The following is a 68,013-nucleotide window of genomic DNA, read 5'->3' as shown; positions in this document are numbered from 1 at the left end:
GATTCCTGGGAAAGGGGGAATGGCATGTGGGAGGTTAGCTCTCTTCGGACGTGGCAGCTGTGCTGCTGCGGGCTTAGCTGTGGTGGGCTCTTGCTGCCCGGGCAGCAAATGGGACTGTGCGGCACCTCCCGGGCCGTGGTGTGGAGGGAAAGGTGACCATTAGCAGGTCCTTGGGCCTACCATCTGGAAGGGCCAGAATTCTACTACACTGCTGCACAGTGCTGCTGGTACCATCTGCACGCTCCCCATGCTACAAATGGATGAAAACCTCGTAAACCACCAGCCCTTGTACTTGAAGTAACACTTCTCTTTGTAGGCCTTCCCTAGAGAGAAATCCCAGAAACTCGGTTTTTAATGAGTAGCAGTGTTGCTGCCTGAAGAGTTTTCTAGAAGAAAGGTGATCCTCCTGAAGCTCAGGGTCCTCATTCAGGTCTGTGAGCTGCAGTTTTAGAGAGCTGTGGAAACTTGGATTTATCTGCAAATGCAGTTGACCAGTTATCACAGCTACAGTAGGGTACTGCCAAAGAGATGAATGGGGGAAGCCTAACACAAAGGTAGATTGAGGCATGCTTGGTACACTCTAAAGAGCTTCCCCACAAGGCTCTGCTCATGTGCTATGTTGGCTTTACATTAATGCCTTTTAATGTTAACACAGTCAGTTCCTCCACCAGCACTGCATTTAAGTGACATGACCTCATCTTATGCTGTGTCTGTAGAGTTACAATGACAAAAACCGAACAATCTGTCTGATTTTAATGGACGTAAAACAGTTTTGTAAAACACAGTTTCATAAAACTACCAGTTTTACTGATTTATGTAAGTTGGCCTGAGCCACTGTTTTTTATTATTGTTCTGCCTACATTTTTAACCAGCTTCTGCTATCCTTATTCACCTTGATCTGGCCAAAAAATGACCTGCATCTTCAGCAGTGGCCAGTTACATTGCAATTGACCTTACTTTTGGAACAACAGTCTATAGATGTCAGTACCGCATATTTCTATCTTAAATAACTGAAATTGGAGGCAAATAGCTTACCACAATAAGGAATGACTTAGAGAGGAATTACTCTGTACCACATATTAAAAGTGGTTTAGAGGGTTTTTTTCACTCTCATAGCATCCTACCAAGTTGCAGACCCACTAATAGCTGCAATTTCTGCTGTTCCTTTCACAAAAAAGTAGTGGGAGCAACTGCTTTTAATTACGAACACCACACACAGCGAACAGGAAAATAATTTTGGCAGCAAGCCTCTTTATATTATAAAGAGAAAAGTTAAAAAATGTACTATAAACATTCTTTAAAGAAAGTAACAAGGAAGTGTATCAGCTGAAGAAAATACATGGCCCAGAGTGGAACTCCTTGCTTTGTTCCAGTCTAGTATATATTCAACAGCTGATTAGTTGCTGCTTAAGACATTATTCAGAACCACATAATTAAACTACTCAAACAGGCCCCTTTAAATTATGTATATGTTGTTTGCATGTCTAATTTTAAAGCACAGTCATATAAAGGGTTTAAAGATGTTGAGAGGTCATTTATTCTGTCTTTTTCCTTTATGACAATACAGGGTCTATTTAAGTGATTCCTGACATACTTGTCTGACTTGCTGTTTACAGTGGCGGTGATGTGGAATTCACAGCAATCCCAAGAAATCTGTTCAACTACTTTGCTCTCTTTGTAGTCTGAAAATGGTAATCTAAGGTTCAACTTAAATTTAAGTTAAATTAAGTATTTTTTTTTCAGTTCACAACAGACTCCCAACACCCTTCAAGATCTGGACAAAGGTTTGAATCAGCCACTGAAATGAGTCACAGATCACTTCTGCTCTGAAGTCACCTGCACAGGTCCTGAGTTAATTCCTTTAGGAAGAGAATTAAAGATTTAGGAGGGTAGGACAGGTTAGTGTCCTAGTATAAAAACACAGGATAATGTCCACATAAATTCTCTGTTCTGGATAGGATAAGATTTTGAATCTTTTCACTGTCAAACTTCAAGTACCTAGTTTGTAATTACAGTATTTCCTTTGTTCCTGTTAGCATTCAGTCTCACTCTACCCAGAAGACATCTGTACCAGTTTTTGCTTCCATTTCTCTTCTTTGTGATAAGAAAACAGTCCTGATGGTCAAAGTAACTTAATTCATCCAGAGGCACTTGGAAGTTTCCTGTGTAGTTTTTCCTTGCAGCTGTTTAAATTAAGGTAACTGAAAATCAAAACTAGTCAAGCAGGATTAAACAGCTCCTCAGCCATCTGGATTTGTTCTGTCTCCTTTACAGACAGTGAATGTCACTGTGTCACCTAAATCACATTCTTTTGCAAGAATATTTGTTATAGATTTCACTACTTATTCTGACATATAAAGGCAAAATATTTGCTACTAATGACTCCTTCATCAAACATATTTTTAAAAACACAACAAACATCTTCAACCAGAGTGAATAAATGTAATTCATCTTTGTTAACAGATTTCTCAGCTATTCATAATGAAGCTGCATTCTTAAACAGCTTGCTAGTAGGTACCTCTTTCCAGCTGGCAATGAAAAGAGTAACTGCAACTCTGAGTTCTGCCTCTCTTGCCTATTTAAAGTGAATCAGATTAATAACTGGTGTCTGGTTATCCTCTTAATTTCCAGAATAAGCAACAGCAATTGTTGAAGCAGAAATAACAGAAAAATTGGCTGACCCTCTTTAGCTTCTAATGGAAATGCTTCAGTAAATATGGTGCAGAAGAAAGCATTCTCTTGTAGTGAATTTTGATACAAAGAAAATGTTACTGCTTGAGTTGTTGGCAGCATTTCTGTACTCTCAGGTGTTTCAACTCCTGACAAATGAAGTCAAATAAAAAAAAAAAGAAATGAGATTTCTGCAAAAGAATTGAACTGAGAAATACCTGAATTTGAAGCTTAAATATTGAATGTTTCTCCCTCAGAAACAGACATCAGAGCATGCCATGTACATCTCATAGCAAGAGCATGGTAGGTGATAAAGCCTGCTGACAGTTGCTGCTAATCAGAAGAGTGATTCTACAGAGCAAAGGGGCTGCTATCTGTAGGTTTTAGCATAGAGTAGGAGCCCAAACTGAGCTTTGCCACAAATTCTCTGTAATCTTTGATAAGATAACCGCTTCATGTTTCTCTATGCTTCTCCCTCCCCCTTAATTGTAAAACTGGGATAATATTCCTACATAGTGTGTTCAGGCTTAATACCATAAAAGCAGGCCTGAAATGATGCAATGTAAACTCATCTGATAGAAGCTTTGATGTCACTACAATCTGTCTCAATTTTAAACCCCAAAGACTTAGCACATTATGGGGCAGTATCCTAATGTTGCTGTATCTTGCAATATCATGTGAGAAAGCTGCTGACTAGTCATTGCTTCTGATTGTTTGATGCTGTTGTATACAAGCTGTGCCATTATTTTGAGGGCTATGCTAACTGAAGGTAATAGTTAAGAGAGAGAGGCAGAGTAACAGTACCCCTTTCATAGATTGTAAAATATATATATGTATACACCCCCCACCAAAAAAAAACCTCCAAAAAAAAAACAACCTAATGCTGTGATACTTGTCAAAGTATATTATCTATGAAAATAAAAAATTCCATATACATCATATAAGAAGGGAAACCCAAATACTGACTAGAGACTCTAAACCAAACAGTTCTCCTCATGCTGTCCAGGCAGCTGGACATCCTTTACCCACAGCTTCTTTCCTTGCAGACCAAAACTGTATTTTGCCACCTGTCAACCTCATGTTTGCATCAACACTTTGAAATGGGAAAGAAGATGGGAAGAATCTAATAATCAAACCTTTCCTAGTAAATACCTTGACTTTCTCTCCCTGAGTTGTTTTGTAAGCAATCCAGCTTTCATGTGCTGTTTATTCGCTTTTAAAGAAACTGTTGTTACCTCAATTAGAAAGTACCACAAGTTACTGTGGTTTTAGACTCCAGGAGCACAAGTCCAGCAGGACAAGTTGGGTTTCAGATTCATAACATGATGCATTAATTTTTGGCATACAAAAAGTGCGAGTTTTTGTCTGGTCTCTCAAAATTCAATTAGGTATTAACTATTATTTCTACAGTTACTGGAAATCAGAAGAGAAAGAGACCCTGGATTATGACATTCATATGTTATCATAAATCATAGTAAAGACACATGACTGACATTTCTAGGGAAATAGAAGGTCATCTAGTCTTTTTTTTTTTTTATGTATTACTTGCAACGCTGACAGCCTTATTTCAAACAGTTTACAATATTCCCACAAGAGTCTCCAAGATGATCAGTAATACTGCTATTCAGAAATAGATTGTCAATAGGAGACCACTTACCACAGTAACTGAAGTTTAAATTCTGTCTAGTACTGAACATTTGTTATTGCACAATAAAAAATACAATGGCTGCATGTTTCTTTGCAGCTTATCATGAGATTAAAATATTGTGCATATTAACTGTGCTTTTCTAAGCAGCCTCTGAAGGACATTTTTGTCCAGAAACATGTAATTTTTCGCTAGATTAAATGAGACAGTTAAGTGATCAAGATACCCCAGCAAGAGAGGATGCTGGTGGTAACATCTTATGGCTGTGTCTGACCCTTCAGAAGCAATTTTTTCATTATTTTCCTGCTGATGGGTAGCAACATGACGGCGAAAATTTTTCTCAAGGGCCTTTATTAAAGTCTAATGCATCAAAATAAAAGCTAAGTTACAATTGAAATCTTCCCATGATATAAATTTGGGAGAATCTAAGGTTCACAGAATAAACAGCTTGTGTAACAGCAGAAGATACATTGTAATAGAACACATTACTCAAAGAAAAACAGTTTACACAAGCAGCAGCCATAGTCCTGCACTGAGTGGTGAATAAAGGGGTTTATAAAGAGTTCCAGGAAGTTCTTTGGGAATTTTTCAAGCACAGATAGCATGCCCTGAAAGTAAAATTAGCCCACGCCATCTTGTGACAGGCAGGTTGCAACCAACATTGCCAACCCAGAGTAGATGTCATGGGTTCAGCCATAACAATCATTTTTCTCCTTCTTGTAACTGGTGCAGTACTATATTTTAAATTATAGACTAGAAACAATTACTAATAGAAAGCATATTTTAAGGGTATTCAAAATTTTTTTTCTGAACACGTGCTCCAACCAGGTGGAGGAGGGGAGGCAGAAAGGAAGGAGAAAGAGAACACCTGACCCAGCCAATAAGGTATTCCATACCATAGCATGTGATGCCCAGAATACAACTAAAAAAGAAAAAACTAGAAGGGTAGAACTCTGGAAAAAAATAGAAGAGGAAGCACGCAGTGCTCAGCCAGGCAGGGTGGAGTGAGTTACGGGTCGGTGACCGGTGGGATATTATATTCTTTTCATTTATTATTTGCTGTATCATTATTATTTATAGTAGTAATGGCAATAATAATTCTGTATTATGCCTTAACTATTAAACCATTCTTATCTCAATCCGTGGAAACTATATTCTTTAGATTTTCCTTCCTAACTCTCCGGAAGTTGGGGGACTTAATTTAAACCACGACAGTAGAAAGAAGGAAAAAGACATTTATGCCATTAACAGATCTTAGCATCAAAAATCACAGTGTTGTGTATCCCTGTGATTGAATTAACATTGAAAGATCTTATCCTGAGAGATGCTTAAGCTTGAGAACTCAAAAACAGAGTGTATTGTCATTTACTGTTGAAGCAGAAGGAACTCAGCAACTGGGATAGGTCTCCTTCCAAAATCTTCGATTAGTTCATCATCTGATAGACCAGTGAAGGCTCTGAGAAAGAATGAGCTTGTTGAAACACATATAGGGAAAGAGTGAACCCTTTATGCTTTCTGCAAGATAATTAAAGCCTCAGCAAGAGAGAATTTGAAGTTATTCAGTCACACTGAGAACATACAAAAGGAAAATAACCATGTAACCAAAGGTAACACAATCAAACTTCTTTGTGAAGGAAGGTGTAGAAATAACTTTCAGTTAATAGATGTGATAGAAGAGAGTACTTAGGTAGCAAACCTGTTTCAGAAACTTACTGTGCTCTTAAAGAGAAACTGCTTTCACAGCTTTGTAAAATGAGAAACCTTAATTACACAATTCACAAGATATTTCGAAATCTGTTGAGATGAGCCAAATCTGCATATACAGAAATTCTGATGCACTCTATTGCTACTGTTAGATCTCATACTGCTTTGGGGCAATTTGGCTTTGGGAGCCAATTGAAAATAAGAGGGAAGGGAAGGAAAGAATGGTTTAGAAATGCTGAAAAATCAACCAGCGACATTGCTATGTTCTTTGATAAGAACTAAACCCAATAATTTCATTTTTTGTCAAGTCTTTACTGAAAGGTTTCAATGAGAAAAGAACCTACAATCCTCCCTCCAAGCACCCATCCACACTGCAATGACTAAAATAATTCATGGAGCTGCAGAGAGTTCCTCCCAGATAATCAACAGAATTCATAGAACTGAGCAGAAGGCTTATCCTTCTTTCCTTAGCTTTTGAAATAACCTTATGTCTTGTTTTTTATTTTTACAGGCAGTGATACTTATTCACCAAATGTTTGCAAATACATGCTCTAGGGGCGTACTAGATACCACCATAGCAGAGTAGAAATAGAGCCTGCATCCAACCACAGAACCTGCAGCATTATGCAATATCTTTCAGTTAGTCCTCTAAAGTTTCAAGCATAGAATAATGTGGCTTTTCAGACCAAGATGGCCTCTGGAGGGGAGGAAAACCCACACAACCCTCAATAAAATCTATTACAAACCCTTCATCACAGAAGGACATCACAGACACAGAAGAGAACCAGTTAATCCATAGCTAGAAATATGTTACACAGAACATTTAATGCAGGTGCCACAGAAGGTATGCCATTGCTTTTCAACCAAATAATTTGTAACGCTTGGATTAAAAGCTAAAATTCTCTTGGACAGACACCGGCTAGCTGTACTTGAAGCAGACTGGAAATAAACAACAGGGCCTAAAAGCATTACCTGGATAAACTGATTAAGTCTAAGCATCAAATACTAAGGATTGAGACTAAAGTATTATTCGCTAATAAAGTAAATTAAACTAAAGTAAACCTGAGACTAAAGTAGTATTCTCCTTATACGAGCTCTTTTGGGGTCAAGCAACTCATGTTGCTACCCTACAGTATCCTAAAGAGGTTTGTCCTCATTGTCAATGGACAGTTTCTGTTGCTTTTTTTTTTTTTTTTTTTTTTTTTTTGCAGCATCTGAGCTGTGTTTCTGGTTGACAGCAAAAGCATTGGTCTGGAAATAGTCTCTGAGAGGATTTACTTCAAGGTCTCTTCTCCTCTGCCTCTACTCCATGCTTCCCCTCACCTATGTATTCTACCACGATTTCCACTTTCATATCTTTTGTTTCACATCCCTGTACTCACCTGCTACACTCTGAAGAACTCAAGCCCAAATATCTGAGAGCACTTAAGAAAATGCAAGATTTTTAAAAAATACAGTATCTTGTGTCCAGCTCCGTAAATGGGTGAGCCCCAAGGCTGTAGTGTAAGTAATCTTTTGGCACTGATACAAACCATATGAGATTTTATCTGATGGCAAATCCACCACTTACTGACCTTTCTGTTTCAGGTTGCAAGTAACAACAAATTCTGGTACCAGAAAAATTATGCTTTTACAAGTGATTTTTCATTTTTGCAAGATGGACACTTATACTAACTATTTAGAGAAAAATGATTACTTGCAATTATATTACAGGGGTGCAGCAGGCAAGAATTTGAGATGGGATTTACTTTTTGGTTGAGGAGTAAAAGAAGCAGGAATTCCACTCTCCTACCACACTTTCTCTGGCAAATCAAGAGTTTGCACAATTGGAGAATACGCATTTTGCTGAAAGCTTCAAATCCAGTCTAAACTGAATTAGATTTTTCTCCCTACAAAAGCATCTGCATTCAGTGATTGGTAGCAGCATAGTTTTCACTAGATTTGCTCACTGCTCTAGTCCTAGCCTTGAGACATATATGAGACTTCAGATGCTTCGAGATCTGCTGGGCTTGTACTTAGTGATAAATTTTTGCCAGACTGACTGAGATTTTTAGCTCAGAGAGGCACTGCGCTCCCCACATACCTCTATCTATTGCTTTAGACTACTGCCAGTTTACCATCAATCCTGAATTTTGGGTGCAAGAATAAAATGGTCTAAATTAGTGTTGTGCAACACAGAGAAGGACAAGCAGAAGAATATGAAAGAAAATTGATCAGTAAGAAAATTGGGAAGCAGAATGCTGACAGCAAACCATTTTTTCAGCCACTATGTAAGGTTTTTAAAGTCTTTGTGTGAATGATACAAACTTGAATCCTAAGGCTAGAAAGGAGTATGGTGTAGTAAAATAAAGAATTCTAACTGATGAGGCCCTAAGTCTTAAAGTCTCAAAGAACAAAGCAATCTTCAGCTGCTGTATTGGCTCATGGCTGTAGAATAGATTTCCATCCTCCTGAAAATGAGAACTTTTACCCTGCTCAGGGGAAAGTTTAGATGTGGCTGAACTTCAGCTGTCACTCAAGATGTGCATTAGTCCTTTTAAAATACTTTTGATAAATAGCTTTTGCTTACATGGCTGTGTATGCTAAAGAAAAAATCAAACAAACAAAAAAAACCAAAAAAAACCCAGAAAATAAGAGATTATTAGCTGCACAATTATAAGGAAAAAACCCCACAAACCCAAAATACCACCAAACCCCATAGAAATAGACAACACAGGAAAATTTAGGAGAGCACAGCTGTAATGACATTTATTAAAAGGCATGCTACAACAACTAGAGTTAGGAAAAGAGTTAGGTATAGATACCAAGCAATCAGGAAATACACTAAAAGAAACAGCATTAAAAAAAATAATTAAGGTTAATTCTGACACTACCTAGTCAGAAAACAGGTTTCTTAACATTACATCTTCTTTTCAGTTCTAAGTCATATCAACAGCCATGGAATGCTTTTTATGCAATGACACACAAAGATGCTTTACAAATTAAAGCTGTTGCTTATTAAAGTATACATTTTATTTTTTATATAAAACACTTTACTTTTCCATTTGTTCCCCAGAACACTTTTGCCAGGTTAAAAAAACAACAACAACAAAAAACAACAAAAAACCAACAAAACCACAAAATGTGATGTTATAAATATTTACAGCATTTTCTTGGGTTAGATGAATATTTTTATAAACTGAAAGGGAACAGATCATGTAAAATAAGGGAATGTCAGCAATTCTTAGCCATGCTTTATATGTCTTTAATACTGCACTAAAAGTAGTCCATTAATCTTTTTCTTATCTCACACTCATTTTCCACTGGGTTTCATCTACCAATAGTGATCTCAGGTAAAGGCCACTTTGCATTGGCTCTTCCCATCAGAAATGAGCATGAGATAGAATAGAGGTCTTCCAGAAGATGTCTCAGTAAAACCAGAACCATCAGTCTTTGTCCAGAGAATGAGGAGGGGGGTTGGACTAGATGATCTTTTGAGGTGGCTTCCCACTCATAAACAATGTGCAGTTTCCAAGAATTGAAAACCTGCTTACAGCAACAAAATTACCCTCTAAGGTAAAATCTTTGTTCATCTATGTAAGCATTTAATTTCTTTAGGACTGCTCCAGGCACAACATGTTATTACTATCCAAAGTTAGAAATAGGTGGGTCATGCTTGGATTCTTGCATATTGTGGTACAAAAGATAAAACTGCAATGGTAAAAAAAGCTGAAACAGCTGTAATTCACTTCTTGTATAGTCAGTAGACATTCATTTTTAATAGTGTAAATATACAACTTATAGGGGAAAATAATATGTATTAGACTTAAGACAGCAGTAGATGTGAAAAAAACTCTCCATCTAAAACTACTGAAGGCACATAGACTTTGGTCCAATTTTGTGTGTCGTCACTCCCCCTCCTCACAATAAACTCTGAACATAAATACTTCTGAAATTCTCCGTTCTTTCTTGAAATAATTTACAATCCTTAACTGTTCAGATTTGCTTTGAAAAGAACAGGCAAACCATCTTGCATATAGCAAACAAATCTTCAGAAGACAGCTAGAAGACAAAGTTAATACAAAGAAAATGTAGTTCTGCTGTAGATAACATAAAGGGCAAAAGGTAAAGGGAAAACAATTAATTCTGTAAGCAGTTGACCTCTCATTTGAAAAACAGCAGTATGACCTAACAGCATACAATGACAAGAAGTAGGTCCACATCTCTTGTAAGAAAAATCTCATCACTTTCCTAATGATGTGAATCAGAGGATGGCAAGATACTTGATTACACAAACCACAGTGGCAGTATTATCAGAGACGTGAATAGTCTCAGCATGCAGGCAAGTTTGCCTTCTGTAATCGTAAAGTGTCATATGTAGGCAAATAATCTCAGGTATGTGGAACATCTTGGGCATAAAATCAGTGCACAAAAAATAAGTGCAGCTAACAGGACCAGCAGACAAGGCAAGAAAGTCAAATTACAAACCAAAGTTTCAGAAATTCTTCTGATGTTCAAAGATCTTTGAAGAAATTCAAAGAAACAAAAGTTCTAACATTATGCAACAAATCACAGGTCATCTGAAAAGGCACTAAGCTGGTCCTAGGTTGTTAAAAAGGCTATTGTACACTTTGAACTAAGGGTGAATTCGCAAAAAAAAAAACAGAGCTAGAGGTAACCCAAAGACCATTTGTGGATATAATACATACATAACAGAGAACTCTGCCCTCAACCATGCCAGTAACTGTAGTCAGGATATAACCACTAGTGGCTTAGAGTAGAAGTTCCAGGTTACACTATGATTCACAAATAATTTAAACAGAAATTGAAAACTTGTATTAAAGAAATTAGAACCTATCTTCAACAACTTAAGGCCACTGTATAGTGAAAATGGAGCCAGAATGTTCTTGTCACACAGGAAGTTTGCACAGCTACAGGACAAAAGTCAACGGTCATATGACACGGTATGTTTAAAGCCTAATTGCATATCAGACAAAAAATGAGGCAGTCAAATGAGGGCAGTCCAGCACTGGAAAAGTGAGGAGAATAAGGAATTTGTAAAATCTCAATTCTTGGAAATACTGAAAACTTAACTGGACAATTCCCTGAGCAACTCCTCAAAGCTGGCACTAATCCAACTTTGAGTCAGTATTAAGGCCTCCAGAGGATCCTTTCCAACCTACATCACTAAGAATCTGTAGAACAATCCCATTCTTTCCCACGTTTTTTTCATTTTTGTTTTGGGGTTTGTTTTTTTGTTTGTTTTTTTTTTTCAGGTATCACTGCTCATATTTGCTTCAGAGAACCAAGAAATGAGATGCAACTGTGCTTTAACAGCCAGGTAATAAAGAGCCAATCACAAAGTCTAAGAATTACTCCTTTTGTCCTGGTTCTTCACTAACAATTGATTATGATAAACAAGGGGTTATGGGTTTGCTTTAAATTAGTTAAGGCAGACTACTGATTGAGATAAACTAGCCTTACCTAGTGCCTTTGTTCTGCAAACCAAACACTAAGATGCACTGTTAATTCTGAAGCTTGTCCGCACGTCCTGTAAAAGCAAATCTCCCTAAGAAGCAGAATCTTTAAAATATACACAAATCTGAAATTAATTTGACAGAAATAGCTCAACTACAGAAGTACAACAAAGGAGAATGAAAACAAGACACACAATAAATATGTAACAAATTCCAAAATCCTTTATTGTTTTTTAATTTTTAACACACTCAGAGTTATCTTACACTAAAAAACCATAAATGTCTTCTAATTTAAACTACAGGTGTCTACATTTCAAACAGCAGAGTCCAGAGCTTATATTAGCTATATTCTAACACTAAGTTAAAAGAGAAATTAATCCTTTCTCTTTTTGAAAGTCAGAGGCCCTCATCCCTTTATGCTTGATTAAGCTTTCCCATCTTCTGCTGTTAGTCAACTAATTAAAATGCATGATTCACATGTTTGTATACACATATTACCAGTATCCCTGTACCACTCCTGATATTGCACATGTTAGTATTAGATCTCAAACTTAAGGTTCCATTTTTCCTGCTTTAGAGTTACTTTCATATCTAACACGATTCCTCTCCGCTGTAGCTGTAATTCTTGAGAAAAGTGACAAACCATATTTTATGGATAATGGTACAGTATTGTCAAAGCAATTTATGTGCAATAAACAAGGAATGTTCCCAGTCCAGCAAGATTCTCTAACTGATATCAGTGTGACTGCTAACAAGGTAAAACATAGACATAAATTAGAATTCAGTATCCTCATGAAAAAGAATCTATGCAAACGAGCAAGCCTTCTCATAACTGCACTTGGCTAAAATCATAAATGTGTAATTTTGTACCATGCTCTGGCACCTCAGAATTTCTTTTTTCTTTTTTTAAAAAGTTGGTTTCAAACTTCACAAAACTGAATTCACTATTTCTGAAAGAGGAAAATAGAAAGACTACCTTAAATTCCAATGGTGACATTCTGTGTTATTCCTAAGCCAATCTGACTTTTCAGTAAATGGTATATTCTGAATACTTCTTAGCACTTATTATCACTGCATACATAGTCAGCATTTTATCTACTGTCAAATAGCACAATTTGTTGCAGTCTGGCACCATCTTCACTATGATTGGCTGCTGCAATTGATTTACATCAAAAGAAGGCCAGCTAGTTTTTTCTCAAAATCAGCATAGAGAAAATTTTAAAAAGCTTATTACAGAATAGTTAAAGTCATGTGAGAAACATGCTTTTTCTTTGAGAAAGATAGAAAGTCATACAGTTCGTACAGATTTATGAAAAAAACCCAAAGTGGCTAAACATTTCAGCAGTAGTTAGAAGTAAGTAAGTGTTATGCTTGACAGGAATACTTCTCTAAAAGGTAGTTAACACAAGAAAGAAATTTTTTAATAATGAAATTTATATATTTGAAATAAAAGTCACAAAAGATTATATGTACTTTAAATATCAAAGCTAACTCTATCTCAGCACATTCTCCAAAGAGAAATATGCACTCACTATCAAATATTTCTTCCTACTTACAAGGGAAAGAATGACAGCTTTTTATTACTTAAAGATTAAAACTGAGAGAAAAATGCAGCAACTAAGATGTCTCTTAAAATGTCAGATGAAGTCCAGAAACTGGGGTGAAATTTGCTGTGTAGTCTTTCTATAAAGGCCTTTTTTAGTGCATTTTTTTCAGCCAAGTACTGGCATCAAGTAACTGTAACCAGGTAAAATTGAAGAATCCCAGCACAATTACACCAGAAGTTACACTCATTCTCACTTAAACTCATTAAAGTAATTCCCATTTCTATCCAATCTCTAGACCAAAGCACAAAAGACTGGAATTCATATTACTTTATGGGAACAAAAGTGTCAAGGAAAACATTTCTAAGAAGCCCACGAAGAGAAAGCCCACAATATATTTTTCAAGATATTTCAGAGAAAATTCTAAGCTATTGTATTATAAGCATATAGTAAGGCACATAATAAGAAACTATGTATATATATAGAAATTTAAGTATTGGACTTTCTGGTGGTACAAAAAACTCTTGAGGTTCAATTTTTCTGCTCCAAAGATGACCTTAACAAAAGTAACTTCTTAAAAAGTTAAACCATCAAAGACCTGAATATTTTCAATGAGATTGTAAACATTTTATTCTTCAAAGAAATGTAAAAAAATTCACTGGTATCAGGACTATTTTCCCATTTTCTCTAAAGCACTATCATACATTACCTCATAGCAGAACAAAATTAATGCCAGGGCTAAGTCAAGCTAGGTGTCTGATACCATATCTTGAAGAAACTTGTCAAATATCTTTTACACTACAGTAAGAAGGCACTGCCTGTTCTCTAATAATTTAATCCATATGAACAGCACAGTCTGCTTTTAAAAGAAGTTATCTGTGAAATTTTGCCAAACTATGAAAACATACCCTGGCGACATAAATACTATTTAGACACTCACAGCCAATGCTTGTTTTTCTTCAAGAAACCCAAGCATTATTTCACATTCAAATTAGTGTTTAATCTGTGCAGTGTAGATTTACTATTATTTTTGTTAGAAGTATTTTTGTTAGGTATATTATAAAAATTCTCTGAAGTGTTTTGTAAGGCGAATTTTTAAACAAAGGCTAAAGGATGTTCTCAAAATATAACTTTAGGTAGGATACTTGGAGATAAATATTGTTGCTAAAGCACTTTCACAGAGGAATTTTTCCATGGATGAATATTAAACATTGATGACATACTGGCAGCTAAATCAGAAAAGATAATCAAGTAATACTTCATGTATGAATGAGCTTTTTCTCTTAAGAGACAGAACTGGTTACAGCTGTTTCAGTCTCTATTTGAAGATTTTATTTAATGTGTGATGCAGTCTTAAAGGAAAGTTCACAGAAAAGTCAGATTGTACATTTTGAGAAGGAAATTTGGAGGTGATGGTTTTCTCCGAGGTCATGATTGTGAAGCTCAATGAGAGCATGGAATGCTTCTTCCACAGAGCCCAGCTGGATAAGAGCCGTTCTGCAATCTTTCCTGAAGTACAATAAAAACCATTGTTAATCCTGAACAAACTTTCATTGCACTAGCCAACACAAAAAAGTGGCACTAGTATTTTTTCAGCCACAGCACACACACTGAACACACTTGTACAGGGAATCAGAGCTAGTTATAAACATGCTAAAATGAGATGTAGAAATATTGCATGCAGATCAATGGCTTACAGCCATGCTTTTCTTCCACTACACCACACTTTGAAAAACAAGGTCAAAATAAGGCTTGAAGACCTCTAAGAAACACTTGTGATGTCCATGTATGTGTGATAATTTAGCTGGTATCATCACGCTAAAATAATGCTGCCAAGCAACTTTAATGAATGCTAGAGCAGGTTCATTGTCTTCTTTTATATGACATTTTACATATTCACAGCCAGTATTCCTTTTTAAAGAAAAGAGTATTTACTTTACTTGAACTTCTTGTACTTTGAACACATGTGGAATTCATAAAAAGGCTGACTATTTTTCATTTAATTATGCTAACATAGTTTACCATAAAAAAATTTTAAGATTTGGATTATCAAAAATTGCCACAGCTGTGCAGCTTTTGACTATAGATTTAAACACGTGGAATTTTGACTATACTTTTATTTATTTATTATTTTATTTCTATATATTTATTTCTCAAAAAAAAATTAGCCCTCTTCTAGGGTGAAAATTTGCTCAGCATTTTTAAAAGAGAACTTACTGAATGAATCTGAAGGCTTTCACAGTAGATCCCGTATTTTCAAAAAGGTTTTCCATAGCCTCATCAGTAACAAAAGGCCTATTTAAAATAAAAAACAAAACAAGAGTGAAACAAACCGCCCTCAACTTGTAAAAAAATACAGGGTTCTGTAATAGTATCAAAATCTCAGTTCTGGCTTCTAAATTAAATTTGAACAGCAAAAACCATCTCCACCAACTCCAGCTGTGCCAACTTTAGCTCAAACATCTTGGCTTTGACGCTAAGATTTAACACCACAGTGTGCTACAAATACGTTTAAGATACACTCTACCGTTTTCATCCTACCATGTTCCTCTCTTAGTTAAATAAAGATTGCATAAAAATAACTTAAGATCTTCACCAATATCTTCAGAAATACGTTTCATCTTATAACTGCTGCAAGTGTGCTTCACATATTTTCAATTTTGAAAGCTCTCTATTTTACTCAGCCATTTTTTAAGTGGGTTTGTTTTTTATGTTTTTTTTTTCTTTTTTTTAATTTCGACAAAATTCCATAATTTTCCCTTTTCCCTTCCTGCACAGCTGTTGAACAAAAGATGCTTATAAAAACTTATGTTTGGCTCTCACTCCTCACATTGTTGACAACATTCTAGATAGGAAAAAAGGCTGGTCCAGTTTTAAAGAACATGCTTCTTAATTTCCCCTCTATGTAGGATGTCTGAATGCTGTAGAAACAATTCTTTAAAAAGTGTTAGAATGATTAAAAACTGCATCTACATTAAACAGTAATGCTAGTCACGAATCTGATGTAATTTAACTCCAGTACATTATCTCAAAAAAAAAAATATTCACAAATATTTATAAACACAGGACTTAATATTTGTAAAGCAAAAACATATTCTCAAGCAAATGTAAACTGTACTGAAATGTAAAGAAAAGCATTCAATCAGTTCTATTCTTTGCTAAGAATAAAAAGTGACAGTTAAAGGATTCACTTATGGCTAATTACACAGCAGAATGATCCAAATTCTTAGGAAACTGTAAGAGGCCAAGGCAATGTAAAGCTTATATCAGACTATGTAACTGAAGAACATAACCTAAAAACTATCTTTACAAGAGGATCACACATGTAGATACTCACGGGATGTTGGAGAGATACAGGGTGTCGGATGGAGGAAAGATGTTTTGGAAGTTCTTAGAGCCAGACTTCTTAAAGCGATGTAGTGGGCTATTGCTATAGTCCTTTGTAAGACCATTGCTCTTCCGTCCCTCAGGAGGAAGTTGAATTACTTGATGTTTTGAAAGAATAGCACGGATGACCCTTCCGTAAAGCTTCTGTCCATTCAAGTGACCCATAGCTGACCAGTGGAAATACAATTAGAACAGGAATGAAGGAAAAGGAAGAAAAAAGGATTCTTTGCCTTCTATTTAGTGTCAGATTTCACATTCTAAATTTAAACTGCAACTTCCATGTTTACCAGGTGGGCTATGTCAAAACATTATATTTAAAACAAGTATAAGAATGTAAGATATCCTCTAGTTTAAAAGCAACAAAAATGCAAACCAGTATTTCAATACAGAGCAGTTGATTATCCTTAAATAGCTAGATATAGGATAAACTACAGTAAAATTGTATGATGCATTAGTAAGATAAGCTACAAGAACATAGTATAATGCTTTAATTCTATTATTGACTAGACTGAGATTCACAGGATTTATTTTTTTTTAACCACTACAGGAAAATAATTTTTTTTACATGAAGGAAACATTGTAACATTAAAAAGGACAAGCTTGTACACAGTAAACATCATGATGATGGATTTCATTTGTTTATGCTTTTGTCATTCACAGATGGCAAATTCCTCATGTTTATCGCACTCACTCTAGTTTAAAGCATAACTGTGCCTTAAAAATCAGTACCTAACTGAGCCTGGGTTGCATCTGCCATCTGAACCAATGCATTGCTTTTCTTCTTAAACAGGATTTTCACACGATGTACATCACCATACATACCTGTGAAAATTCAGAAAGAAAATTTGTCCAGAGCATTACTACAAACAGGACAAGGGCAAATCTGGGGTTTTTGACTGACATTATGGTTACAAAGAATAATCAACTCATTAAGCAGGTTGGTTAGAATATTAGTATGAAGGAGATCTTTAAATTTTGTGTATTATTTTCTGAGGCTCAGAAATGCAGGAAATCCCACAGGATTTTAAGTCTCCTGTGCGGAGACTTCATAGCAGCCTTCCAGTATCTGAAGGGGGGCTACAGGGATGCTGGGGAGAGACTATTCATTAGGGACTGTAGGGATAGGACAAGGGGTAACAGGTTAAAACTCAAACAGGGGAAGTTTAGATTACATATAAGGAAGAAATTCTTCACTGTGAGAGTGGTGAGGCACTGGAATGGGTTGCCCAAGGAAGTTGTGAATGCTCCATCCCTGGCAGTGTTCAAGACCAAGCTGGACAGAGCCTTGGGTGGCATGGCTTAGTGTGAGGTGTCCCTGCCCATGGCAGTGGGGCTGGAACTAGATGATCTTAATGTCCTGTCTAACCCTAACTATTCTATGGTTCTATGATTCTATAATACAGCATATTTGTATTCAGTTGTTAAATAGTGCAACAGTGTTAAAGTCCTCTTAATAGAGGCATATTAAAAATTACTACGCCAACAAACATTGTCCTCTGCAACTAACGTATGTACCAATTCTTTACTCCATTTCCTTCTATTCAGTCTTTGTTTTTTTTCATTTCACTTTGCTTTCCTATTCTTTGTGGTAAACAAATTGAACCACACACTGAAATTCTTTTGATGCTGTAAACATTGTGCCATTTTGGTACCTGTTGCCTACAACTACTGACTCAAATGACTGCAATTTTAAAACTAGCACATTCTCTTGTGCATTGTCTGAACAAGGACAGAGAAATGAATCTTGCATTAGCAAGCATATGTCAGCTAAATAAAAAGAATGTTAGCCCTCAAGGTATTTTTAATGTATCTTACCAAATAGGATGAAAAGTCCATATGGTGTGATGACCTGTTTAAATGATAAAATGAGTATATTATATTTAAAGCCATGCAAATAAAGAAATCTATTCCATAAATGCATGGTAAACAAAAAGAATGGAAGAGATACTCTACACTAATACATGAATATGTCTCTTTAAAAGCCATTCCCTAACTACAATAAACACAGTGTATAGCATTTTTGTTAATATATATTTGCTATGCACATATAAAATATTTAAACACACTAACACTACAGCTCACGCATTTTCATCAATAGAGACTCATTCTGTCATGCTGAAGAAGTTATTAATATTTCAAGTGGCTTAATTATTTGAGCTCATTCTTTCCAGGCTAGCAGATCACTCCCTGAAAAACAAGACATTTGCTAAATTAGAAACAGAAAAGAGCACTCAAGAGCCCTTCTGTATTTTCTAAACAGCAGACAACACCTTAAAATTAAAAGAAGTTGCTTCAAAATGTTTGAAAGGATACACATATCATGTTTATATATGAACCAGATACAAAGCATTATTTAAACTGCATTCAACTAGAAGTTGAGAACAGAAAGATAAATATTGAATGAAATAGCTTTCCTTCAGTGATTTTTAATTACAGCCTTGCATTCCAAGCTTTCCAAGCACCAAAGAGAAATTTACATTCTAATGCAGCCAAATCTGATTCAGCTGAGGCAAGGGTTTTGCCAGTACTGAGTACTAAAAATACCTGGGTATCAGAAGCACTACTCACACTCTTTAGTCTTATTCATTCTCAACTCACAACAGTTGAAATGTGTACCAAACATATCCAAATTGTTTAAAAACATCAGACAGTGCAGTTTAAGTGTAACTCCATACCCTTTTATCATCAGCATTATTACTAAATAAGGAACAACTACTATCAATATAAAATTTAAAAGCTTCTAAGAGTTTGGGCTTTCTGGCACAAATATTTTAATTCAGCACAGAGTTTATTTGAAGAAATTTTGTAACCAAAGGAGACTGCAATACTTATACTAAAAAAACTTTCTGGAAGACAAAACCAGTTAATTTAAAAGTCATGAGGGAATGCTGAAATGCACACTGAAACCCTGCAACATGGGAGAAATATAAGTTGAAATAAGGTCAACCAGATTTTCTATACACAGAAAAAGAAGTGAAGGGCTCAGACTACCACTACTGAAGAACAAGTGCTACACAGTTGCCAAAAAATATATTTACAACAATTTGTATTTCCAACAATAAGCACTGTTGTACGTTATATTTCTTATCTTTTAAGAAGCTGAGCATTATTTAACAAATTTATGTTGTATCATGCAGTATAGCACAAGGTTCCATATGAAAGTTTCTTATATATGATTAGTATTAAGTAAAGGAGCAATGTCCAAAAAATAGCTTTGACCTTGCTTCACACATTCTTAGTCTTAAAAAACACACTATTTTAAGACTCAGATTGCTTGTGGATTGTGTATCCACAGCAGTCATCAGAAACTTACTGATCAGATATATCGACATATTAAAGGAAAGTTGACTTGTCTTACAGTCCTAATTTGCAGCTGTTTCTTTTGATGCTTACTGTTAAGTTCAGCTCCCAGAACAAAACCAGAAATACAGAAATTACTTAAATATTAAATAAACTGTCAACAGATTTTTGAACTTCAGTAATAAAAAAATAACTTACATTTTGCCAATAACTCCTAATTTTATCAGTTGTTTGGTTAAGCAAGTCTAATGTGTGTGTAAAACAGTTTCTGTAGAAGTGTTTATCCATAGTCAAGCACAATTGTGGTTTTAGTCACAACCTCTGTAAAGCTTGACTTTTTTTTATTTTTATTTTTTTTATGAGATGCACATTGCTTTTAATAAAGCATAGAGCCATGTGTAGTTTTTGAGTAACAGGAGTTACTATAAAATTTTCACTATTATGCAAGCTGCCCTTGGCAATTTTACTGCCAACATATATATATAAAATAATAAAATCTGTGTGTATTATGACATGTGAACATGTGTATCTATAAACTTTTTAAAATGTATTTACATGGATGTTAACAGCAAAGTGCAACTGCAATCTTCCTCTCCAACCTGGGATAAGCTACAAAAATTAAAGATCTTGCTTTGGAATGCTTTTATCTTCTTTTCTCTTCCCTCCTGTTTCTCTAACTCCTCATGCTTTGTAACAAGTAAAAGTCTTTGGCCTCTCTAATGAAAAAGTAGCTCACAGAGGAGTCATATTAACAGAGGCACCATTAAGTTTAGTTGTATGTTGTTTACCTCCTCACATCTGACCACGGATTTTTCTATAATTACCAGCTACCCTGCTAACAAAGGTTTTCTAAAGTAAATTGTGTTGGAAAGCTTTTCACTGCTGACTGGATTTTTCAAACTTCGTCAGTTTCGCAAATTATCCCAAATAAGAATAGAGCTGAACTTTTTTTTTTTTTGCATTATCAGCATTGAGATTTCCCCTCTTACTTCTTTAGCTAATGTCAATTTGCAAGGAGAATTCTGGCAGTTGGTACAAGTTGATACTTGCATTGCTTTCACCAAACAGACTTACTTCAGAGTTGAGGTTGCTGACTAGTATAACAGAATTGACTGGTGCAGAAGCAACTGCAGGAAGAGGCACTGCTGCAAGCACTGCTGGTGTGGGAGCAAGAGAACCAAGTGGTGCAGGAACAACTGGAAAGGAATAACCTGAAAGGGTATTAATAGCATGACTTCGTATCTCAAAGAAGAAAAGACATTTTAGAAGACAAAAGCAGGTTACATTTGGCAAAAAAACATCAATACTCAATTAAAAAAATGCTTCTAAGGAATTTAGTTATTACTAGTATTTGACCAATAAAGCAGAAAGCCTCCAGAAATGAAGAAATATTCAGCTATACCAACAGACACAAAAGAAAAGGGACAAGTCCAAGAAAGAAGAAAAATAATTTAGCACAGAAAGGAAAAGATCACTGAGTCTAGAAGACTATATATTTCTCATTTTATAGCCAGAAAAAGGGAGATTTCCTTCTTTAGCTTTGAATGTCACTGAAGTCTTATGATTCTTACTAAAACATATGCTTCGTTTCTTCAACTGCAGGTAGTCTTTATCATGGCATTTAATTTATCATATTTATTAAATGATAAAATACTTCAGTACCTGGGTTTTTTATTCAGAGATAAGTCTTGCTGAATAACATGAGAAAGAGAACCTGAGTGACTCAAATGAGTACCGTGTTCCAACTGCAATGTTTGAAAACAATTTGTTGTGAGTCAGTGTATTCAGATAGACCACTAGACACATATACATACACTGCATTTTTAGAAAACGGAAGCTTTCTTGCAACTGGAGTAAAGGCCATGGCAGGGGCAAACCCAGGAGCCCCTGTATATGATGGGAGGATAAAATTTTGGGTGCCTAGAGAAAGCAGACACATCTAATTTTAATATGTTAAGATTTTAAAATTTTGAGAAAATGGAAGAGCCTTCAGCAGTAAGAATCAGTTTCTAGTGTTCTGATCTCAGTCTGTGATTATGTCTTTAATAAAATGTTTGTGTTAAAAACTCTCATTAAAATCCAAGATTCAATGTTTTACAAAGATGAATTTCAGCAACATTTGAAGATAAATATTCCACTTAGCCTCAATTTTCCTTTTTAAAATGAAGCCATAGCAAGATGCAATATAGGCAAGTTTGAATAGTAAAGCACAGAATAGAATACAATCCATTCAAGTTAAGATACATGTTCCATAGTTTCTGTTCACACAATGGAAATGTATTCTAAACGTTTACATGAAGTAAGTATACTCAAAACATTTTGCAATTATGAGATACAGCTATTCCCTAGATATTTCTAAACCCAGTATGGTCTAAATAATACAAACAACTACAATGAAACTGAAGTTCTGAATTTTACTAATTACTGAGATGCATAAAGGTATATTTTGCTTTTTAAGGAGATCTACTTTATCGGGTTATAACATATGGAGAATGCCAGCCTCAAAGACAGTTTAGTGACTTTCACGTTAGTATGTGGAGATGTTACCCAGGGCAGCACTCTTAACTTGTATTCTAAAAAGCTGTTATATACAAACTCAAGTTGGGCTGTCTTTCATATGCTGGCACACTAGACTTTTTTAAATGGGGTATATGTATTTAGCAAATACATCCTACATGCCTGGCAATATGTCTGGTTTACTACTCAATCCTCCACCATTGACTAAAACAGCTACATTCACTGACAGATGGTCATTGACAGTGTTGATACAATAGTGTAAGAAGTATTTGTTATGGATTACAAAACCAGCAAATGAAACAGACATCACAGATCAGGTATTCATGAATGCTGCATCAGATTACATCTCCTCTTATCTGTAGCAACAAAGTGTCTTTCATACAAACAACTGAATTCGTTTATCACACCAAAAAAAGTCATTGTGTTCTTGAAATATACACATTGGTGCATTATATCGACAAGTCCTGGCAATATAGATATTAATCACTTATTCACAATCCAGGAATGGTAATGGAAACATTAATGAAGAAATAGAGAAAGCATTTTTATTCTGCTAAATAAGACTTGCATGTTGCACACTGATACCAAAAATCAGGCATAAAAAATTGTCAAACAGAGGTAATGCAGAAAGATCTGGAATTCTTTGTTGCACTTTTTATGTGGAAAATAATTTGTTTCATGGCTAGCTTCCAAAGCAAGCTAATTCATGTATCTCTGCTTATGCTCACTGGGTTAGGGAAATCCTTAAATGCAGAACATTCACAAAATCTGCTTATTTATAGTGCAGCATCTTTTCACCACAAGCAAAAGCAAAGAATATAGAAAAAATTACAAAAAGAAAAAAAGCAAAATTAAAAAACAAGTTCCAAGGGCAGTTTAGTTTTCGTAGTAGGATAACTTCATGTCTACAGAAAAAAAATGTATGCATTATTCTGGTAGTTACCCGCTTTATCTTCTAGTTCTCTATCAAAAGTGTATCCACTAGTAGCAACATTGGAAGTGTAAGTGCTAACATGACTCCCAATATCTTTTCCTTATGTCATGCAACTGACGACTTTTAGAACATGCCTATGACAACGTATGTGTGTTGTCACCACTGACTGAAAGGCTAGAAGCATGATTCTTCCAGTCTACAGCTGTTTTTTCAAAAAGGAAAAATATCTATGCAGCTGCTTCACTGTGACTGCACTACAAGCAAATTTTGATGAAGATATCAGAATCTTCTTTACGTCAGCACCTCTGCCGTTCTTACTGTTACAGTAAATGTTTAGACTGAAAACATGACTACTAGCAATGACAAGGCTGGGAGAGTGAGGGGGAAGAAAACGGAGATGGGTTCATGTGTTATTCTCCAAAAGCATGCATACAATGTTATCTCTGCTCTATAAGCAAGTTTCTCCTTAATCTATGTCATGGGTTCAGCAGTAGCTCATGCTCTGCCAGGGAGGAGGGAGAGATAGGGCACCTGGTCTGGGCTAGTTGGGAGGTATTCCATACCACAGCACATCCTGCTGGGGAAGGGGACTGGAAGCTGGTCGGAAGGGGAGGGGTGAGCAGCATTCCGGGCTGGGCTCGGGGAGGGAACTGTAAACTGGCTGGGAAGGGAGGGGTGAGCTCTCTTCCAGGCTGGGCTCGTGGCGACGGCTGGTATCGTATTCTCTCTCCTTGTTTATTTCCTCTAACATTAATTTGTTAGTGGTAGCAGTAGTGATTTGTGTTATACCTTAATTGCTGGACTGATTTTACCTCAATCTGTGGGAGTTGTATTCCTCCGGCTCTCCTTCCCATCCCTCCGGGAGTGGGAAAGGGGGGACGGGGGGGGGGGGAAACAAAGGAGTGTGTGGTACACTGCGGGAAACTGCGGCGGGATTTTAAACCACGACTGTTGCTGGCGCCCAAAAGCTGAGGTAACAACAAATCTGACAGGATTTATAGTCATTTGTCACAATGCTGATTTATTGGCTCTCACAGTTGTTTCTCTTGATCTCACGGTTTCAGGATTTTGCCAATTACTTTCAGTATGTATTAGCTGTGTTCATGTTTATCAATCATGGGATTTGGGCTAAGTTTCTTATCTCATTGTACTTTATGTTAATGACTTGTAATACAATAGAAGCATTCATCATGAAACTGATTTGGTTTATGTTCCCGGTATGGTCACCGACCTTATACTTTGGGAGGTATATAATAGAAGTGCTTAGCAATTTCACATCTTTTTTCTCCTTCTCGGGTGGTCAACCTGTGAAGAAGACATTCTTCTATCCTCCCAGTGCTCTCTCCAGGTGGTCTACAGCATCATTTGAGGGTTTTGAAGTTTTTGAATGGCCTTTTAATACTGTTGAGACTTTTATGTTGATTGTGATGGGGATCACCATAGTAGCACGCATACAGAGTGTGTTTTGCCCACAATTATTTCATCTGATTTCAAGAGTTAAGCGGAGTCAGGTCTGGTCCTTTATTGGGGTTAAACGACGACATAGGAGGACCAAGAGATTTTCCCAGAGGCTGGACAGCCATGAGTGGCAGGGTGTGTGGGACAGTATGGGCAAGCATCTAGGTCAGTGGGCTCCTCCAGTACTTTGGAATTTTACTTCCAAACAAGTGCAAAATCCTGAAGAATTAGTAAAACACCTAAATGAGGTGTGTTGTCATCCTGGCCATACCAGAGATGGACAAATTATGGCAACGTGCTGGGGCTTGGCCTATGCCTATAGGGCCTTGATCGACACTATCCAACACCTTCATAAGGAAAAAAATGTCCCTGGATCTGAGAGCAACACAGAAGTCAGCGCAGCTGTTCCAACTCCAAGTACAGCAGCTACACCATCCCCAGCGGCAAGTACAGTTGCTACCCAAACTTCAGCTGTGACAAACAGTGCAGCTACCCCAGCAACAAGTACAGCTGCTACTCAAACTACAGTGATAATCACTGCAGCTGGTCCAGAGGCTCCATGCATCCTCAACATGAACTACCTCAGGAGAGGGTACTTCAAAGACCCAAAAGAGTACCGGTGGACTTTTGGTATTACTGCTTTGGAGACAGAGGAAATTGAGCAGCTGTCCACCTTGCCTGGTCTCACAGAGAATCCTTCTGTTGTGGGGTTGCTGAAAGTCGAAGAACAACAAGTGCCAATTACGACCACAACAATACACCGGTGGCAATATCACACCAATCGAGACTCCCTGATTCCCATCCATAATCTGATCCGTAAACTGGAGAGGCAGGAAATAATCAGCAGGACCCGCTCACCCTTTATCAGCCCCATATGGCCAGTGCAAAAGTCTAACGAAAAATGGAGACTAACAGTAGACTATCATGGCCTGAATAAAGTCACACCACCATTGAGTGCTGCCGTGCCAGACATATTAGAACCACAGTATGAATTAGAGTCAAAGGCAGCCAAGCTGTATGCCACGATTAATATTGCCAATACATTTTTCTCAATTCCTCTGTCAACAAAATGCAAGCCACAATTCGCTTTTACTTGGTGGGGTGTCCAATTCACTTGGAACCGACTGCCCCAGGGGTGGAAACACAGCCCCACCATCTGCCACGGATGGAGCCAAACTGCACTGGAACAGGAGCAAGCCCCAGAACACTTGCAATACATCGACGACATTATTGTGTGGGGTGATACAGCAGAAGAAGTTTTTGAGAAAGGGAGGGACATAATCCAAATCCTGCTGAAAGCCAGTTTTGCCATAAAACGGAATAAAATCAAGAGACATGCACAGGAAATTAAATTTTTGGGAATAAAATGGCAAGATGTATGTAGACGTATCCCTAAAGAAGTAATCAATAAGATAACAGCAATGTCTCCACAACTGATAAAAAAAAACAAAACACAAGCTTTCTTGGGTGCTGTGGGGTTCTGGAGAATGCACATTCCAAATTACAGTTCAGTCATAAGCCCTCTCTACGATGTGACCCAGAAGAAGAATGATTTCAAATGGTGTCCTGAGCAACAACAAGCCTTCGAACAAATTAAACGCGAGATAGTTCAGGCAGTGGCCCTTGGACCAGTCCGGACCGGTCCAGATGTGAAAAATGTAGTGTACACCGCAGCTGGGGAGAATGGTCCTACCTGGAACCTCTGGCAGAAAACTCCAGGGGAGACTTGAGGTCGACCCCTTGGTTTTTGGAGTCGGGGATACAAAGGCTCGGAGGCCAGCTATACCCCAACGGAGAAAGAGATATTGGCAGCTTATGAAGGGGTTCGAGCTGCTTCGGACGTAATTGGCACTGAAGCACAGCTCCTTTTGACACCCCGCTTGCCAGTGCTGGGCTGGATGTTCAAAGGCAGGGTCTCCTCTACACATCATGCAACTGATACTACTTGGAATAAATGGGCTGCACTAATTACACAACGAGCTTGGATAGAAAATCCCAGTCGTCCAGGCATTCTGGAAGTCATCATAGACTGGCCAGAGGACAAAGATTTTAGAATTTCACCAGAGAAGGAGGTGATGCGTGCCGAAGAGGCACCACCATATAATAAATTGTCAGAAAGTGAAAAGCAGTATGCCTTGTTCACTGATGGGTCCTGCCGTATTGTGGGAAAACATCAGAGATGAAAGGCAACTATATAAAGTCCTCAACGACAAGTTGCTGAAACTACTGAAGGAGAGGGTGAATCGAGTCAGTTTGCTGAGGTGAAAGCCATCCAGCTGGCCCTGGACATTGCTGAGCGGGAAAGGTGGCCAGTACTCTACCTTTATACTGACTCATGGATGATGGCAAATACCCTGTGAAGGTGATTACAACAATAGAAGCAGAGCAACTGGCAACGCAGAGATAAACCCATCTGGACTGCTGCATTATGACAAGATATCGCTGCCCGGATGCAAAAGCTGATGGTGAGGATACGCCATGTAGATGCCCACATACCTAAGAGTCAGGCCACTGAAGAACACCACAATAACCAACAAATAGATAAAACTGCTAAGATTGAAGTGATTCAGATGGACTTAGATTGACAACATAAAGGTGAATTATTTTTGGCCCGGTGGGCCCATGACACTTCAGGCCACCAGGACAGAGATGCAACGTACAAATAGGCTCGTGATCGAGGGATGGACTTAACAATGGACACTATCGCCCAGGTTATTCATGAGTGTGAGACATGTGCTGCAATTAAACAAGCTAAACGGTTAAAACTTCTTTGATATGGAGAATGATGACTGAAGTATAAATATGGGGAGGCCTGGCAAATTGACTATATCACACTCCCACCAACCCGCCAAGGCAAGCGCTATGTGCTTACCATGATGGAAACAACCACAAGATGACTGGAAACATATGCTGTGCCCCACACCACTGCCTGGAACACTATCCTGGGCCTTGAGAAACAGATTTTGTGGCGACATGACACCCCAGAGAGAACTGAATCAGGCAATAGGACTCATTTTTGGAACAACCTTATAGACACTTAGGCCAAAAAACATGGCATTGAGTGGGTATATCACATCCCCTACCATGCACCAGCCCCTGGGAAAACTGAACGATACAATGGGCTGTTAAAAACTACACTGAGAGCAATGGGTGGGGGAACTTTCAAGCATTGGAATACACATTTACCAAAAGCCACCTGGTTGCTCAACACCAGAGAATCTACCAACAGGGCTGGCCCAGCCCAGTCAGAACTTTTACATATTGTAAAAGGGGACAAATTTGCTAGGGAAAGACAGTCTGGGTCTGTTTCAGGTCAAGACGAACCCACTCGTGAGATTACTTTTGCTCAAGGACCCGGATATACTTAGTGAATAATGCAGGAAGATGGGGAAGTCCGATGTATACCTCAAGGGGATTTGATTTTAGGGGAAAACAGCCAATGAATTTAATTATATGTTGTTGCTTGCTGTATAATATTTTTATAGTCCATCAACTAGATGTCTTCAGGTCACCAGCGACTGGCCCTAACTTCCCTCTAACTATTGTCCCAACAGAGAATGAACTTTGATAGAACCAAATGAGTTCTGCAATAAAGAAATGATCAACATCAGCAGGCAACAATCCAGCACTGCACACAGACTCTCCTGCTACAAAAGACTATTACAAACCTAACATCATGGACCAAATGAACTCAATAACATTATAGGGATTGGTCCATATATTAAGAAATTATTTCTTTCTCTCTGTCTGGGTGTATACAGATGTATATATATATATATATATATATATATATATATATATGATGGTATATTGAAAATGTGGGATCTGAGCATGACGTGAATGGTATGGAATAAGGGGTGGATAATGTCATGGGTTCAGCAGCAGCTCATGCTCTGCCAGGGAGGAGGGAGAGATAGGGCGCCTGGTCTGGGCTAGTTGGGAGGTATTCCATACCACAGCATGTCCTGCTGGGGAAGGGGACTGGAAGCTGGTCGGAAGGGGAGGGGTGAGCACCCTTCCAGGCTGGGCTCGGGGAGGGAACTGTAAACTGGCCAGGAGGGGAGGGGTGAGCTCTCTTCCGGGCTGGGCTCGTGGCGACAGCTGGTATCGTATCCTCTCTCCTTGTTTATTTCCTCTAACATTAATTTGTTAGTGGTAGCAGTAGTGATTTGTGTTATACCTTAATTGCTGGACTGATTTTACCTCAATCCATGGGAGTTGTATTCCTCCGGCTCTCCTCCCCATCCCTCCGGGAGTGGGAAGGTGAGGGGAGGAGGGGAAACAAAGGAGTGTGTGGTACACTGCGGGAGACTGAGGTGGGATTTTAAACCACGACAATCTACTATAGTTTTTATTTCCCCTTTCATTGACATTTCAAATTGTGAAAGTCTAATTAATGAGAGCATCAGATCTATAACAGTTTCCATGATGACCTATGGCAAATCCTTAAAAACATTATAAAGATGGTTGCACATTATGTTAAGATCCAAGGCCTGCCTTCAAGGGAACCAGCAAAAACAATCCAGAAAGTAGTGGGTGCAACTCACTTTCTTACTGTAAGCTACCAAAGCCAGCTGCCCAAAAAACCCAAGCCAAACCCAGTATCTGCCCTAGCTACCATAGAAAACTAAATGAAAAAACGGAATTCTTCCCCACCCCTTCCCCAACCTATTCAACATGCTTAGACAGTTCTCAGCTGCATATTAGTGCTAATGGTGGTCATTAGAGAGAAACAAAAACAGCTAAAATCACTTAAATTGCATTGTGAGTACTTCTGCCAGATCATCATATTAATCTGTTTGGTGATCTGCATTATTACCGAAGCTGATTAAATGAAGATACCTGAGCTATTTATGCCAAAAAGGCTTCTCCAGTGTAGCTTCAAGCAAAGACTGTATCCTCTACATCATGGAAATGACTTCTAAAATTCACAGAAATTTCTAAAAATTTATCTTTTAGAAGGTGACAACAAAACATACATATATATATAAATATATATAGGTGTAATATTTCAAAGTTTGTTGTGGTTTTGTTTGTTACAGGAGGCAGTTATCCTAAAATAACAACAAACAAGAGCTAACACTCTTCACTCATTTTCAAGCAGCTTTAGGCAAATAGTGTCAACTCTGAATGACTGCCATTGGCCATTCTGATATGCATTATTTATTATACTACCTGTACCAATGATATAATTTCACAGCATTTTACAAATGCAGCTTTTTCACACCACTTTGAATTTGCCCAAGTGCATTCCTCATGTTATAGCTCAGATACTCACATATCTCGAGTAGTATTTTCTGCTTTTCATACAAACTTCATTTGACTCAACAAACAAATGTAAACAAAATGTACCTTTCTATGAACTTGATGTGAATCTAGAGCATAAGTGCAACATGAAAAGCATAGCAACCTTATTGTGTATCACTAAAAATGAAGGTTTCTTACCATAGGCAGGAGTTATGGGTAGCTGCAGAGGATGTTGGCCATCACCAAAAGGAAGATCAAAGCGAGTGAAATCTCTACTTTTCTCATTGTTGTACTTCACCTCAAGGCTACTTAACTTGGAGAACTCAATATGCAAGGTGCAGCACATAGTGTAGATATTATGGCCATTCAGATTCTGAAGAAAAATAGCGATTTGTTATTTTTGTTATAATTTGTTTTCAGACACAAATCATACGGTGGCAGCCACCACTGTAAGTTTGTTTTCACTCCACAGTTTTATCTATACAGAAAGGCATCTTGTTTCTAAGATGCTGCTTTTACACACCAAGTATACAACTATGCTGCCACCATCCTTACCTAAATATCATGTGTAGAGTACTAGTGCAGTCCACTAGTTTGTATTACATTGCCTCGTGCCGATGGACAAAACAGCTTTAAACATGACTTGTCTTTCTTGCTGTGCTTCTAATCTTACTTGTCCCCCACTCAACACACGGTATCAGATGCTAGTAGCAATACTAATTTGGAGCTTTTATTGCATGGAATTGTCTTTACATAAGCTGGTAAAGGGCCAAGAGCACAAGTCTTATGAGGAGCAGCTGAGGTTGTTTAACCTGGAGAAGGCTCAGGGTGGGATCTTATCACTCTCTACAACTGCCTAAAAGGAAGATGGAACAAGGTTGTGGTTGGTCTCTGCTCCCAAGTGATATGACAAGAGGAATCAGCCTCAAGTTGTACTAAAGAAGGTTTAGACTGGATATAAGGAAAAATTTCTTCACTGAAAGGGTTGTCAAGCACTGGAGCAGGCTGCCCAGGGAAGTGATTGAGTCATCATCCCTGGAGGTATTTAAAAGAGCTGGAGACATGATTTAGTGGTGGACTAGGCAGTGTTTAGTTTATGGTTGGACTCAATGACTTCAAGGGTCTTTTCCAACCTAAATGATTCTATAAAATCTATCTCTTTAGGAGTAGCTATGCTTAGAAAGATCACTAAAGTAATGTTTTCTGCTTAAACCAGTCATAAAAGAATCATGATGGATGGTTGGGGGTAAAACACAATCAAAAGATACTGGTTTGTTATAATTATTTAACATAGTCTAGACTGGAATTACAATTTCTGTAAAATCTTTAATAAGGTATATATTATTATTAATACTGTTCCTCAAGAAAAGATGGCATTGTTAACAAACAGGCTATAATCCCACTTACCTTTACTAATTTCCAATATACGCTTATTCACTAAAACAGATAGTGAATTTACTTACTGGACTAACTTGCAAACAGCAATAGATAAATGTTCTGTGCCTTTGATTTTGAAGCTGAGAATAAAAAGTCAACTTTAGTAACAAAAAGTAGGGTAAAAGTTCCATTCACTCTAGCTTATTGGTAATTAAAAAAAAGCCAAACAACCCTAATGCTAAATACCACTTAGCAGAATCTGTTCTTCTCTATATACCTTATATGGCAACTTTCAAATTATTTACTAATATTGAAATGGCCATACAGGTTAAAGAGAAATACAAAGTGTCTCAGGCCCAGCTATCCCTAACGTTCCCCATTTTCCTGGGAAGGCAGGAAAGAGACTGGCAAAACAATCAAGCTGAATACACTACACTTACCAATTTGGCATAATATGCATTCGCTGGATCAGCATACTGGAGCAAAGCTTGGAATTGACTGTTCCTAGTGAAGACAACAATCCTCAAGACAGTTCCAAATCTAGAGAAAACCTTGAGAAAGAAAAAAATGAGCTTTCAGAAACAATGAATAACTCATACACACTAAAATCTAGCCTTTAATATATCACAGCTTGCTGAAAATAATTTCTTTTGTGAGAGCTGAGGAGAAATTGAATGAGCTTAGAGTTTTTTTCATATAAAAAAATAAAAAGGCTATAAAAGATAATGAAAAAGGATGAAATTTCTTAAAAGATTTAGCAATGGCTGTTCAACAGTCAGAGTGGGGAAGGCCAGCACAAACAGGCATTTGTCCAATGCCTGCAGAGAAGCTGTGGATAATCAAAGTTGAGGTTTGAGAAATGGACTTTTACAAGTCAGCTGAGACAGGAACTGCAATCTGCTTTTCAAGGCATCCACCTTTACATTCTGTATTTCAAAAAAGTTCTGCAAATTTGGTGACCAAAAATATATTTTAAATAGTTGATGTGTCTACAGATTAATTACACACAACCACTGTCCAAACTAGAAGACAAAGAAGGAAAGAAGCAAGAAAAAGGCCAGGTTTGGGACCAACCCCTCTAATTTACAATTGAATGGCATTTAATTTATTGCAAATGCAAGCACTGCAGAAAAACAAAATAAATTTGAAGTCTGAAATGAATATACATACACTCAAAACGAGAGTGTGAACTACATGAAGGTGTCTGTACAAAAGCAAAGCCACAAAGAACAAGGACAAAAATATATCTAGGGCACATCATGTAAGTGCAGAAACGCTATGTCCAAATCAACAGTGGAAGAGGAAAGGTGAGTTGGGAAAGTGCTAACACTTTTAGAGCAAATTGTCAGAATCAATGCAAGTCAGGAAAGCAGAACTCTCCCACTCCCTCCCCCATCCCCAGAAAAAACTAAGCCTGGAACAGAAAAAAAAGGGCAGGAAGGATGACTCTAGGAACTACAGGCCTGTCAGCCTGACCTCAGTGCTGAGGAAGGTCATGGAGCAGATCATCCTAGTGAGACCAAAAAGCACATATAGGAAGATGGAGGGATCAGGCCCAGTCAGCATGGGTTCATGAAGGGCAGCTCCTGCTTGACCAACCTGATCTTCTACAATAAGGTGACCCACCTGGCTGATGAGGGAAGGGTGTAAACATTCTCTATTTGGACTTAAGTAAAGTATTTGACACTATCTCCCACAGCATTCTCCTGGAGAAACTGCCTGCTCATGGCCTGGATAGGTGAGTTCTTCGCTGGGTTGGAAACTGGTAGGATGGCTGTATCCAAAAAGTGGAGGTAAATGGCATCACATCTAGTTGGCAGCTGGTCCCTAATGGTGTCCCTCACAGCTCAGTGTTAGGGCCAGTGTTGTTTAATGTCTTTAGTGATAATCTGGATGAGGGGATTGAGTCCAGGCTCAGTAAATTTGCAGATGACACCAAGTTGGCTGGGAGTGCTGATCTTCTGGATGATAGAAGGGCTCTGCAGAGGGATCTGGACAGGCTGGAATGATGGTCTGTGGCCAATAGTATGTGGCTCAACAAGGCAAAGTGCTGGGTCCTGCATTTGGGCCAAAACAACCCCATGCTATGCTCCAGGCTTGGGAAGAGTGGCTGGAAAGCTGCTCATGGAAAAGGACCCGGGGGTGCTGCCTGATGTCCACTGAACATGATCCAGCTTGTGCCCAGGCAGCCAAGAAGGCCAACAGCATCCTGACCTGTATCAGCAATAGTGTGGCCAGCAGGGCCATGGCGGTGATCATCCACCTGTACTGGGCACTGGTGAGGCCACACCTTGAATCCTGTGTTCAGTTCTGGGCTCCTCACTACAAGGAAAACATCGAGGTGCTGGAGCTGGTCCAGAGAAGGGCAACAAAGCTGGTGAAGAGTCTGGAGCACAAGCGTGATGAGGAATGGCTGAGGCAACTGGAGATGTTTAGTCTGGAGAAAAAAAGGCTCAGGGGGGACATTATTGCTGCCTACAACTACTTGAAATGAGGCTATAGTGAGGTGGGGGTCAGTCTCTAAAGTAACAAGTGACAGGACAAGAGGAAATAGCTTTAAGCAGCAGCAGGGGAGGTTTACATTGGATATTAGGAAAAACTTCTTCACTGAAAGTCTGCTCAGGCATTGGAACAGGCTGCCCAGGGCAGTGGTGGAATCACCGCCCCGGAAAGCGTTAAAAAACAAGTAGATGAGGCCTTCAGTGATATGGTTTAACAGTGGTCTTGGCAGTCCTGGGGTAATGGTTGGACTTGATGATCTTAAAGGTCTTTTCCAACCTTTTCCAACCTAACTGATTCTATGAGATAAGGACAAGCATCTCTTGCCAGCTTATTAGGCCTAGAATCGTGGATATGAGACTCACTGCCCCAACCCTTTGCACCCAGTTTCCAGTTTTTCAGAATCTCAGAAACAAGGGGTTTATGCTGCAGTCATCATTTTGTAATAGAAGACAGAACAACAAGTTTTTCATAGCAATTTAAAATTAGCCACTGAGTTCCTGTTCATAAAGCACTTCCCCTTAAGAAAGGCCTAAATACAGCTTCTGAGCACAGGCTTTTCCATGTGTATCCATGAAACTAAATACACCTTTTTAAGATAATGAAATTCCATTTATTCCTGTTTGGTTTTAAACCTAAAACTCACCGTATATCAATTTTGTTTTTGCAAAGATGACACAAAATATTCTGTTTCTGATAAAAAATATTGTAAGGTCAATTCTGGTTAAAAAAAAAGTGTTAGTTTCTTGACAAGCAATTGTAACTTAAAAAATACAATCGAAGTTTTGAATGACAACTTGCCTATTGGAGGTCCCTCTGTACTTACCAATGAAAATTTTAATTTCCATTAACGTTAACAAACTTATAAAGTGGTGTGACATTGTTGCTATTGGACACAAAGCGCTGCTTTAATGAGAGAGGAGTGACTCATGTTCAGAACTCCAAATAAGCTCCCTTTTCAAATATTGCTTAATTTTCTAGACCTATTGCAAAAGCAGTTGAGTGAGGGCCACTGGGCAATTCAAAGACTAAAAACATTATTCTGCTGCACTAAAGTAAACATTAATCAAATTAAAATAAATTACCATGAATCCCCCTTCCACTACATGATTAGTAAAACAAAAAAAAAACCCAAAATCAAATAAGCAAACAAAAACCCCACAACTAAACAAAATCCCGTACGAGGAATGGTTACTGCACTATTAATCTAGTGCAGCTCTCATAACCACAGGAGCTTGTTCATGCATTGAGTGCACTAACAATCCTAAACAGTTGACAGTATTTGCACAAGCTCAATAATGAGTAAACAACAGTAAGAGATACAAACAAGAGTTTAGATAGGACAAATTGCTGCTTCAAAGTGATAACTAGTATACTAGTTAGTATTGTGGAGGAGAGATACTGGGAAAATATTAAGAGGTAAAAGGAAAAAGAAAATGTTGGTAACAATCAACAACTGTTTGAGATGCTAGTAAAGCCGCAAAAATCTTCCAAAACTGCAGCTCTTTATAAAAATACATTAATGGTTTCAAATCACATTAATTTAAGAAACTCAAGATTTGGGGCATGTTTCTTTTTACTGCACACATTTACTAGTAATTATGAAAGCTTCAAGTATTAAACCCTTTGCAATATCTGAAAAAAGTAACAAATTCTTCACTCACAAAGACATAATCCTTTAAAGTTACTGTTTTTAAACTTACAGCTCTCAACAGAGCACAACAGTGCATTAGGATAGCATAACCACCTAGCAAGAATTATGGTAATGTCGTTCATAGCTATAGACCACCTCTGTGCCAGGCTTTCAGAGGTAAAGTAAATGGCGTTCTAACAGTTGAGGAACAATCAAAAATATTTGCCCAAGCAACTATACTCGTATGTTACTCCACTTGCCTCAAATTATAAAATTGAATATAAAAGCTTAAAATATAATGACAACTACAAAAGTTACTCAATAAAAGAATATGGGTCCACAAGTTCATAACAATCATTATTTTACTAGCTCATCATGTGGGCATAAATTAGAACTTACACCTCAAGTTTGTGGCTGCTTCCACAGAAACCAAAGAACTAAATGAAATGAAAGACAACATGTAGAGCTGTAAACAGATTACTATGTTTACTATGATCCTTTTTTGTGCAAAACTGATTCAAGCCTAGATCCCCATACTGCAATAAATAATTTTAAAATTATAGTCCTCATTCAAACAATTAAGGATGCACAGCTACTTAAAGAAAGAAAAAAAATTAATTAATTTACAAGAGCAACAATGGAACAGATTTTTTTTTGTTTTGTTTTTTAGCAATCTCATTACCTGATACAACACTTCTATACTGACAGGGCAGAGAAGATTTTCAACAATGATTCGAAGAACTGAACCTTGACATTGACGGTGCCCACCTTCAACAGCATGAGCACTTAGAATAGCCTGGCTTCCATGCTCCATAGCATTCTCAGTTTCCAATGCAGCTTGGGCTCTCTGAAATCATGACACAGCAGATACCACAGTTACATACATACAAACTATTAGTTTCTAAACAAAGTTCTCCTACAAAGAAAAGCACGTATAATGCATTTAAACTTTGAAAAAAAATATTCCCTTTATCTATTATCAGTTCAAATTCTGGAATAATAGGAAAATCATACCACTTCCTTCCCTTCCCTTGCCCTAAAAGAAGTCAGAACATAGTTTCACGTAATTATGACTCTTTTTTAGTTAAACTGTTCCTACTTTGTAATGTAATATAGACACAATTTTGCTTTGATTCAGTAAGCTTTTGTTACTCTAGAGATTTTCCAGAAAATCAGTATGATGACAATACTGTAATAGACTAACAGCGTATCAAAAACTATTAGCTTGGTTTTACTAGGATTGCATTCTCTTCAGGAACTAAGTTCTGCTGGGGATAAGCTTAAAGGTGCCTAGCCTGCTCTTCCTTCTGAGCCAAACTGTCAATACAAAAATCACCCTGAAATCTCACTCATCAAATTGCCTCATTGGAACTTTCCAAGTCTCTGTGCTTGGTTTTGATGGGCTTTCCTCAGAAAGGTCTTCAGACTACCTCTGAGAGAACTATGGGTAGGTGTTCCTTCTCAAATGTAGTGCTGTGACTTTAAGTCATGTCTCAGTAAAACTACTTCCTTGGAAGATGGACTAAACATGGCACACAATACAGATGTTAGCTAGTTTCAGAAATCCCTGCAAAATAATCTGTACTTTAGGCCTGAGCCTAGACACTAAGCCAGTAATGTAGTGTTCAGCAGTCTCCTAGTACCTCCAAAATTTAAATAAAACTCAGATGTAAAAGTGGGGGAAAAAAAAAGTAAAATAAAAGTAGACGATGCTGTTTTTAGAGAAGGAAAAAGCAAATGTCATGCACTGCACTGAAAGTAATCTGAGAAACAGCTACAAGCAGCCTTATTTGCAAATATGAGTATAGTTTTCCTGAGGCTGTTACATACACCACATCCTTCAAAAAAAATCTTGTTATTTTATTTATTTTTGCAGATAACAAACCAATCCAGCAATCTTGAATAAGGAAAGATACAAATAACATTTATTAGATTGACAAGCCTGCAAGTTTTCAGGGACTTGTGTCGGCACAAATTAAAAATATACTCTTATTTTTGCTCCAATCACTACTTGCAACATTCTTACATAAAACAAAATCATGATACACATATCACAGTATATAATTTATGTATCTAAATGGGAGGTCAATTGTAATTCATCCAGGAACCCAAAAATCCAGATTTCCACTGCAATATGGTGGTTTGTATCCTTTGATATTATTGTGCAAAGAGTTCTTTTGTGTTTGCAGATTAGGATTTAAACCATCACCTGCAATGTTCAATTCACATTCTTACAAAATCTATTTTAGTACTTCAGAAATGCAAGGAAGAAATTAATTGTATTGTCTGGCATGAAGTTACACATAAAACTGATATTTTATCAGTGAAAACACACATTTGATTGGATCTACGGTTTTTCTTAGAATAAACAATCAATATTAATTTTAGTCATGTTATCTTTTTAAATTTGAACAATTTAAAGACTATGATTTTCCGGAGTTTGGTGAGGTCTTGGAACAGTGACAACACCATGAATCTTTCAAAAACAAGTTACACGACCTGTCACAGTAACACTGATATCTGACAAAGTGAAAAGCTTCAAAAGAGCAGCTTTTGGGGCAGAAAGTGGTTCATTGTGTATCAGCTGGGTTTGTTCTTCCTTGTTTTCTTCAGGTAGTATCTGCAGACCACATAATTATCGATTAACTTTAAGAAAACACAAACATAGGTTTTTGTGGTATTCCTGCTACAATATTGTGGACATGGGGAAAAAATCAGGACTAATTGTTCAGAGAAAAGATTTATTGGAGAAGACATAATATTTTCTTCATGTTCTGAAGCTACTGAGAGCTGTTACCTGTTGAAAGTCAGGAATGGCAAAACTTCCTTCAAACATAAAGTAAGCAAGTATTTGTAACTTGTGTAGAATACAATAGCAGGCCCACCTACAGCAGACTGCTTAGAACTTTTTTCCACCAGGTTTTAAACGTATCGAGGATGGAGATGACACAATGTCTCAGAGCACCCCATTCCAATGTTTGGCCACTATGAGAGTAAGAAAGTTTCTTATGTGGATTTTTCTGTATTTGAAATAATGCACATTGCCTCCTGTCCTGTCACTAGGTACCACTGGAAAGCGTCTCCATTTGCAGACATTGGTAAGATACGCCAAAGTCTTCTCCAGGCTGAACAGTCTTTAACCATCTTCATGGCCTTTGGCTGGATTAGCTTCACTATGTCCATGTTTCTCCTGTACCGAGGAGCCCAGGACTGGACACAGAATTTGAGATGTGTCTCTAAATTGAAGTGCCATTAGATAGGTGGACCACTCGGTGGATAAAGAACTGGCTGGATGGTCACAGTCAAAGAGCTGTGGTCAACGGTTCAATGTCCAGCTGGAGACCAGTAACGAGTGGTGTCCCTCAGGGATCAGTGTTGGGACCGGTCTTGTTTAATATTTTTGTCGCTGACATGGACAATGGAATTGAGTGTGCCCTCAGCAAGTTTGCCGATGACACCAAGCTGTGTGGTTCTGTTGATACGCTAGAGGAAAGAAATGTCATTCAGAGGGACCTTGACATGCTTGTGAGGTGGGCTGATGCCAACCTCATGAAGTTTAACCATGCCAAGTGCAAGGTCCTACACCTGGGTGGGAGCAATCCCAGGCACAGCTACAGGTTGGGCAAAAAGGAAATTCATGGTAGTCCTGCGGAGAAGGACTTGGGGGTGTTGGTCAATGAGAAAATGAACATGAGCCGGCTTCAGTGTGCGCTTGCAGCCCAGAAAGCCAACCGTATCCTGGGCTGCATCAAAAGGAGCGTGACCAGCAGGTCGAAGGAGGTGATCCTGCCCCTCTACTCTGCTCTCATCAGACCTCACCTGGAGTATTGTGTGCAGTTCTGGTGTCCTCAACATAAAAAGGACATGGAACTGTTAGAACGAGTCCAGAGGAGGGCCATGAGGATGATCAGGGACTGGAGCACCTCCCATATGAAGACAGGCTGAGAAAGTTGGGGCTGTTGAGCCTGGAGAAGAGAAGGCTGCTTGGAGACCTCATAGCAGCCTTCCAGTATCTGAAGGGGGCCTACAGGGATGCTGGAGAGGGACTATTCATTAGGGACTGTAGTGACAGGACAAGGGGTAACGGGTTGAAACTTAAACAGCAGAGGTTTAGACTTGATATAAGGAAGAAGTTCTTCACTGTGAGGGTGGTGAGGTACTGGAATGGGTTGCCCAGGGAGGTTGTGAATGCTCCATCCCTGGCAGTGTTCAGGACCAGGCTGGATGAAGCCTTGGGTGATATGGTTTAGTTTGAGGTGTCCCTGCCCATGACAGGGGGGTTGGAACTAGATGATCTTGAGGTCCTTTCCAATCCTAACTATTCTATGATTCTATGATTCATCAGCATTGAGGGAAGGTTACCACCCTCAACCTGGCAGCAACACTCTGCCTTCTGCAGACTCGGATGCTGCTGCTGGCCACCTTTTCTTCAACAGCATGTGTGTTGTCCACCAGGAACCTCAGGTCCTTCTCTGCCACACTGCTTTACATCTGGTTGACCCCAGTGTACAGCAATACCCAAGGTTACTCCTCAGGTGCACAAGCTGGCATTTCCATTAGTTGAACTTATTGAGGTTTCTCCTGTCAGTCGACTTCTCCAGCTTTTCAAGGTTCTTCTGAATAACAGCACAAGCATCTGGGATGCCAGCCCTCCCAGTTCTGTTTTGTCAGCAAACTTGCTAAGGATATTCCTCGTCTTATCATCCAGGATATTAATGAAGATGTTAAATAGTACTGAACATAGGATCGACCCCTAGGGTACTCCATTAGTGACCAGTCCCCTGCTGGACTTCATACCACTGGCCACAACCATTTTAGCCTTTCAGACCACTTCACAGTCTACTTATCTAGACTGTATTTAATCTGTTTGTCTAATGGAATGTTTAGAAGCTTGCCACAGTCCAGTTAAACAACATCCACTCTTCTCCTCTCACCCTCCAAACCAGTCATCTCACTGTAGAAGCTTATCCTTCTTGAAACAACTTCCTGACTTTTCCCAACCACCTTCTTGTTCTTAGAATGTATGAAAAAGGTTTCCAGGATTAGTTGTCCCATTCCCCTTCCAGGCATCTAGGTAAGGCTGATCAGCCAATGGTTCCCTGGATCCTCCTTGTCCTTTAAGATAGGAAAGAGATTTGCTTTCTTTCAGTCCTCAGGAACCTTCTACAATTGCCATGACCTTTCCAAGACTGTAAGAGTGGCCTTGCAATGACATCAGCCAGCTCCCCCAGTACTCATAAGTGCATCTTATCAGGGCCACAGACTTTTGTTTAGCCAGTTTGCTTAAATGTTCCCTAACAAGATTCTTCTCTACTTCCTTCAAGAAGACCTTCATACTGTCCTCAGTGGCTTGGTATTCTGAAGGCCAAGCTGTATCCACTAAAGTTAGAGAAGAAAGCATCCAGTACTTCAGCCTTTTTCATTTACTTTGTAAGCAGGGCCCCTTCCCCCATTCAGCAGCATTCTCCACATTCCCTAAATCTTCACCTGCTGCTGGTTCACTTTGAGAGGCCATTCTTGCTGCATTCACATTCCTCCCAGGGCCAACTCCATGTAGTCTTAAAACTTTCCTAATCACATCCCTGCATATTCAGATAATGCTCTCTGTATTACTCCTCAAGAGGACAATATAATGACCTCTGTATTGTATGGATAAATACAATCACCTGTCCATGATTCTATCTGCCTTTTTTTATGTCTGAGTTCAGTCAGGAGCTCCTTGTTCATACAAGCAGTCCTCATGCCACCTTCACTTGATTTTCTCCACATCAGGATGAAAGATGCTTGAGCTTGAGGTCCTCCACAGTAATTTCACAGACAGAGAACTCTCTGTCTGAAAAAACTTACTGCTTGGATAACAAGCAACAGAAATAATATCTATTAGAATTTGACTGTTGGTGTAGTGGGAAGTGTTCTATTTACTAAAGTTGTGGTTTAAAACTTATAGGCAGCTAAGTACCACACAGTTGCTTGGTCACTTCACCCCAGCAGTGTGGGGAGAGAATAGAAAGGGTAGAACTGAGAAAATTCATGGATTGACGTAAAGACAATTCAATAGGTAAAGCAAAAGCTGCATATGCAAGCAAGGCAAAATAAGGAATTCATTTACCACTTACCACTAGCAGGCAGGTGTTTAGACATTTCCTGCAAAGTAGGATATCATGCATAACATTTACTTGGTAAGAAAAACACCATAACTCCAAACTTCCCAACTTCCTCCTCCTTCCCCCAGCTTTCATTGCTGAGCACAACATCATATGGTACACAATATTCCTTGGGTCAGCTGGGGTCAGCTGTGGGGGGTGACCCAACTTCTTGTACATTTGCTGGCAGGGCAGCGTAAGAAGCATAAAAGGCCTTGATATTATGTAAGCATCACAAGCTACTACGAAGAAAATTAACTATCCTAGCCAAAACCAGTATACAACTCATATGCAGCTCTATCCTGGTAAATGGAAATACTATACTTACAGCCTGATACGATGAATTTTCAATCTTAAGTTCTCTGTGCTTAGAATACTGAATATAAACAGGCTGATTGTGGAGATGAGGTATAGAATAACTACAGTAGTTCACCAGAGCAGCAGCAGCTTCTTCAGAATCCATTTCCAATAATGCCTGCAACCAATACATAGTACTTCTCAGTGTTTTGTTGTTTACAGGAGAGAACAAAGCATCACAGTACCATATTCCCAATTCTACTCTCACTAGAAAATGATCATGTGAATGTACAGTATTGATTTGCTCAGCATTAAAATGCATGTTTAAGGGGTATTTGATCTGTGGATTTTCTTAAAAGGTTTTACATTGTAAGTACAGTAAGTCATTAAAGATTAAATATGACACATGGGAAGCAATGCAGCTAAAAATACCACACTGCTAAGGAATTTATTAGATTCCTGAATACAAGCAGTACTACCTAAGCAGCAGATACACATGTTGACTGAAAAAGTAGGAACAAGACACTAAACATCAGTTTGTGCATACTAATAGCTCTCACTGCTCCAGACAATTTTTTTATTAGTGTCTATTACTTTAGCATTTCAGTGTTTATTCATAATGTGAACTACCCTATCATATCTAAGAGGTCAAAACAAAATAAAAAACACTAAGCAATTTATTTCAGATTAAAAAGTTAACATGCATGTTAGTTATTTAATCAGGTGGGGTATTTCAAGACTTATGTCAACTTCAGTAGTAACAGCATAGTTCTTTATCATCTATATATACTTACACGGGGTGGATATAATGTTTAGCAATATTACTAACAAGTTACTAGATCATTATTTAATCCAAATGTATTAAAAATCATATTAAGTATTGGTACATTTTTTCACCTTTGAAAATTATTAGAATCTTGAGCTATCAATGAAATGTCTAGATATTGTTGCAATCATTGTAGCCAAATGCAGTATCAAAAGGGTCATAACATGAACTACATCTCCAGCCTTGCTCTTACAATAGAAACATTGAAAATTACATACCTGACATTTTCCTTTTAGCCTCAAGAAGTTTGTTACTTTGCCAAAAGGGATACCTAATGAAATGACTTCTTCTTCAGTAGCATCACTTGGAATTTGACGAATATGAAGGACACGTGAAGGGGAGCATAGTGATCTGTCTGCTTTAAATTTCTTCTTGTCGTTCTCATTATCTAAAATATTTTAGGGGGGGGATGGACAAGCAAACAAGGCAAACCTATTACACAATGTAAGTAAAACCTAAAAAAAGATTAACTGCTGTCTCAGCACTGATGTTTGCTTATTTATAGCTCTCTGAATCCTAAGAAAGTTCATGTATAACCAAAGGACAGTTTAAGAAGACTCCTTTTATCTGTTCCAAACCTCAACTACAAGTGGAGCATGTGGTAGGTTTGTTTTGCTTTGGTTTAGTTTTTGGTTGTTTGTTCTCTTGGGGGTTGAAGAGAGGTTTTTGGGTTTTGTTTTTGGTGGGTTTTTTTCAAGTCTTACAGGTAGAGAGGCTAGTAACTTCTTCCCAAATGCCCATGTAACATATTTACAAAATGTTAATTACATGGAAGAGGGGAAAGTAGTAATTGGGAGGTTTTGTGGGGTTTTAAGTTATTAGTAACTGATCTTCCTGCATGGTGTGGATTCAGCTGTTACCACATTTTTTTTTTATTTTTTTATTTTTTAATAAAAAATGCCTGCTGTCCCACATGATTGTGAATTTCAAAAAGTCTCTGGAAAGGACAGCAGAAAGGCATGAAATACATGCAGATTCTAAACTCTCCCACTTTAGCAAAATGCTTTTTTTCTTTTTCTTTCCTTTTTTTTTTTAACATATGCCTATTTGCATCCTCTAAGAGGTAAGTGACCATTGGTTATATTACAAGGAGATTACTTGCAGTCCTTGAGAGCACTTTTAAGCAAAACACTACATCTGGAACAGGCATATAGTTCTCAATGCTATCACAATGGAGTAATAACTTAAAAGTAGTAAAAATTAAATTCATTAGCCAAGCTACAGATCCCAGTAAAATATTGTCCTACAGCAAGCTACAGAGGCATATGAGGTTTGATGAAAAAAAATTCTAAAATGATTTAAAGACAGTCTATTTGATGGAAATTCTACTCAGTTCTAACTGCATACTACTTAAGTTAAAGGAAGAAACATTACTGGGTTTTTTTTTCACTTATGTGCCACAAACAGCTTCACTTCCATCAAGAGAGACAGCCTTTAAACCTCATGTGATACATTTAACCTTCCAAGGAGAATCAGAAAAGATTAAGAAAAAGTACGTGTTTAGGCTTAGTAAGTACTTTCATATTTTTCTGTAGGTTTTGAGTACAGTCTAAGGCTGAGAAACAGTTCACACAAAGTCATTCTGTGTAAGGATCATTAGAGAGGACACTTTTACTAGTCTCAACCATGCCACACTCAGAAGCCAAGTTAAGTAATTCCCCCAACTGGCAAACAGAAAAGTCTGATATGCATTGATTTTTCCAGCAAGAAATTCTAAATGGCATCATGTGCATTTTGAAAAATATAAACATGCGGCATTCTTGTTGGGGCTGAGACTTTAAGACAAAGAAAACCATATTAAACTCATATCAGTACCAAGACACAACAGGGTATAATACCATTAAAGCCCTACAACCCATCCTGTTTTACTAAATCTACTTTTCAGATTCAAAAGGACAAGATATCCTTGAATTTACTGTGTTGAGGACTCATTGACCAAAGAAAGCAGGAAATTAAACCTAACAGGAATTTCGCCTTTAGTTTAAGATGAAAGGCTCTTGCAGAAGCAATGCTTTCTGGGTTCTGACTCATTATCAGAGGCAGTGAGATGGAGCTAAGTGGCAAGCTCAACATTATCTCTTTACATCTTCACTGAGAGTTACAGGAGTTTTCATGTCAGGCAGTCAGCCAAAAAGGACAACTGACTTCAGAGCTCCTCAGTATTTTCATTAGGTTGGTTAGACTCCAATAGGCTGATGGAGTCAGATTACAATTCAGGCTTGGTGAGGATGATCATGGTGACCATAAAGAACACACACACACACTCTCCCCCCACTCTCACCCCCCAAAGAAAATAAAATTAAATAATTTACAGAGAAAAATACACACTGTTCACGAACTGTGATAAAAATCTTTTCTTATGTATACCCGCAGCTTGAATAGGGTTGCTCATGGTAGAAGGCCTGTTACTGACACCAGAAGGAATAAGCTCTTCAGGTCCACACTAAAAAATAAAATGCAAGATTACTAGTAAAAGTTGTTATAGAGAAAGAGCTTGATACAAAAAAGCAAAAACTCCTCTAATTCATTCTTAAAAAATGTCCTCTTTCTATACACATTATCAATCAATGCTGTTAGCTCACTTTTCAGGAAAATGTGCCAACCACACAAATTTTCCTTCTCTCTCAAGACGTTAGCAAGTTCAGCTGTGTTACACTTCTTACTTCTCTTAATATTTATCGTACTACAGTTTACATTTTAAAAGAATAGCAAACACTTATGAAAAGAAATGAGCTGGCTGCCAGCTCTGGGTCTGCAATACAACACTGCTTCTAGATAGAAGTAAACACACAACCACACAGATAAAGTCAGCATTTGTGACTGGACACAGTGGACCCTTGAGCAAAACTAATTGAAGACATATTTAAATATATCTATGGCACTTCTGTTAAAACCTAATTCTTGTCTGAAGAACTTGATGGTGGATCATATCTTTTTTAAAAAATACTGAATATCTAAGTGTATGCTTTAGGAATGCTGACAGTTTGAGGCTCTAACATAGTTTGAGAACTACAAGTTCTTAATTCAAAAATCAGTGCCTAGATGCCAGTTAAATCTATTTACTCTTTAAGACTGCTACTGTATGGCCAGCCAAGCATTTAAAAGTTGCCCAAAATGCTAAGAAGAAACAAAATACCACATCACCTCTAAAAGGCAGTTAAGGTTCCTGAAACTTTCACCACACTCTTCTGTAAGAACATTTTCATTAGAAAACTGAGATTAAGGTCCCCTATAGGTGGGACCTTAGTCCTTCCATCTAGGACTTTGGTGGAAGGAGAGGTTCCCATTGCCCTTGCCCCAGTATTCCCACCAGCTCATGATCATGAGCTGTTTATCCTGCACCAGTTCTGGTCTCTAAGAGATTTTATATGAGATGACTCAGTCCTCCAACCTGGCAGCACTCTATCCTGAGTTATATCAGCTAATCAGCTAAAAGAGGGGTTGAAAAGCGACAGAATCCAGTGTGAAGAAAGGGGTAGAGATACTTGAAGGAGACAGGGCTAAGAAAGCATCCTTTAGCAGCAGCAAGCCATCATTCTAGCTTGTATTGGCTGTGGAAGTACTGCTCAGAGAGGACTGGTTTGTCAGCTGTCCACACTTAAGGGAGCAGTTTGGCTCTTTTCATTCATAACCATGTGTTCAGGCTGCTTCTCCAGTGTAGGGAAGGTCATTAACAACAGAAGGCTGTGATCAGTTTAGGGTGGTGAAAAACCTTTTCAGCCATATTTAGCTGCTCATAAAGGAGCACAAGTGTTAGTGTAGGATAGAGGAAAGCATGACAGCGTTCATCTCTCTCTGGCAGCAGCACAGACAGTATTCGTGGTTACTATTGTTACATGAAAAGAAATAAAGAATATAAACAGTACATTTTAAAGAATTTCCAATTCTTATTCTTTTCAGTTACCACCAGTTAAATCGATTTGCAATAAAAATATGTGCTAATATAAAGAGCAGCCTATTCAGCTGAGCAAAGAGTACACCATACATTATACATACCAAGAAATGCTTTTTTGGATGGTCACATTTTAAACGGATCTCTTGTAAAGTTTGTCAATTAAATGGTTACTAGAACGAAAAAACTAACCAAAACCACAAGACTTCTTAAGGAAAAAAAAAAATCCAACCTCTTCTGTTTTTAAAAGTTGTCTTAATTGATTCAACTCAGGATTCAAATAAATATCTTAGTGCAGAAACCAGAATCTACTACTTTGGCAAGCTGTATAGTTACTGTTTTTGCAGAAGGAAGGAAAATGTGCAAGATATTTCTAAATTAGTCTAAGTTGTCTAGGTATTAGTATACAAATGAGAAAAATACATAAATTTGGAACTGTTAGACACACATATATCATTAAATTTATGATTTACAAAGAAAAAATTTGTTTTCAACTTAAATTTCACTGCCAGCATCAGTAATATACAGCACTGATCACTTTGTAGGTTTGGAACATGAAAATGCACCTGATAAATTTGATACTGATTTCTGGGCAAAATTCTTGGAGGATACCACAGAAAATATTAACTAACTGCGAGGATTTACAATAGAACACCTTGATGAGCAGACAGATCTTAAAAACAAATTGCAAAGACCAGAACTTGTTATCACAGATAATACAGAAAGTCTATAAATCAACCATAATCTGAAAGACAATTTAGCTTTCTCAGATCAAGTTCTAGCATATTCCAAAAGAAAATATATGTAACATTCTCAAGAAGTATTCATCTCTTTTAGGCCACCCCACCACTATAGTTTCATTTAGTAATAATACTGCTTGTGGGAATTATAAACAGTTGCTTGTAAAGCATAATTTGATTTTGGACATTTCTTTTAAAACAGGTAAAATTTATAGTGATCAGTAACCAGTCCTCTACAAAGTGTAGCACTCAATGATAGGTTAATGAAATTAATAATTCTTCTATATTTACCATAGTCAATTTCCCTGACTAAATAAGGCATATTACACAATTTCAGACTACAGCAACAGATGTTTTCCTGAAACTATTTAAGCTCTTCTATGATTTTAAATTTCTGATAGTAATATATGTTAATGATTCTGCAATTCAAGTAAAAAAAATACTGCGTAAAAAAATACTGCACTCATAGCAAAGAGGTGTAACAAATATCTTAAAGTCAACAACTCTAGGTTTCTAAAGTCTTTTCAAGTCATGTATAGTTTGGTACTCTTCAGAACATGTTCATATGTCGGAACTATGGCAGGTATTTATTCAGCATTATTTCTGGAATCAGCGAATCCTGTAAACTGCCTTTTCATTTTTAAAAAGGCTGTGTGTAATTAAGACCATCTTTTTCACCCAACTTTTAAATGAAGTATTTTCCTCCTCTCTTCCTTGACAGTCACAAATTCTTCAGTACAGTTTAATTAATAATCACCAATAAGTTTCCTTGAGACTATCCCACATTTAATCTGAAATATATTGTTTGTTTTCCTAGAATACAGCTAATGGCCTTTCTAGACTATCAGTTCTAAGTCAACAGAAAAATATGATCATGGGGTTTTTTTTATTGTAACATAGCTAGAACAACAAAAAAGGGGCCCCGATTTTATGGGAAAATAATTATTTCAAAAGCACCTTTCCTCCTTCATATAAATCAAAGTTTTGTGTATTTTTCTACAAGATTCTACATGGCAACAAACTAATTACTGTTCCAAAAAAGGCACACTCTGAAACTTCACAATATCAAGGTATAGCACTGAAAAATTATTGTTATATGTAAATTTACTGTTCTAATGCATACCTTATTAATTTTTATAGTACATGATTGTAGAAAGGGAATAAATTTAAAGGTCATTATAAGAGTGAAAATTTCCATTACCTTCTACAGTAAGCAGTAACAGAGAGCAGTGAGCTCTCCAAATACTTGTTATATTCTTTTATTTTTATTTCCACAAACCATGTTTGCGGAGATGCAACTCCTGCCTCCAAGATGAAGATCTAATGCAAAACGCGATGCCTCTTATGCCGAAATGAAAAGATTTCAAAGGAAGTGTAAGTAAAATAAAGGTAACTTCAAAGTTATATATTTGTATTAAAAAATGTATTAAAAGTAAAGTGACCTTACAAAGAAAAAGTGCCAGAGGTAACTTCAAAGTTATATATTTGTATTAAAAAATGTATTAAAAGTAAAGTGACCTTACAAAGAAAAAGTGCCATTTCAATAAGCTGAAACATAAGGAAATTATAGGCGATTATCACAATCGGGCAAGCCTCCTTTTCCGTGCTGCAAAGATCTCTCGCAAACACATTGGCTGAACAGGCTGATTGTCAGTCATTCCAGAACCACATTGTTCTCTCACAGACAGCAGCTTTCCTGCAGGCTTGAATTGTTAGTAGCTCTGTTACCAATATTGCCTGCTCTATTACTTCCGTTATCAACTACTGAAGCTCCCTGCTATGCTGGTAACAAGACTCTGTACATTTTCAGTAATTAAAAAGTGAAAAGGAAAAGAATTAATCAAATTTTAGCCTTGCTGATTTCATTAATGAAAAGATGGTGTTCTTTTTAGAACAACAAACAATTAGAAAAGCTGCAGTAGTATATACTGTCATACGAATTAAATCTTCTTTCCTAACTGTGATTAGGAAAAAGTTTCTATGAACAGTTTCTATTACACAAAAAATAACTTGAATAAACAATTCCTAAGGCAGATGCCATACTGAATTGGGAAACAGAATGAAGACTCCAAAACAGCCTAAAATATGCTACATTGAGTATTTAGAAAAAATTTAAAATCCAACAATTTCAAGAAGTGCATAAAAAGTAATTCTAGTAACTGTCCAGTCATCCCATCTTAACTTCTGCAATGTAGATGATGGAACAGTAGAAATGATGGAATCACATCACAATTTTTTTATAAAACAGCTGGAAAAAATGGTCAATAATAAAACTGATCTCACACATTTGTGCTATTGTCTTTACAGTTATTCCTCTTTTTAGCAGTATAAACTGTTATTTAAGATTGATGCAGCAGTTTAAAATTTAAAAAACAAAAAAAGTATTTTAAAACCACATAAATGCTAACTGCAATAGAGACACATCTTAAAAATGTAAGGAGACAAAGAAGAATCCAACTGTTCTTGCATATTTTCAGGTTACCCATAAAGGCAAGCATCCACAACAGCAACTTCCATATCCACAGCAGGCTGGCAAAGCAGGTCACCATCTCCCCATTTTTAAATATTTGCCTTGCCACAATTTAACAGATGTTCTAGAAATAGAAAGTATAATCACTACATAAAAGTTCTAAAGTACAATTCTAGGGAAAAGCCAACTCCCTGTCTTTGGATGCAACATATGAGGCATAAAACTTCAGCAGACTTCGACTAAAAGTTGCTTAAGCAGTATCAAACTTTAAACAAGTACCCTAATTCTATACATAAGGAATAGGTAACGAAATGTAGCTCTGACAATAAAAGCCCTGAAGTCATATTTGAAGCATTTTCAACATTTTGCACGCAGTCAGTTTCGTTATTGCCACTTAATACTCAAGTTCACCCCTCACTATAGTAGCAGAAATCAGAAATCCAGGTGCTTGTTATTTGAAGAATTCAGGTTATATTTAACCGAACATTTTTTCTACTATTAACAGTACTCACCAACTACAATAACAGAAAAAGTGAAAACATAAATTCTAAAAGGACCTCAGCCACATGCCCTAAATATGATCTAGGCATTTCCCTTCTCTGCTTACCACACATTCTAAGAATTTTATTCTTCCATTCTTCCTAAAATAAAAAGGCAACTAATGTAAGTCAGGTATAAATACTGTGAGTTTTCATTAAGCAACATGATCAGGAAGAATGCAACAACCAAACCCAAAACAAAAACGAAAAAAAGAAAAAAAAAATCTAATACCTCTAACCAGTTATGCCCAGGAAAGACTTTAAGAAGAAAACAAGCATACAAGATTATTTTCTCAAAATATTCTCCCAGAACCACACAAGCACACATGCACACAAACACAAGTTAATTGAAGTAGAAAAGGCCACATGATACATATCCAAAAGCAGGACCAAACATCAGAAATATGAATATACTAAACACTCCAGTAATTGTGTTAATATAGTGTATCCCTGACAGTGATGACTTGTACGACACAATGAAAATCAACATCTTAGTAAAGGAAGAAGTAGAAATTACATTTGTCCTTAAAATACTTTTATCCTGTGCACAGGTGGATTGTTTTAATCAAACTTCCATTTAGGGAGACAGTAATACCAGTAATCAAGTAGCATATGCCTACAACAAAATTCACTGCAGAATCCACTGACTTCTAGACTGTCTTTCCAAATTTTATAGCAGTTAGCCTGCAGAATAAGGTTATATTAATGTACAAACTAAGCCCCAAGTAACAAACCTTCATGCTTCTGGGACATACATTCCTTGTGCATTCCTTATTGGTTCTGACCTTGTGAAACACATTGCAGGACGAGAGGATAAAGGGACAAACAAAAGGTCAGAAAATGTTTACAGGCAAGATTTTGTCTACTTACAAAATAGAATCATATAATGGTTTGGGTTGGAAGGCACCTTAAAGATATGCAGTTCCAAGCCCTCTGCCACAAGGCAAGGACACCTTCCACTACACCAGGTTGCTCAAAGCCCCATCCAACCTGGCCTTGAATGCTTCCAGGAATGGTGCAGCCACAACTTCACTGGTAAGCTGTGCAGGACTAGAAATACAGTTTTGGTGTGTCAAATAGCTATGTGAACACCACTGTCTTCATACTGACATGATTAATATGATTGTGGCAATGGTTCCACCAATAATGTGAAAAGACACTAATTTTAGATGATCACTTAGATGTTGGTTTTCATTGTGTGGTACAAGTCATCATTGTGAAGGAAACAAATTTTCTCACCACCCTCACAGTGAAGAGTTTATTCCTTATATCTAATCTAAATCTCCCCTCTGTCCATTTAAAGCCATTTTGTTCACCATACATGCCCTTGTAAAATGTTTTGATTATATCCTCTGAGTCAGGGGCTGAGGGTTTGCCGTTTAAAAATGGTCCTTCCCACAGTATCGTCATTATTCTCATGAGGGCAATGGCACACCCAAAGGGCAATGGTAACCATCCAAACATCAGTATACAGGCATAAAATGAGCCACTTCCTTTATAACATTACATCAGTAGACAGTCTTGTGGCTAAGACTTCCAAGAACTGATCTGATCATCCTTCAGCTTCTTGCATTTCTACCACCTACTGAACAGGACTACAAAGAGCACATTTAACCTTGAACCATCAAAAATGTGACAAGAAACACCTCTGCAGAAGGCATAGAGCTTGTCATATTCCACTTTTCTGAGCATAGGGTAGTATCCTGCATTATGATTGGATCATGATTGATGGGCCATTTTATCAGTTCTTGTGTAAGGCCTGGATGCCCCTGTTTTGCTATCTGATCCCACTGGGTAAGCAGGGCTGTCGATCAGTGCAGGCAGAACTTACTAGATGATGGGTTGAAGGCATTTTTCCTTTCAGCATCCAGTATCAGAAGTCAAAGGGCAAGCAGCAGTCATAACTCCATTCTCCACCACTGCAGATGCTGCCCAGACTTGCACATAGATGGTTCATTCTTCTTTTTCTGTTAGGATATAGTTTTCTTAGCTTGGCAGCAGCCTTGGCTTCAGAATCCAAGGAACATTTCTGTCTCTCTTTCTGCCATAGTGTGCTTTCTGCCATGAATTCCACTGGTTTGACTGGTCTCCTGCTAGTTGTGTATAGTACATTTCAGGCATTTGGACCCATTCTGACACAGCACAACAACACGTGCAATTTTTTTGCTTTATCTGGTCAAAAGCATTTTAGTGTTCAGGCCCCACTCAAGTGCGGTTTCCTCCCTGGTGGCTTGGAACAATCACAGTGAACTGACTTTATTTTGTATGTATATTCACCAAAATCCTACCATTCAAAAAATAATTAGTTTCTTTTCACATTATTGGTGGAACCATTGCCACAATCATATTAATCATGTCAGTATGAAGACAGTGGTGTCCACATTGCTATTTGACATACAGAAACTGTATTTCTAGTCCTGCAAGTGCCTCCACTTCATTCCTTTTTGACTGCAAGTCTCACATTCAGTCAAATTTCAGCTATCCTTATTATCCACCAGTTGGGCAGTGTTTCCCTATGCTATGATGCCATCAGCACACTCCATGTGATCTGGGCCACTGTACTCCTCCAAACCATTTGCATAAGTCTGTGACAGATGCTGGAACTTTGCTTCTATCCCCATGGTAGGTGGTTCCATGTCTGTTGTGCTCCCCTCCAGGAAAGGCAAACTACAGTTTCCACTCAGGGTCCAGAGCAATCAATAAAAACACACTAACTGTGCCAGTGGTCAAATACCAGGCAGCACTTTTTTTTTCCTTTGAGTTATACTGTAGTTCTAGCATAATATTTCAGCACCAAAGGGTGCTGCTGCCTTATTCAGATCTCTATAATCCATGGTTAAATCCAAATCCCTGTTGGGTGACTGCACTGGCCAGAGAGGGCTACTAAGGGTGAACGCACACAAGTAACTATTCATCGATATTCTACTTCTACAATAACATAACTTATGAGATAGCCCAAGTATGTTATGCAACAGACCAACGTAGCTGTTAGGTTTATATTCTTGTCTGTCCACTGCATTGCAGCTGGCTCTGATGAAATTCTACCCACTCTACTCCTGCAATTACAAACAGCTAACACAGCAAAGTGGTGCTCTGGCTCACATCCACAACTGCTACATCACAGAGCCTTCTCTTCTCCAGGCTCAACAGCCCCAATTCTCTCAGCCTGTCTCCATACGGGACATGCTCCAGTCCCCTGATCATCCTCGTGGCCCTCCTCTGCACTTGTTCTAGCAGTACCATGTCCTTTTTATGTTGAGGACACCAGAACTGCACACAATACTCCAAGTGAGGTCTCACAAGAGCAGAGTAGAGGACAGGATCACTTCCTTCGACCTGCTGGTCACACTCCTTTTCATGCAGCCCAGGATACGGTTGGCTTTCTGGGATGCAAGTGCACACTGATGCCTGATCATGTTCATTTTCTCATTGACCAACACCCCCAAGTCCTTCTCCTCAGGGCTGCCCTGAATCTCTTCTCTGCCCAACCTGTAGCTGTGCCTGGGACTGCTCCCACCCAGGTGTAGGACCTTGCACTTGGCATGGTTAAACTTCATGAGGTTGGCACCAGCCCACCTCACAAGCATGTCAAGGTCCCTCTGAATGGCATTCCTTCCCTCCAGTGTATCAACCGAACCACACAGCTTGGTGTCATCAACAAACTTGCTGAGGGCACACTCAATCCCACTGTCCATGTCAGCGACAAAGATGTTGAACAAGACCGGTCCCAACACCGATCCCTGAGGGACACCACTCCTTACTGGTCTCCAGCTGGACACTGAGCCATGGACCACAACTCTTTGCATGCAGCCATCCAGCCAGTTCTTTATCCACCAAGTGGTCCACCTATCAAATTGATGTCTCTCCAATTTAGAGGCAAGGATGTTGTGTGGGACAGTGTCGAATGCTTTGCACAAGTCCAGGTAGATGACATCAGCTGCTCCACCCCTGTCCATCAGTTCCGTGGCCCCATCATAGAAGGCCACCAAATTGTCCAGGGAGGATTTCCCCCTAGAAAAGCCATGCTGGCTGTCACCAACCACCTTGTTGTTTTTCATGTGCCCTAGCATGCCTTCCAGGAGAATCTGCTCCCAGATTTTTCCAGGCACAGAGGTGAGACTGACTGGTCTGTAATCCCCTGGGTCATCCATTTCCCCTTCTTGAAAATGGGGGTTATATTTCCCTTTTTCAAATCGTCGGGAACTTCACCTGACTGCCATGATTTTTCAAATATGATGGACAGTGGCTTTGCAACTTCATTTGCCAGCTCCTTCAGGACCCGTGGATGGATTTCATCACATCCCATGGACTTGTGCATGTTCAGGTTCTTAAGATGGTCTCCGACCAGATTCTCTTCTACAGTGGGCCTAAGATCTTCATTCTCACAGTCCCTGTGTCTGCCTTCCAAGACTTGGGTGATGTGGTCAAAGCAATTGCAAGTGAAGACCGAGGCAAAGAAGTAATTAAGAACCTCAGCCTTCTCCAAATCTAGGGTAATATATCCCACAAGACAACCTGTTGGACTCTGGGCTGAGCTCAAACATGGAATGGAAGGCTACATACAGAAACCAAATTCTGCCCTTCCACCATCTGTGACAGTGCCTCTATGTACTGGTTTACTTGGTTATCCCAAGTTAATCCTTTCTCCCTTTCTCTGGAAAGTTAAACTGCAGTTGACAGTACAAATTTAAGAGTGAAGCTCAGTGCTTTTCACATTCAAGAGTCTACCTCAGCCTTTGCTTATAAGGGCTTCAAATAGATATGCAGACTTATACTGTATTGTTGTATTAAGCTGAAAAGTTATTAAGCAACATTTTCAATTATGAAAAGCATCATTGACATTTTTTGTAAAAAGGAAAATAACAGTCATTTAACTTTTCAGCTGAAAGCATTTATCTGCACTAAGAGTTAATTGTTTCCAGAGAACTGCATAACTACTCTATGAAGTAAAACAGATTCAGCATGTTAGCTTGAGCTCAGATGAAGAGACCTCTATGCGGACTACCAACTGGACAAAGATCCCTGACATTTTAAATAGAAATTTCCACTGCCAAGGTGTTCTAAAGCTGGGAGTATCATACAGTACACACCTCTGCCTTATACTAGGACACAAACACTGAATTCTCTACCGCTTAGGGTCTGCAAAATTGTGCAAGTGTTGGAGCAGGAAAACAACAATAGTAGGTTATTCCACATAATGGTTTTTCATTTGTTTTTGTAAGGTAATTTGTCTTTCCATGACTAAGGCATGACAAAATCAATCAGCACAACTCGCTAAGTACATCATTACCGTTGCTTTCCTTTCCTGATCCTGACAATATTCATGGAAACAGGTAAATATTACACTTTCACTTTAATTTTTCCTGCCTTTAACAGAATTACACACTTTCACATTTCCCACAGCTATTCAGACTACTGTTTGTGTATGAAGATTGTCTTAATGGTGTGAAATATAAATTAAGCTAAGGACAGTTTAACTCTCATCAATTTGCTCCTAGTGCAGTAGGTAGAATTCAGCAGTGTTCTCTCACTATTAGTGATCCAAGGGACAAGCAAAGAGAAACTGTTACTGCACTTGTCATAGAACAGCATCACACAGTTTTAGGAACTGATTTACAATCCTTTTGCATCACTAGCAGATAATATATTTGGGATATAAGACAACATACAAGGAACTAGGCAACCTAAAACCAAATCAAAGGAAACTCAAAATTAGCAATGTTGAAGTAACATTGTTGAAGTGATCTGCAGATCAGTTTTCAGTACAAGTTGTTCCCCTCTCTCTAAGCAGCTGCATTTATATAATAAGTGTATTCCATGCATTTCAGCATTTCCCCTTTAAGAATAATTTAGTAGCAAATATTACTTCAGAAAATGAAGTAATATACACATGACTATAGGAGGGACAGGCATATTACCAAAAACCTTGTCCCCACTTATTTATGCCAACACTTTGCACACTAATTTGGCTTTCAGTTGAATAGAATAGATTAATTGGAAAGTAATTAATCTGAAAGTCAGAATAATAATTTATGTGTTGCATGTCCCTGTGGTTCCTTCCCCAGTGTACCAATACACCCTATTCAAAATAGCAACTAAAATAACACTAGTTTAAAAGCTAATTTCTCAAATTTATTGAGGGGTGTTCCCATTTAGAGATAGTAACACCTTTGTTTTTGCAGCAAAATGAAAAGGTTTCTGGCTTGTACACTAGCAGAACTGCTAAACAAGCATCACCAATATCAAAGATGTTTGTCTCTCCCTAAACGTATTAGGGTCTCTGAATAAGAGTAGTTGAATATAAGGTCCAGCTATTGCTTCACTAAGTGCACAAACATAAGCGAGCAAGAGAAGTGAAAATTACAAAATACTCCATTTCTGCATTAAAGACATTTACACTCTAATGAGGACATGGTATAGAATTGCATTGCAGGTACCAGTTTAACAGTCTGCTGTTCACTTAAACTGAACAATGACATGATACTTCACAGACTTGCATCATGACAATTCTTTTATTATTAAAGAAAAAAATCAGTAATGCTAGGTCTGCATCCAGATGTGCAGAAATCTTTATACTTCTAGCTGTCACACTTGGGACTACTTGAGTATTTAAAATAAGATACACCATTACCCAGTGTATCACATCTGCAGTTTGATGCAGAAAGTCCAAAAGAGACATCATGACCAGACTCTGCAGGTCAGAACACTATAACATCATATACTTTGTATTTATGCTTGATATAGGGCAAGAACTTCCCAATAGTATTTTGGTTTGGTTGGGGTTTTTTTGTTGGTTTTTTTTTTTATTGTTTTCACTGATCATTTAAATATAAACTTTACCAGCAATAAAGATTAACGTTTCCTAGTTAATCCCTTAAATAGATGAGAAAATTACTTCAATATATTCCTTTCAAATATATTTTTTAAAAAGATCAAGAGGAAGCTCAAAACAAGCTTTCCTAAAAATTTCAACCTAATTCTTCATAAGCAATTGAATGTGTGAGGATATCTGTAAATAAACACTATACAGAATGAAGTCCCATACAGTGAGAAGACACCTTGCCTTAAACTTAAGGTTTTTGCTTGAAGTCACAAATTTATCTGTATGATGTCATGTTGTATAGAGTTTTGCACCATTTTATGCTTTTACATGACATAAACATCCAGTAAGCCATCTCTTCAAATTTGGCCAGAAGAAAATTTATGTAGTGTTATAAAGTACAAGTAAAAAGTAGTTATAAAGTACAAGTAAAAAGTAGTTATAAAGTACAAAAGTCTCATAATGGGACAATCTGTTTTATATTTTTTTATTATTAAAAGTTAAAAAATGGGAAAGAAATACAGCTAAGATATACAGGATAAAACCATGAGGCTTATGACTATCAATACAGTTTCAGAAAAACAACCAAAAAAAAAGAAAAACCCAAACCAGTAAAGGCTATAATAAAAGTAGCAATGAGTGTATGTGAAAAGCCACAAGTAGATTGCTACCTTTAAACACACTGCTAAGAGATCTATAAAACAAAGTATAGAAAAATGAAAATGGAAGATGTTAGCAAATTATCACAAAAGTAAACAGGTTAAAGAAAGAAAAACGTCACTACAAAAGTAAAAATGTGATAAGCTATGGATTTTCTTCTTTTCTCTTGAAAATTAAATAGTTAAACAACGTACAATACATTTAAAAAAGAAAACAACTGGCAGGATCACAATAGCAAACAACAAAAATTTCTGCAGAATTTCTATTTTAAACATACTTTTACTGTTAATTTTAACCTTAGGTCCTTCTGAAAACATAAAGATGCATAAACATGGTTCCTGTGTCAATCAGCAGCTCTAACTTGCATTATGAAAGATATCTACTTTTATAACTTTTGCAACTTTGATTTCCATTGTTCTGCAGAATTAAATATATGTAACTTAGTTTAAGCAAATAATATCTGGGGAGAAAAATTCTTGCTTTCCATGCATCGAAAACCCACTATGAATTCATAGGAAGCTAACAAGGAGATTTGACTCTTAACTGATCAATCATTCATTTTTAAAGCATGAAAATACTTTTTCTAACTTACAGATTTTCAGAGCCTTAAAAATTGCCTAAAAAAATATTTCAAAAAAATCCTATTCTTAAATTAACCATGACACTCTAAGACATATGTTTTGGATTGCTTGTCTTTTGAGTATTTAATTTACAACTTCACATTTAAAGCTTTTTTCAGAGCAGTGAAAGCTTGAAATTTCTTATTGTTTAAAAGGAAGATTCATGTTCTCAAACAATCACATAACTCTAGGACTAAAAGCTCTAAGGATTGCACACTTGAAGTAAAGTGGCTAGAAACTAATGGAAGTCTGCATGATCCCATGCATCACATATATTAAGTATGATTTGACAAAGTTTTTGTCCTAACAGATGAAAGATGCACATCAAGATCAACAACAGTGTATAATACTTCTATTCACAAGCTCAGTTTTCAATTACTACTTAATGTTTTCTAGGACAGTAGAGGTGTATGCAGGAAAAATATGGTCCCACCTACGGCACACAGCTCTTGTCCTTCCTCACCACTTCTTCAGCAATGTTTCTTATTGGTTTCTCACTGCATGACACTTTCATGCATCAGTCTTTGCTCCTCAGCCCAATTCTGCTTCATCTATTGGAACATTTAATAATAAACTAGTGCTGTAAGAATCATCCTTTAGATTAAATCTTAAGTATTAATACATTAATTGTACAAATGAGGTCAAAGCCATAATCTCAGACTGTCTGGAGACTTGGGAGACAGCATAGCATTGATATAACCCTGTTTTTTTTCCATTCTCCTGCATACCCAGAAAGCTACATCTTTTGTTTAAAGTGTTTTGCCAAGTGCAAGGTCCTACACCTGGGTTGAAGCAATCCCAGGCACAGCTACAAATTTTACTGTTAAGCATGACTTTTTTAGTTTTAACCCTACAATTTTGCTAACAAAGATACAACCAACTATAGGAGAAATACGATTCTGAGAAGAAAACCTGTGCAGCAAATACAGCTCCTGAATTTTATTAATACTTAAATCCATGCATCCTGTTAATATTCTCTGTATTTTATGAAGTATTGGTAACTATACGAGTTAGCATCTTTGGGCAGTCTACAGTTTTAAATGAGACTGCTTTGGCTAAAGATGAAGTTATTAATACTTATTAGTCTACAACACAGTTTTAATCTAGTCTTTGGAGTGCATATTTTTGAAAACTTAGGATCCTGCTGAGACCTGTCTTTTTTCTGGACATGTATTATGAGTCCCTCTCCCTATCTTTTCAGGTACACACTGAAAGGGCAATTAGTACCATACGTACATCCTATAAACAGCTCCTCCAAGAGAACATTGCTCAAAACATGCTAGGCCATGCTTGTCACATGCATGCAATAAAATGTTGACTTTGCACACAAAACGGATTAACTCTATGATTCACAAAAATAAAAAATGCCTAAAGAATTACTATCTGTTCCTTGATGATTCTTCATCACAGACAGTATTTATGTTATTATTGCACAGTCCTCAGCCCTACCAAGGCCAACCATTACACAGCAAAACAAGCAACAGAAAGCAGAGGCAATAAGGGAACACAGCAGAGACTCAACAATCTTTACATTAACAATCAAGTACCATTAGTGTATATACAAATACAAATACAAATATACACACATACACTTGAGACATACCTTAAACGATGGTAAGACAAAAATTGCCATTAGTACCACTGTTAGCACACCTATTTCCCTACAGAAACTTATGTTATGGGATGCTGCAGAGAAGACCTAGCAATGAAAAGCTATTTTCAAGCTACTGTTACATTTTTAAAGCATTCCATTTTACTTCAATACAGTTATTTTCCTTTTTTTAGAAAAGAGCCATTGTACGTGCACAAGCTCTCTTTCAACAAATTGAAAGGCATACACTAGTGGACAGAATAGCAGTTTACAGAATAAAAGAAAATTACATATAAACAAAGTCTTCTTCAGTGACAGAATTAGGTAACACTTCCAAGCCAATCAAGTTAAGACAACTCAGTTTCTGAAGCAACAGATCACTGCTTTTTGTTTTTGAGGGGAAAAAATAATCTAGAAATGCATAAAATTATAGATACTAATTTATTTTGTTTATCAGGAAGTGATGTTGATACTCATTGACCTTTCCTTTAAGCACTACTTTAACTCATGCATTAAGTTGTCCTATAAGCCTTGAAAATACACGTAGTTTTGCCATCTCTACTTTCAGTCACACTTCAGCACCCCACACGTATAAATACTTGGTTGTCTGGTGGAAAAATACCAAGGAGAGCAGGGTAGGTATTATAAATTAAAACTCTCTAACAGCTCAAGAGACTGTGGATGTCTACAATTTGTACTCATCTTCAGAAACTTACAAGCTTTATAAGGACAGCAAGGACTTCTATACCTCTCTGAAGTGTTATTACACAGAAACAAGTTTGCTAGCACTGACAGAAACCAAATGAAAAGCAGATCACCTACTTTTGAGTTCAACATGTTTCCTCCACAGAAACTGAATTTTGCACTACAGCTTCCACCACATCAAAGGTCTCATAATGTGCACAGAATAACTTTACAGAAGTTCATTACAGATTTCAAACTGGCTGTGTTTTGCGAAAGGACAGGTAACCAAAACAAGGGGGAAGGAAAAGACACGAAGCTAGAGTAATTTTTCCGGTAACATAAGATCAGAACAAATAGCTCATCTCTATAACATGGAGCAAAACGGAGAAATTAGAGACTAGAAAATAGAAACAGGTGAACTGACAAATCAAAAAAAAAAAAAAAAGAGTATGAAAATGAATGCACTATAGTGGGTAGTAAAGTGAGAAAATGAACAACAAAAAACCCCACAGAAATGGAACCAGAAAAAAGATCCTAATCAAGCCATGCACAGCTAGATAGGAAAAGAAGGCCTAACAAAACCAGTAAGGATTACTTGTAATTTATGTATTAAACTAAGACACCTAGAAACACAAGTCAGTAAAATACTCAGATGTTACAGGTACTATACTCCTTTAATTTGTAGTCATCTTTGGGGTCACTGTGGCAATATGCATTTATTTCATGCTGACTGCCAAACAGAATTATAACTGTTTCCAGCCTAGAAAATGTTACGGTTAAAAGGGTGAAGGCATATAGAACAATGGCATCATTCAGGCTGAAAAAGACCTTTAAAACAGAGAAACCTCTGCCTCTAAGGGTTGTGCACATTTTGCACATTCAGATGCAGCCCCTGAAGTTATGTCGTCATGCTGGACAAGTGCAAAAATGTGCTTGAATCCTCTATTCAAAAATATCTATGGTCTTTTCCAAATATTGCAGTCTAGAAATTTCCTAGTAAGCAAGAACCAAAAAGTTGGAATGATACTCTTAACCAAATCACTGCAAAGTGCAGTGGAACAGATCTGCAGTGACCTGCTTTTCATAACACCTCGGAGGTATTTCACATCCGTCTCATGTGCCACTGAACATGTAACTACCATGTCACCTAAAGACAGGAAAAGGGTTACCAGTCCCCAATTTTGTTGGGTCTCATCCCAAACCAGAAGACAGAGATTCTATTTCTGCCTATTCCCAAACAGGTTGTGCATCATTCTTACTCCCCATGATTAATACAACCATACTCCCAAGAGATTGTAGTGTTTTGTTTAAACGGTAAGATCCTACTGGGATGTACTGACCCCACCATACACTTGGCACGTGTAGCATGCACACTTGCACTCATACTTGCACAGAGTGTACATACAGAAACATTGTTTTGATTCCTTTGATTCTGGTATTTGCTATTGAGAATCATCAGTCTTTTCCTGAACTTTAAATGTTATTATAATGTCCCATACCATTTAATGAATAAGAATGGCAGCAACTTAAATTACTTGTAGTACAGTCTGTCTTTTTCCAGTGATATCCAGTGATAGGACAAGTAGCAATGGGTGTAAACTGGAGCACAGGATGTTCCATGTGAACATCAGGAAGAACTTCTTTACTGTAAGAGTGACAGAGCACTGGAACAGGTTGCCCAGAGGGGTTGTGGGGTCTCCTATGTTGGAGATATTCAAGGCCCACCTGGACAAGTTCCTGTGTGATGTACTCTAGGTTACCCTGCTCTTGCAGGGGGGTTAGACTAGATGACCTTTTGAGGTCCCTTCTAACCCTTGGGACTCTGTGATTAAGAAAGTTCATTGCAAAGATAATGGTTAGATTATTGAATCATATAAGCATTCATACCACTGGACTTTCAGGAAATTCTGGGTGTGGTTTCCCAGTCAGTTGGAGTAAGCAGAGGCAATCATGCCATTCTCCACCTTTGTATTTTCACAGCATTTCCTGCAGTGACTAAGAACTGCAAGGCAGCATGGTAGCAGAATAATTTACTACGCAGTCTACACATGACAATTGCTACACCACAAGGGGGTGCAGAAATGCACTGATGAGGTTGATGCTGCAATTCTGGCAACAGCCCTGGGTCTGAGAAACTTCAGCTAACAGGGAAACAGCACAAGCAAGGAAGAGTGATATCAACAGCAACAGTCAAAATACTTTTCCCTTTTCACCTACCCACTCTGCAACACCGTGTCCAGAGCACTATCTCTTACTTGAGCATAAGTCACATTTCCAGACCTGAAAAGATATGCGGTGTTATTGCATGCTGAAACGAGGGGGAAAGAAAAAAAAAAATCAAAAGCAAGAGTGCAATTCCATGCAACTGTTAATGAGTGCAAAAGAAAAGAATTAATAATTGTACCTTGAAACAGCGGCTGTAGGCACACTTTTATTACATAACCAACTCCCATCATCATGTTTTGACACAATATTATGTTTAATCAGGATATCCTTTAAAAGAAAGTCAACCTAAACACACTTGTGCATACCACCTAATACCTCTAGAATGCTTCAATTAGCACAGGATTAGTTCAGCATAAAACTTTATAAATACTTCCTGGTAGAACCCAGCATACTTAACTGCTTATCTCCCCCACTAGGTACCTTAAGCAGATCAATTTTCTTGACTACATAACAAATCAAATAAATAGTAGCTCAACAAGTGGTAAGGAAACTACAAGATTGATTCATGTTTTGCTATTCTCATGCGTCCAATTGTGACAGGTGATTCCTGTTTCAGATTATATCAGATAATAACAGTCAACAAGTTTGTTCCGTGAACCCCAAACTCATAAGGAGAAACAATTCAATTCATTCTAGGTCTACATTAGATATTTTTCAGCAGCACTTAACTCAAGGTGGGTTAGAAACAGTGACTGAAGCAACTACAGGATACTTTTATTCTATGTAGAATATAAATCAAAAAAAGGCTTGCAAGCCAGAAACCTAAGGATAACAATGTGCAGGTGGTTGACATCACTAAGAGCTTGAATATCATCTTCCAAAATTCAGAAACACTGTTAAACCTGAAGATTTAATCTGGTACTGGACTGGGCTGAATTTAACCTGCAAATATAAATTCTGCTGCTGTGTTTACTGCTGTTCTTGTTCTTTTCCCCTTACTAGCCAACAAGGAAGCTACTAATCTCAGTTAAAAAAAAAAAATACATACACATATATATATGGGCTGCCTTCAATAGTCAACAAAATAGTATAGTTCATACCATTAGTAACTTCTTCGAATTTAATTATGTGAACTTGAATCACATTTTCCACCAAATGCAATAATCTTAAATAAGGAGCCTACTTCTTTGCTACAAAGCAGGGGCTTTTTTACAGCTTTCTACAAAATCTTCCTGATCCAAATAAAAACTGCTTCTCTGTGTTTATGTATTGTTGTCCTCTCTACATATAAGGTTTAGCTCTAAATCAGCCTCAATATCCCACAGAAATAAATTAAGGCCTGTATTTAATTTCTGGATTAATGTAAATGAAGTGAATGAAGTGTAAGTTTACTTCTTTCACTCTTCCTCTTCTGAAGGCCATTTAACAAAAAAAAAAAAAAAGTCACAAGCTGTTTACCAAAAGTTTTAGGTAGGGCAATCACAGCTTAACAGCCCACATCTTCAGCTAACAGTCTGAAATCTCAGAAAGTACTTAGCATCTTTTACCAAAAAAAATCCTTAAATAACCAAAAACCATGGCTTCCTGAACTGTCACAGTCAATATATAACAATTCCAAGCTTACTCAAACATGCAGTTATCATCAGACACCTGTATTATTACTGGAACAACAAAAAAGTCTGCTTCAGAAAATTTCTTAAAAAAATCCACTCAGTTGATTCACCTTTATTGTGCCCTTCATCTTTGCCTTACTCTCTGATAAGCAAGTTTATTAGGAGGATGCTATTTTGCAATGATTTGTACATTTTAAAAGAACTACATACATTTGCTCGCGCTATTTCTACTCGAAACATAATTAATACCAACTCTAACTTATCTTTAGTATTAGCATCTCAGGGCAGTATACTGCCTAACGCATACCTCTTTTTCCATTCTCTCTCAACTGAAATAACAAATCCTTTATAAAACTTAAAGAAGTTTGCATAAGAAACTCATCATACTAGTTGAAAGATAATAGGAAGACCACATGAACCATACACTCAGTTTAAACGGCAATTCCACAACCTAAGAAGAAAAAAAAATTATTCCCAAAGGAATTAAAATAAAATTATAAGTAACTTATAAGCACAGCTAACAGATTAAAACAGATTCTCACTCCAGTGAGAACCTTCTTAATTTTCTTTTGAAATTTTCCCAAAAAGTAGTTTCAAAGCAAATATGAAAAAGAAATGCTGATACATTTTTGAATAAAGATATTTCCAATGACTATTGGCTTTTTCTCATTAATCAGCATTTACACAAGATTGGTTTTGTCAACCTGCTTCCCTATCAAGGCTTCCACTGCAGCATATGAAAATATGCTAGAAAAGTTTGAGCAGTACTGCTTTGATCTGTCAGAAAAAAATAAAAAAAAAAAAGAGCACTAAAGATTTTACAGGTCACTGAGGGCCAGGACGCACTCCAACTTAATACCTACACATTTACATTAAATTAGAAGTACTGTCTTCAGTGATCATTTCCATTTTCATGTATGTGTACTGTTATGATGAAAAAAAAAAAACCCAAAAAAACCCAAAACCAGTAATGCACTTTACTGACATTAGGCATAGTTAGTTTCCAGGGTCTGCCGAATTTCCCACTATGGTCAAACTTCCCAGGCTTAGGATTTTGAAACATCAATAGGCAAAAGAAAAATACACCAGCAATCACATTTGCCCTTAAAAACTAGTGAAGGAAGTTAGCAGTACACATACTAAACTTTGTTTTATTATTTACTTTCAAGTTAAGAAAATTTACGAAGACATCTGACAGAAGTCAGTGCTCATCACACTATCGCAGCAATGGGACTCAAACTTGCCAGAAATACTCTTACCCTCCGAGGACGACATACCATATAAACGTTTATCACTATAATAACTTGCGTGTACTTAAGGCCTTCAGCACGGTCTATAAAAATGCATTTAGGACTACATGAATAACCATCCCGATTATTGATTAACCTTGCAGAATGGATGTCACTCAGTTCACTTCCATATATGCACCTCTATTGGGTACCAGCTGCAGAGAGCAGCACCGCCGCGTTTTCTTCTGCTGCATTAAGGTACTTGAGGCATAAAACTTTAAAGTTACCACATGGAACTGCAATCTGTAAAAGCTCATCACGACGCCCGCTCACCGTTTTTCAGTACGCTAGGCGAGGTAACCCTACAATAAGGCTAAAAGCCCGACAGCAAGCAGCAGCACCCGAGCGGGGGGCACCACCTCGGCCGGCAGCCCCGCGACGGCATGGGCGAGCGGGCGGACCGAGCGCCGGGGCGCAGCGCCCGCAGCATCCCGAGCAGCAGCTGCGCTCCGCTTCCAGCGCGGCACGGGACGCCGGCCCCGCTACCGGAGAGAAGCCATCTGCGAGCAGCGGCACGGAGGAAACGAGCCCCCAGCTCAGCTGGGAAAGAAATAAAAGGAGAACGAGGGGATGGGAAACAGAAAAAAAAAGAGCGAAGAAAGTGGAAAGAAAGGAACCCAAACGCGCTGGATACCACAATTCCTGGGGAAGGCTCTCGGTCCCTCAGCACCCTCCGGACATCGCAGCTGACTTCCTCCGTCCCCAAGTACCTGGTGGAACGGCCCGCGGCTATATCCCCACCCCGAACCCGGCCCCTCCGAAACCCGGCCCCCCTCCGACACCCACCTTTCCCCTCGCTGCGCGACCTCCACCGGGGGCGGGGGGTAAACTCCCTCGGCCCCCATCTCCCCACCCCCGGCGCGGCCAGCCCGCTGCTCCGGAGAGGAAGGAGCGGGGCCGAGTCGGCCCCTCGCCCCCGGAGGCCGCGCCCCGCCCCACGAAACACCAGGTGAAGCCTTCCGGGGGGTGGCGGACCCCTGCCCGTCCCTCGGTGCGGCCGGGGCTCCGGCGGCGGGGCGGCGGCAGGCACTAACCCATCCATGGCCCAGCCAGCAGAACCGGCGCTCACCAGGGGCCGGGGGGCGTATGGTGGGGCGGCAGGGCAAATGCAAGAATGACAGCGAGCGGCCCCCGCCCCGGCAGTTGCGCATGCGTGGTGGGGGCCGGCGGCCGGGGTGTGAGGGCAGCTACGCGCCCGGCCCGGCTTACCTCAGCTCCGCCTCCGTCATCCCCGACCCCGGCTTCCAGCGGTGCATGGGGTTTCTGGTGAGCCAGACCGGAGCTGGGTGCTGGGGGGTCGTGAGGTCTAGCGTATGGCATTGAAGAAACATGTAGCCTCAGTCAAATGGATGAGTGACAAGACAAGTCTTGCCGTTACTGAAGTCCTGTGAGTCTCAGGATTTCGATACGCTTAAGTGAGAAATAGAGACCTGTCACAGTTTCTGAGATAAAGAGCTTTTTATATTGTGTCCCTGTAGAAATACGAGATCCAGACGTTTCTCATGCCGCTCCTGACATGAATCATCCAAGAACATGGGAGGAGAAACAGCTTCACTGCAAATGGTTGAATATTCTGTCAGATGCCAGTGCTTCACATGTGGAAGTCACAAGTGCGATAAGGATGGGTAGTGTGTACAAGTGGGGTTTAGAGGGAAATAGTGGATAGAGAGAGGCCCCATTAGTGTCCCCCCCCTTAAACCCCTGCCACGAACAGGAAGGATTAATGTGTACAAGAGGTGTCTTTGTGTTAAGCATGGCAGATTGTAACAGTTGCTTATTTGCACAAAAACCAATGCACATAATCTGAAAGTAAAAGCTAAAAGGTAGTGAAGACAATATAATATTAGAAGCGGGGCAGATCCATCTGCTTTCAAAAGCCATGTGCAGGTTGGTGCCTTTATGTGAAATCTTAGACATAAAGTGGAAGAAGGCTTGCATTTTTATTTGGTCAGTGCCTAGCACAGTCACAGTACATGACAGCGTCCTTCAGAGAAAACAATGGGATTTGTTACATATTTACATCTTCTGGAGTTCACTCAGTGCAAGACTTGGCCTGACACACAGGCTTTTGATGATTACAGTTCTCAGTCCTCTCTCCCTTTTTGCAATGAGAATATGTTTAGCAAGTGAGCTGCAAGCACTTCCTGGTAGATTGATTCCCATTATCTGTGCCCTATGACCTGCTGGAAGGTATATGCTTTGATTGTGACAGGACAATTTTTGAGTCCTGCTGTAGGAAATTAGTGGAGTGACTGCAGAAAAGCTGTTAGGTAGCAGTTTAGAATCATAGAG

General features: G+C 38.2%; 1 protein-coding gene across 5 annotated transcripts; it reads right to left on the bottom strand.

Annotated features, from left to right (window-relative positions):
- Positions 1-11,675: 11,675 nt before the first annotated feature.
- On the bottom strand, positions 11,676-66,629 carry PTBP3 (polypyrimidine tract binding protein 3). 5 transcript variants are annotated; one of them, XM_034073138.1, is made up of 14 exons: positions 66,508-66,544; positions 62,871-62,933; positions 44,966-45,080; positions 42,856-43,025; positions 41,843-41,989; positions 36,054-36,218; positions 31,680-31,790; positions 30,061-30,235; positions 20,781-20,917; positions 18,222-18,255; positions 17,136-17,228; positions 16,357-16,573; positions 15,237-15,314; positions 11,676-14,528 (listed from the first exon to the last, which is right to left on the bottom strand). In XM_034073138.1, exons 3-14 carry the CDS (start codon positions 45,027-45,029, stop codon positions 14,396-14,398), a joined length of 1,524 nt encoding a protein of 507 aa, XP_033929029.1. In that variant the 5' UTR covers positions 45,030-45,080; positions 62,871-62,933; positions 66,508-66,544; the 3' UTR covers positions 11,676-14,395. The 5 variants fall into 5 exon arrangements, with proteins under 5 accessions (XP_033929029.1, XP_033929030.1, XP_033929033.1 ...); XM_034073139.1 differs by having other exon boundaries at positions 45,005-45,080; XM_034073142.1 differs by lacking the exon at positions 62,871-62,933 and having other exon boundaries at positions 66,508-66,629.
- Positions 66,630-68,013: the final 1,384 nt, after the last annotated feature.

Source organism: Melopsittacus undulatus, chromosome Z (assembly GCF_012275295.1).
Source record: "Melopsittacus undulatus isolate bMelUnd1 chromosome Z, bMelUnd1.mat.Z, whole genome shotgun sequence".
NCBI lineage: Eukaryota > Metazoa > Chordata > Aves > Psittaciformes > Psittaculidae > Melopsittacus > Melopsittacus undulatus.
This window is presented reverse-complemented; position numbering and strand designations above follow the sequence as displayed.

Bases quoted from the DNA above. Each gene is read 5' to 3' on its own strand.
- PTBP3 (XM_034073142.1), bottom strand. From the start codon at position 45,029: ATGAGCAACCCTATTCAAGCTGCGGGTATACATAAGAAAAGATTTTTA. The intron at 30,236-31,679 runs GTAAGTGTAGTG...ATTTTTCTTCAG, and splicing joins ATGCATATTATGCCAAATTG to AATCTGAATGGCCATAATAT. The intron at 14,529-15,236 runs GTAAGTTCTCTT...ATTGTACTTCAG, and splicing joins AAAGCCTTCAGATTCATTCA to GAAAGATTGCAGAACGGCTC.